The sequence below is a fragment of the Nicotiana tabacum genome, chromosome 12, assembly GCF_000715075.1.
Source record: "Nicotiana tabacum cultivar K326 chromosome 12, ASM71507v2, whole genome shotgun sequence".
Classification (NCBI taxonomy): Eukaryota; Viridiplantae; Streptophyta; class Magnoliopsida; order Solanales; family Solanaceae; genus Nicotiana; species Nicotiana tabacum.
This window is the reverse complement of record NC_134091.1, coordinates 4008850-4080938: the sequence shown is the minus strand read 5'-3', so window position 1 is coordinate 4080938 and position 72089 is coordinate 4008850. Positions and strand designations below refer to the sequence as shown.

The window sequence follows — 72089 nt, the reverse complement described above, 5'->3', positions numbered from 1 at the left end:
CACAAAATGCGCATTCAGGGTTTCAGCCGGAAAATTAGTTGGGTTTATTATGAGCCGCTAAGGAATAGAACTGGATCCATCAAAAGTCAAATCCATTCAAGAACTACCACCGCCAAAGAACAAGAAGGATGTGATGAGTTTCTTAGGGAGGCTTAACTACATCAGTCGATTCATAGCACAGTCTACAGTTATTTGTGAGCCAATCTTTAAGATGTTGAAGAAGGAAGCCGCTACCAAATGGACCGAGTACTTCCAAAAGGCCTTCGATAGAATCAAAGAGTACCTGTCAACACCACCAGTCTTAGTCCTGCCCGAGCTAGGTAAACCCTTACTACTCTACCTTGTAGTGTTAGATGGAGCTTTCGGTTGCGTTCTAGGGCAGCATGATGAAACGGGAAAGAAGGAACAAGCCATTTATATCTCAGTAAGAAGTTCACCCCGTACAAAGCCCGATATTCTCTATTGGAGAGTACTTGTTGTGCTTTAACTTGGGTAGCTCAGAAGCTGAGACATTACTTTTGTGCCTATACTACATATCTCATATCAAGAATAGATCCTTTGAAGTACATATTTCAGAAGCCCATGCCTACTGGGAAGTTGGCTAAATGACAGATACTACTATGTGAGTTCGACATTGTTTACGTAACTCAAAAACGGTCAAGGGACAGGCACTAGCAGACCACTTTGCTGAAAACCCCATGGATGGAGGATATGAACCCCTGAAACTGTATTTTCCTGATGAAGAGATATCATTCATAGGAGAAGACATTGTGGAATCCTATGACGGTTGGAGTATGTTCTTCGATGGAGTAGCAAACTTCAAGGGAGTTGGCATAGGAGAAGTCCTAGTATCAGAAACCGGTCAGCATTATCCGGTGTCTGCCAAACTCAGGTTCCCTTGCACCAACAATATGGCCGAGTATGAAGCCTGCATCTTAGGGCTTAAAATGGCCATTGACATGAACGTTCAAGAGCTGCTAGTAATTGGAGATTCAGACTTACTTATACATCAGGTACGAGGAGAATAGGCAACCAAGAACTCCAAGATACTCCCGTATCTGCATCTTGTACAGGAATTGAGAAAGAGGTTCATGAAGATGGAATTCCAACATATTCCTAGAGTCCAGAATGAGTTCGCTGATGCATTAGCTACCCTATAATCTATGATACAGCATCCAGACAAGAATTTTATTGATCCCATTCCAGTGAAGATCTATGATCAACCAGCTTATTATGTCCATGTTGAAGAGGAAGCAGACGGAAAGCCTTGGTTTCATGATATTAAGGAATATTTGGCAAAAGGAGAGTACCCGGAGTTTGCGAATCCTACTTAGAAATGCACACTTCGGAGATTGTCCAACAATTTCTTTCACAATAGAGGAATCTTGTATATGAGGACTCCTAATTTGGGACTATTAAGATGTGTTGATGCAAAGGAAGCATCCAGGTTACTAGAGAAAATTCATGCTGGGACCTGCGGTTCACATATGAACAGTTTTGTCTTAGCAAAGAAGATACTCCGGGTTGGTTACTATTGGGTGACTATGGAAACAGACTGCATCCAATATGTTCAGAAATGCCATCGCTATCAGATACATGCAAACATGATAAAGGTACCTCCAATGAGCTTAATGCAACAAGCTCACCGTGGCAGTTCGCCGCCTGAGGGATGGACGTTATTGGACCAATCGAGCCTGTTGCTTCCAACAGACACAGGTTTATCCTAGTAGCCATCGACTATTTGACCAAATGGGTCAAAGAAGCATCTTACAGAGCATTGACTAAGAAAGTCGTGGCAGACTTCGTCCGTGACCGCATTGTTTGTCGATTCGGGATTTCAGAGTTAATCACCACTGATAATGGCTCCAACCTCAACAGTGATTTGATGAAGGCTATGTGTGAAACTTTCAAGATCAGACACAAGAATTCCACAGCCTATAGGCCTCAGTTGAATGGAGTTGTAGAAGCCGCCAACAAGAATATCAAGAAGATATTGAGGAAAATGATGGAGAAGCATAAACAGTGGCACGAGAAGTTATCATTTGCTCTACTGGGGTATCGCACCACAATCCGCACATCAACCAGGGCAACCCCCTACATGTTGGTTTACGGTACAGAGGCTGTTATTCCCGCTAAGGTAGAAATTACTTCCCTAAGGATCACACAAGAAGTTGAGCTCGACGACATAGAGTGGGTAAAAAGTCATTATGAGCAACTAGCCCCTATAGACAGAAAGAGAATGAATGCAGTCTGCCATGGTCAACTCTATCAGAACAGAATGACCAGAGCCTTCAACAAAAGAGTCAAGCCAAGACAGTTCACACCGGGGCAACTAGTGTTAAAGAAAAAAATTTCGCATCAAGATGAAACCAAAGGGAAGTTCACTCCCAATTGGCAGGGTCCATACATGGTTCACCGGGTTCTGAACGGAGGAGCCCTCATACTTGCAGAAATGGACGGAGAAGTTTGGCCAAAGCTGATTAATTCAGATGCGGTCAAACGCTACTATGTGTAATATTTATGCGTTCCTTATATGATGTAAATTGAACTACGCCTGACCTAATTCCCGTTTAAGAGGGGATACATAGAGAGCCCTATGGGTTCGGTCACAATTCAATAAAAATTCCATTTCCCCCCATAATTAGAAACTGGGGAAGAATTTTGAGGAGGACCCTCAAAATTCCGAAGTAATTTCAGCCGATCGCCGCGCGAGCAACAGTCAGAAATGTCAACCCATCAAACTGGGGCAGAATTTTGAGGAGGACCCTCAAAATTCCGTAGCAAGAGAGGTTGCAATGTCCTGAACCATGTCACAGTCGTCAGTTCATCTAAAAGCTATTTTTAATTTATGTTATATTTTTACCTCAATAATATAGATGGTATCACCAGATCAAAGCCGAACGAGTCAAGCAAAAGCCAGCGAGGATATGAACTAACCTTCCCCTTACAAAACTCACGATTTTTCTTTGGATACAGACACTAGTATTGCAAAATCGGTAAACATACTATACGCTCATAGAACAAACATTGTTCAAGAATATGACTCTCCGAACCATTGCACTTGCCAACATTTGCTATCAACACACACCAGTGATGTCCCGTATATCACAATGCTCCCAGTAATCACAACGATGCAATCAGCTATCAGCTAAGAAAACTCTATTGTCATTTGTTATTTTATTTCTTGCATAAGGCTACTATTCTATCTTCTGAGACTAAACGTTGTCTCCATTTGCATTGCATAAGGCTACTATTCTGCCTTCCGAGACTAAACGCTGTCTCCATCTGCATTGCATAAGGCTACTATTCTGCCTTCCGAGACTAAATATTGTCTCCATCTGCATCTGCATTGCATAAGGCTACATTTCTGCCTTTCAATTTGCATAAGGCTACTATTCTGCCTTCCAATTTGCATAAGGCTACCATTCTTCCTTCCGAGACTAAACGATGTCTCCATCTGCATCTGCATTGTATAAGGCTACCATTCTGCCTTCCGAGACTAAACAATGTCTCCATCTGCATTCTTGCATAAGGCTACCATTCTACCTTTCAAGGTTAAGCTCTACCTCCATCTGCATTTGCATAAGCTATCATTCTGCCTTTCGAGGCTAAGCTCTGCCTCCAATTTTCTTTGAAACTAAGCACTATCTCAAGCACCATTTATCTCGCTTTTCTTACGGGATAAGCTCTGCCTTTCAATTCGCAAGACTAAACTTTGTCTTGTCCGCTTCATACTACTGCATCTTTCATTAGCCGAAATATCGCCAACTCATCCAAAGGCATCATCGTTCGGAGGCACCATCTTTATAGCCCGAGAACACCATGTCATGGCCTGATGATCTCTTTCAATCTCTTGCACATCATTATTCAAAGGCGTCATGGTTCGGAGGCACCATCTTCATAGCCCGAGAACATCATTTCATGGCCTGAGAATTCTTTATCATGCACTTCATGGCCCAAGACATCATGGTCTAAGGACGTCATCCTCATCGCCCTAAGACAACATTCATGGTCCAACGGGAATTTGCATCATGTTTAAAATTTACGCACAATATATGCTTGTATTGCTTATTTGCAGGTAAGATGGCGAGCAACGGCCATCCCGGCATGAGCGATCCTGCTACAGTTCCCGCAGTCATATCAAACCTAACCATTCTCGTAAACCGTCCACCCACCTAGCCCTAGATATTGCGTCCGTTCTTGAAAAATCTTCATCATTATACTCCGCTGTTGGATCCCGAACTACATACGGCCTGATTCCTGTAAAACCATGGATATGTAGGCAGCTCAGAAGCCAGGGTGCGGCCTAAATCTCTTCAAACCATTTCGCTCGGTCAAAATTGTCCATCATATCTTTACCCAACAACTCTTTCATCCCTTCCAGGTAAAGAGGGGCAAAGGTTGATACCCAATTTTTCCCTATATATTTTCAATATGCAAAATACCTTCAAAAGAGAGAGAGAGTGTGTGTGTGTGTGTGTGTGTGTGTGTGTGTGTGTGTGTGTGTATAAGCATGTCCAAAAGTTTTATTATTTTTCCATAATTTTAAAGGTTTAAATTGATTTATTTTCTCCCTTTTTATCCATAAAATCCCTAATAATTATTTCCAAATTATGGTTTTGATAATTAATCTACTGTATTTCTATATTTATGCCAAAATATGGCTAAGGTAATTTTTATATATTTTTACAATTTTATTTAGTATTTTTAAAGCTAAATTGCACATCATTGTAATATTAGCCCTTTTAAGGTTTAATTAGGCTTTATATTCACAAAATTGGATCTTGTATTTTTTTATTGTTAATTATGTATTATAAATCATTTTAGTACTTTAGATTAGTTCTTAGAAAGTTGTTTGCTATTTTATAAATTAAAAAGGGAAAATGGCTATTTAAAACGTAGCCAAATTGGCTTTCAAATCTAGTCCAAATTGTACCCCAATTCCCCAGCCCAATTTTAATTCAAACCTAACCCACACCCTTTTAAATCCTACCCAAACCCGGATCCCCACCTACCCCATTCAATCTGGACCGTTAATCATTCAGATCAACGATTTCCATTTACCCTTCCATAATTAAACCCCAACGACCTCCTAACCTAATTCATTTCCTACCAACCTGCCGCCCTTGAATCCCCTTTCCTCTCCAATTCTCTCTGTAACCTCACTCAAACCCTAGCCACCGCCACCCAAACTAACCCTAATCTCCTTCGATCCTCACTCAATCTATGGACTCCCATGGTTGTTTGAGACGTATACCGGTCTTTTATATCTCCTGGTTGCCTGTTTTTGTCATTTCTTGGAAAGATCTCGAAGATATCTAGTTCAGACCTTGCTTAACTTCTATCCATGGTCTTTTTCCTGCCATTCATGGTTGTTCGAGTCAGATCCATGACTTTTTCGGCTAGATCGATAACTTTTCGAAGTTTTCTCACTTTTCTGGGCTCTCTAAAACCCTAACTTTACAGATTTTCCGATTTTCTTTCAGATTTGTCTTAGATCTGTGTATGTTATGAACCTCCTGGTGCTTTTCTCAAAGGTTTTTACGATTCTTTTCAATTTGACTCTCCGTCTTCAAGATTAGGGTTTCCTCAACCTCTTTTAAAAGGTTTCTCCTCTGATTTTCAGTGATGTCTTATGATTTTAGTATGTTTAGACGGTTTGTATATGTTTTCTTCTGCCTGGTTCATCGTGTTAAAAACCCTAAGCATTTTTGGTTTTATCTGAGGTTCTGGAACTGTCTTTGTTTATTTTGTATGTATAGTTGTTTTGATTTGGGTTCTTTATGGTTAGATCCCTTTTCTTTGTTTGTCTTGAATGATTCTGAGTTCTTACGGATTTTTAACTCAACTTTGTTAAAACCCTAATTTCTTAAAGTTTTTCTTCACTTATTACTATGAGTTTAAAGGCTTTCTTTACTTGTTACTGACCTTCTTTACCTGGTAGTTTGGTTATCCACTCTGGTTCTATGACTTGTTGATTACCATGTTTCGAGTGGGTTCTTTTACCACTGAGCCCTTAGCCTACTCATATTGTTGTTGTATGTTTGTGTTCATCTAGTTGCTTTTGTTGTCAATGTGGGTGGCCATGCATGTCTGATACTCCTAGTCACTCTTCTTTATTTATATGTCTAAGTGCAGAATCATGACTCCTTCTTGATTGATCTTGATTTCCTTACGTTACAGTCCCATTGCAAGGTTTCTTATAAACCCCTATTTTTACTCGTTTGTTTAAGTTAATTGGTTCCCTTCCTTTATTTATTGTGATGTTTCACCCCTGTTGAATCCTTTACCCAAATTAAGTATATTCTGTACCTAGACTCAATTATATACTCCATACCTTTCTACCCCCCTTATATGGTAAGAATCAATCTTTCTCAAACTGATTTTCTTTCTTTAAGTTATCCATATTAGTATCCGTTAAGCTGTAATTCCTTGTTTAAAGGGGAAGTACTTGTATTAATGGGATTCTAATTGTGATTACTTCCATATTTGTGTTAAACCTTTACTTGTTACCTTATTTTCCACTTATTTTCAAAGCTATAAATAATCTAATGCTTTCATTAACAAGATGAACATAGAGTTCAGAACACACACATACACACTCAAACTCTCTCTTCTTTCTCTATTATTGCTTGTGCTACTGCTTGTCTAGCTGGCTGAAAGCCAAGGCTAGACTGTGGGATTCTACTTGCTTTACTTTTCTGCATTTTGCTTCTTTAACTGATATGTCCTAGTTTAATTTTAAAGCCTCAACAACAATATTCTTCTCTTATTGTTTCAGTTTCACTCATTCATGGTCAACTTCTACTTGTGGTTCTGTTGTGAAACCTGTAGTTGAGTTACATCACTAGCATGCTATTATGTCTCCCCTTTTCTTTTAGATTAATATGTTCCCTCATGTGTGTTTCCAAGCATGCCTAGTCAATCACTTACTGTGTGCTTACCATCTTATGAATCCCAAATCCCTATCCCTTCAATGTGTTTATGTTCTATTTGACTGGTTTGTGATTGTGCCAGTATCAGCTATTGATGTGTATATCCAAACCAAACCCTTGTTGGGGTTATGCATTTACAGTCAAACGTTTGTGTATCCCAAATCCCTTGACCCCCTGTGTGACTACTGATTCTATGTGTGATCCCCTCTTAAGGTGTTTGAGCTTTGTTTACTATTATAACTGCTTTCAATCATCTCTGTTACCGATTGCTTTCAAAATGGACTGTCAATTCAGTTTTTAAACAAACTCCTTTCAACATGTGTTCTGCACTTTCACTATACTCTTAGAATACTAGGTTCTGCCTCTTTTGAGTGAGCCTTGCCTTGGGACCCTTGAGCTCCCTCTGAACCTGGACACATAAGAGCTGGCCCTTCCACATTGCACTTATCTTGGTCATGAAATCTGTGTGTAAGCACTGCTCGGGATCCCTTGAGGTCCTTAGGTAACTCTAACACACCCAGATATGAGAAAGGTTATGGAACAACATTGGCATTTGAGGTGGTTTATTACATAACTCAGAGAGGAAGTCAAAATCAGGCTTCCTATAGTTGTAACTTATTATTTTACATTTCTCATGTAATTCAATCACATGGTCTGTAATAATTTGTAAACAAGTATTGGGTTGGCTAGTGAAGAGGGATGGGGAAATATGCATGTCATAGTTGTTAAAGGGTAGAAAATATGTTACTAGGGTTACATTCCTAATTATGCATTATAAATCATTCTCTTAGGACCTTTGTTTCCTACTTCAGCATCTCGTCCACCACTAATCCATGTTTTTATCACTTAGAAATCCTGCTCTTAGGACAATAACAACATGAGAATATAAGTTATTACTCTTGTACTTTTCAGAAATTATATTTCATCAATTCTGCAATCCTACCATGTACATTTAGAAATCATGCCTTAGGAATCCTATTTTCAACAACCCTGCCATTTGCATGTGCATATTAGATACCAAGTTCTAGGATCTTGTTTGCATTCTGTTTAAAACGCCTAGCTAATTACCGATTCATGAAACATAGTAAGTAATAATTTTCACATTGTGATGTTTTCTGAATAAAATTGGCAACAATCTCTACATTTGACTAGAACAGCAGGATCTTAGGGTAAAATAATCTCCAAACTGTCTTAATAACTTGGAATAACTACTGCATATTACTTTATGCCTAGGCAAGCCTTAGGTAACTACTTACATAAAAACCTGGAACTATCTTTGTTTAATTATCAACTATTAAAATCAGTATGCAAACCTGATTTGGACTTCTTTTCTAAGTCATGTAATAAATCTGTCTCTGTTGTTATCACTTAGATACCTGCTTTAGGATTATGAAGTCAGACCTTAATTGTATATGAGTCATGTTGTCTATGTGCATTACTTGTGGAGGCATATCTGAGCCTTCTGCTTGTTTTCTGTGTTTTCCCCCTTCTAAATGCAGTCCTACTTGTTTTTGTATGTCGCCTTAGTATTTTGCCTTTAAACCTGAGGGTCTTCCTAGAACCTCCTTATACGATAGGAGTCCTAAATTCCTCCGGGACTGATAGGAAGGGACGGGTAACAGCATGCAATAAGAGTCGAGACCAACCCTCGCTTCAATTACCTTCATGGGGTAGGAAAGGGTAGATATGGATATGATGACCGGTGCGGTAATACCACGTGTAGCCCCTCTTTTGAGGAATGTCATATCGGGTATTGCATTAATGTGATCCATATTACAAACAAACGTAGGATACCCCCTTTACATTCATAAGCATGCTTCAGATTGTAATTCTTTTCAAAATTTCACCTTTCGCTAACTGTTTTCAAACACTTGTGTATTTAAACTCAAATCCCCTACTACTTGAGCCCTACTTGTCTACTTGTTAATTGCACAAATTCACAAAAACTGTCTGGTCGGGAACCACACTAGTGGATCCTGAGGGGTGCCTAACACCTTCCCCTTAGGATAATTTCAAGTCCTTACCCTATCTTTGGTTACCAAATGAACACTATAGGTGTCATAACGCACCTTAAAATCATTAGGTGGCGACTCTTCAAAATTGCAAAACCCCTTTCCCAAAAGGAAAGAGTTGTCCCATACCTAATAAATGTCATAAATTTGATTTTTGCGGAAGGGGAAAAAGAGGGTGAGACACCGGGTAGAGGCCGAGGATGACCACGTGGTACAGCCAGAGCACCCACATGAGATGGTACAGAGGAGCCACCAGTAGCTCCAATCGCAGTGTAGACACCTGAGATGCCTGTTACTGCACCACCTCTTCAGGAGACCCTTGCACAGTTCCTGAGCATGTTCGGTACTCTAGCTCATGGATGGTTGATTCCACTTGCTCCTACAATATCTTAGGCTAGGGTAGGAGCACAGACTCCTACCTCCCACACCCGGAGCATCGAGTTCAGGTCGATAAGGTTCCAGAGGTCATACTAGTGTAGTCGGTAGCCCCAATTCGACCTGAGGGTAGGGCAGCAGTTTCTGAGGAGGAGCATATCAGGCTCTACTTTCAGTGGCTTGGCGTCAAAGGATGCCCAGGGTTTTCTTAAGGAGTGCCACCATATCCTCTGTACTATAGGTGTAGCAGAGTCGAGTGGGGTTTCTTTCACTACGTTCTAGCTTAGAGGAGTGGCCTATTAGTGGTGTCGTGCTTATGCATTAGGTAGTCCGGCTGAGGCAGCTTCACTTACTTGGACTCAGTTCTCGGATATATTCTCGAGGGAGAATGTTCCCTAGAGTCTTAGGTATGTTTGGTGCACAGAGTTTGAGCAGTTACGCCATGGTTCTATTATTGTATCAGAGTATGCGATTTGTTTCAGTGATCTAGCTAGACATGCACCAGCCTTGGTTGCTACAGTTCGAGAGAGGGTCCGTTGGTTTATCGAGGGGCTTCACGCCAGTATCAATCTTAGCATGGCCCGCGAGTTGGAGATGAATATTGCATACCAGCAGGTTGTGGAGATTTATAGGAGAGTGAAAGGTATGCTTGCTCGAGAGAGAGAGGAGAGGGAGGTCAAGAGGTCTCGAGAGTCTGGCACTTATAGTGGTACTCATGCCCCAGTTGCAGTTCGTCATGGTATAAGTTATGTGAGTCGCCCTATTCATTCAGCACTTACAGCCGCCAGTGGTATTACGGCTACTCCTAGACCCTAGGAGCCTTATTATGCATTGTTAGTATCTAGTGCACCTCTTGCACGGGGTACTTTCAATGGTCAGTCTAGCAGACCTGGTCCGAGCCAGCTACAGTAGCCACGCCCTCCGAAAGCTTGTTTTGAGTATGGAGACACTCGCCATATGGTGAGGGATTACCCCATACTTAGGATGGGTGCACCTCCACAGTCTTATCAAGCACCGTGTGCTCCACTGGGTCCTCGAGCTATGATTACAGCCCCAGCTACCACTCCACTTGCTCAGCCAGCTCAAGGTGGAGGTCAGGCGGGTAAAGGTCTCCTTAGAGAGGGAGACCAGGCCAGATATTATGCTCTTCCCGCTCGTATAGATGCAGCTGATTCCAACTCTGTCATTACAGGTATTGTTCCGGTCTGTCATAGAGATGCGTCGGTTTTATTTGATCCAGGCTCCACTTATTCCTATGCATTATCTTATTTTGCTCCGTATTTGGGCGTATCCTGTGATTCTATGAGTTCTCCTATTTATGTGTTTATACCTGTGGGAGTTCTATTGTTGTTAACCGTGTGTATCGATCATGTTTGATTGTTCTTAGTGGTTTTGAGATCAGAGCCAATTTATTATTGCTCAGTATGATAGATTTTGATATGATCTTGGGCATGGACTGGTTATTGCCCCATTATGCTATTCTTGATTGTCATGCCAAGACTGTGATGCTCACTATGCCAGGCATACTGTGGTTAGAGTGGAGAGGTACCTTAGATTACACTCCCAACAGAGTTATTTCATTTCTTAAAGCTCAACGAATGGTTGAGAAGGGGTGTGACGCGTATCTAGCTTATGTGAGAGATGTAAGTATTGACACCCCTACAGTTGAATCAGTTCCAGTAGTGAGGGATTATTTAGATGTATTTCTAGCTGATCTTCCAGGCATGCCGCTTGACAGAGATATTGACTTTGGTATTAATTTTTTGCGGGTACCCAGCCCATCTCTATTTCTCCATATCGTATGGTCCCTCCTAAGTTGAAGGAACAGTTATAGGAATTGCTCAGAAAGGGCTTCATTCGGCCCAGTGTGTCATCTTGGGGTGCCTTAGTCTTGTTTGTAAAGAAGAAGGATGGTTCTATGCGTATGTGCAATGATTACCGCCAGTTGAACAAAGTTACAGTGAATAACAGGTATTTATTGCCTCGTAGTGATGACCTATTTGATCAGCTACAGGGTGCCAGAGTGTTTTCCAAGATTGACTTGCATTCAGGCTATCATCAATTGAAGATTTGGGAGCCAGATATCTTGAAGACTACTTTCAGGACTCGGTATGGTCACTACGAGTTTCTTGTGATGTCATTTGGGCTGACCAACGCCCCAACAACATTTATTCATTTGATGCACAGTGTATTCCAGCCCTATATTGACTCATTCGTCATGTGTTTATTGACGACATTCTGGTGTACTCCCGGAGTCGAGAGGACCATGAGAAGCACCTGAGGACTGTGCTTTAGACCTTGAGAGAAAAGAAGTTATATTCAAAATTCTCAAAGTGTGAGTTCTAGCTAGATTCAGTGGTATTTTTGGGCCATGCAGTGTCGAGTGGGGTTATTAAGGTAGATCTGAAGAAGGTGGAAGTAGTGCAGAGTTGGCCCAGATTATCCTCAGCTATGGCGATCCGGATTTGTCTTGGTTTGGTGGGGTATTTTCGTCGATTTATAGAGGGTTTCTCATCTATTGCAGCACCTATGACCAGGTTGACCCAAAAGGGTGCTCCGCTCAGATGGACAGAGGAGTGTGAGGAGAGATTTCAAAAGCTCAAGACAGCTTTGATTATAGCGCTAGTATTGGTATTGCTTATAGGTTCGGGGTATTATACTGTATATTATGACGCGTCGCAGATTGGTCTTAGTGTGGTGATGATGCAGGACAATAGGGTGATTGCCTACGCGTCGAGACAACTGAAGGTGCATGAAAAGAACTATCTTGTCCACGACCTTGAGTTAGCAGCTATTGTTCATGCCTTGAAGATTTGGCGGCACTATTTGTACGATGTCCCTTATGAGATCTACATTGATCATCGGAGTTTGCAGCATATGTTCAGACAGACGGATCTTAACTTGTGTTAGCAGAGGTGGTTGAAGCTACATAAGGATTATGATATCACTATTCTATACCATCCCGGGAAGGCCAATGTAGTGGCCAATGCCTTGAGTCATAGGGTGGAGAGTTTTAGGAGCTTAGCATATCTACCTGCAGGAGAGAGGTCATTAGCATTGGATGTTCAGGTCTTGGCCAAATAGTTTGTTAGATTGGATATTTCTGAGCCGATGAGTTTTGGCTTGTGTGGTTTCTCAGTCTTCTCTTTCTGATCGTATCAGGGAGCGTCACTATGATGAACCCATATGTTTGTCCTTACGGACATGGTTCAGCATGGTGATGCTAAGGAGGTTACTATTGGTGATGATGGTGCATTGAGGATGTAGAGCAAGCTATGTATGCCCAATGTAGATGGTTTGCATGAGTTGATTCTCCAGGAGGCTCACAGTTCGCGGTACTCCATTCATCCAGGTGCCGCGAAGATGTATCAGGACTTGAGGCAGTATTATAGGTGGAGGAGAATGAAAAAGGACATAGTGAAATATGTAGCTCGGTGTCTAAATTGCCAGCAGGTGATGTATGAGCATCAGCGGACGGGTGGATTACTTCAGAAGCTAGAGATTCCAAAATGGAAATGGGAGCGGATCACTATGGATTTTGTTATTGAACTTCCATGGACGCAGCAAAAGTTTTATGCAGTTTGGGTGATTGTGGATAGGCTGACCAAGTCAACTCTTTTTATTCCTTTGATGACTACTTATTCTTCCGAGCAGCTGGCTCGAGTTTATATCTGCGAGATCATCAGGCTTCATGGCGTGCCAGTATCTATCATCTCTGACCAGGGTACGCAGTTTATATCATGATTCTGGAGCGCCGTACAGCATGAGCTAGGTACTCGGGTTGAGTTGAGCATAATATTTCACCCTTAGACGGATCAACAGTCCGAGCGCACTATTCATATATTAGAGGATATGCTTCGTTCGTGTGTGATGGAGTTTGGAGGTTCTTGGGATCAGTTCTTGCCTGTTACGGAGTTTGCCTACAACAATAGTTATCAGTCGAGCATTTAAATGGCACCATATGAGGCTTTTTATGTTAGGCCATATCGGTCTCTAGTGGTTTGAGTTGGGCAAGGCTAGGCTATTGGGTACTGACATAGTTCAGGATGCTTTGGAGAAGGTTAAGGTGATTCAGGATCAACTTCGCACTGCCTAGTCTAGACAGAAGAGTTATGCGAATCAAAAGGTTCATGATGTTGCATTCATGGTTGGGGAACGGTTCTTGCTCCGGGTTTTGCCCATGAAAGGCGTTATGAGGTTCGGAAAGAAGGGCAAGCTGAGCCTAAGGCGAAAGTTGAATTTTTTAGAAGTTTGATCGGGAGTGAATTTTTTGATATCAGGGTCGAATTCTAATTTTGGAAGTTGGAGTAGGTCTGTAATGTCAATTATGACTTGTGTGCAAAATTTGAGGTCAATCGGACGTAATTTAATAGGCTTCGGCATCGGTTGTAGAAGTTTGAAGTTTCAAAGTTCATTAAGTTTGAACTGGAGTGTGAGTCGTGTTTCTGTTGTTGTTTGATACGTTTTGAGGGCTTGACTAAGTTCGTATGATGTATTAGGACTTGTTGGTATATTTGGTTGAGGTCCGGGGGCCTCGGGTGGATTTCGGGTGGTTAAGAGACTTGATTTGGACTTGTTGAAATTGCAGAAATTGATGGTGTTTCAGTTGCTGGTTTCCTCTTATGCGATCGCGTAAGAGGGAACGCGATCGCATAAGCTTGTTTAGGGGTAGTGGAATTTTACCCTATGCGTTCACAAGTTAGGGTACGTGATCGAGTAAGTTGGTCAGGTTGTGCATCGCGAACGTGTGGGCTAGGCCACGTTCATGAAGAGGAAGTGAAGCGGCAGTGGAGTTCAAGTTTTGTTCTTTGCGATCGTGTGAGGATGGACGCGATTGTGTAGGTCTAAGAAGTCAGTGGTACGCGATCGTGGGTGAGGTGACGCGCTCACATAGCATGTTTTTAAGCTGTTGGAATTTTGTTCTACGTGATCGTGTAGTGTGAGAACTTGGGCAGACTATAACATTTCAAAAACGAGGGTCTAGCCATTTCTATCAAAACTTGAGATAGAGAGCTCGGATTTGGACAAAATTTTGAGGGATTTTCAAAGGCATCGATTGGGTAATGATTCTTCACTTGTTTTTTGTTATATCTCACTAATATATCATTAAATTGACCTTCTAATTTAAGATTTGATTTGAGAAATTTGGAAAAAATGGGAAAAGTTCTTCAACCAAAGTTTTGGGTTTTGATTGAGATTCTGGCATCGAACTTGAGTAATTTTGGTACGAGTGAACTCGTGGTTGAATGGGTGTTCGTATTTTGTGACTTTTACCCGATTCTGAGACATGGGCTTGGGTCGACTTTTTGTTGTGATTTTCTTATTTCTTTCTAAAGCCTTGATTTCATTAATTAGATTGGTTTCTTATAGTTATATTTATGGTATGTAATTGCTTTTTGCTAGATTTGGGCCATTATAAGTCGGAAAATCATGAAAAAGGCATTCTTAGTGATTGATTGAGCTTGATTCGAGGTAAGTGGCTTGCCTAACCTTGTGTGGGGAAAATCCCCTTAGGAATTGGTACTGTTGTGATACTTTTGTGATATGTGAGTGCCGTGTATATGAGGTAGCGAGTGCATAAATGAGCTAATTGTTATAAAATTTGATTTTTACTGAGTAATAACCTGTTTTATCTTAAATGAGTTATTCCAGCATGTGTAGTTATCCTATTTAGCCTAATATGCATGTCTACGTGTCTTAAATACTTACCTAAACTTTGTGCAGCATGCTTAGTTGAATTCCTACTTTTTCGTTGATTTGTACTTAATTTTAAACTGTAGGATTCCTTGCTATAACTGTTACTTCCATCGATTTCGAGTTGCATATTTACTTTTGGGACTACGAAATGGTATCTCGGGAAATCCCCCTTGCATATTTACTTTTGGGACTACGATATGGTACATCGGGAGATCCCCTATTGAGCATTTGCTTTCGGGACTACGAGATTGTATCTGGGGGCGCCCCTGTTGTTATCTCTATGTGTTGTGTTGTTGTTTTCCTGTAAAATTCTCCTTGTTAGATTCTTAGTCTTTTCATATTATATATCTTCTGTCTCACTTATTATATACCAGTAGAGCCCTGACCTGATCTCGTCACTACTCTAGCAAGATTAGGCTTGGCACTTATTGGGTACCGTTGTGGTATACTCATGCTACTCTTCTGCACATGTTTTGTGTGCAGATCCAGGTACCTCCTACCAGCCCCGTTATTAGTTGTGTGCTTGCTGCTACTCCGGAGACTTCAAGGTATATCTGTCAGTGCTCGTAAACCTCGGAGTCCCCATATATCCCTTTTATGGTATTCCTCCTTATTTCTTCTAGTTACTGATGTACAGAAACAGTTAAACAAATTCTTAGAGCTTGTGACTTGTGACTACTGAGTTTTGGGACCATTGTTTATACCCGAGTGCTGGTTTACTGTACATGTCGAGCGGCATTTTATCAGTTATATTATTATTTGTTCTAATTTAATTATTGATTCTATCTTTAATTTTAATTTTTCCACAAATTATTAGGCTTATCTAGTCGTAGAGACTAGGTGCCGTCACGACATCTTATGGAGGGAGAATTGGGTCATGACAGTAACCAAGCACCGGTCAGTACTACATGGGATCCTACAGAGGGACCTGGTCCCTCTACCCAAGATTAGTTCTCAGTTCTTGCCTCGGATGAAACTCCAAGCTCTACTATACAACCCCTGGGCTATACTGATATTACCTCTTCTCCTCACCTTGATACAGTCCCTTTGGAAGTTGTGTACCCTGAGATGAAGTCGGTGTCTGAGGGAGAATTTGATGATAGTTAGGATGACCTATTTGCAAAAGTTATTGGGGTTGGTGGTGACGAAGGAGTTGAAAAGGAAAAGTCTGTCGAAAAGGAGAAGTCTGTTGAGAATGAGAAAATTGTTGAGAATAAAAGGCCACTCAGAAAGAGGCCAAGTAGCTGTAAGGACCCCGGTTCCTCAAAGAGGGCCAGAGTTGATGTGTTTAAGATTGAATGTAAAGCACATTGAAAAAGCAGAAAGTTCTGTGGGGCAGAGTTTTTGACACTGACATTCTTGATAAGTTTGGAATGAGGCAGTTGGTTGAAATCTACGACTTCCAAAAGTGGACCCATCTCTTTACTGTTCAGAGTCCAAAGGTATATGAGGAGGAAGTTCATAGTTTCTATGTTGATTGTTCATAGTGGAAGGTGACACCATCTATTTGAAGATCAATGGGGTAGAATATGTGATTGATGATGATGTGCTCGAGGATATTCTTAGGGTGTCTGTTGAAAGGCTCTCAATTGTGGAGGAAACCTGTTCACCCGGTTTTAGGAAGCTTATTCTCAAGCCTCAAGTTGTTCAACAAAGGAAACGAGTACGCAAGAAGGAACTGCTTCCAGAATACCAACTCTTGTTCGAGTTGGTGAACAAGGTCTTGCTACCAAGAGCTGAAAGGTGATTCATTGCCTATATATCAGACTTGATTCTTTTATAGGCACAGGACGACTACACTCCCATCAATATGCTTGGGATTTTGATTGAACACATGAAGAAAGTGGCAGACTTCATGGAAATCATGGGTTGCCATATGGATTCCTGCTCATAAATGTCTTTGGACGATTTGACGTCCCCTTAGGGAGAACAGATGTGGGAAATCGTAAACAAATATTCTCAATGAACACCTTGGAGGAATATGAGTATGTTGACAAAAAAGGGGAATAGACAGTAGTTCCACAATCTCTCAGCTTATTGATGCCCAAAATGCTGCAAATGAGGAAATTAGGCAGTTGAAGGTGCAGAATGCTATTCTTGAGTCTAAGCTCAATCAAACCTGTAAGGAACCTGGTTCCAGCAATACTTAGGGAGAAGAGGTTTCCCCCCTAAAAACTGAAAAATGTGTAGTTGAGGAACCAAGTGGAGAACCTGAAAGAACAGTTGATCAACGATCAAAGGGCCGTTAATGCTCGCATGGGTAGCCTCCTCAAAGCCCTTGCTTCCTAGCGAGTCTTTCCCTTCTCCATCCAGTATCACATATCTTACTGCTCTGCCAACTCCTGTTTAATATTACCGTATCTTTTTGTTGTCCTTCCCTTTCGACTGTGGTACTCTAGTTTTGTTTGACTTGTGTATGTTTGTAATTACTGCTACAATATTTCTTCTTTCCCTAACTTAATGTGCATCGTCGTCTATTAATGTATGTTATCCTCTTGCATTCTATTTTTAGCTATGTCGTGTGCACACAAGTGGCATGAGTTAACTTTGCTGAACTTCTTTTGGCATCTGCTTGTCTAATTCTATTTATGATACCAAAAGGGGGAAGAATTGAAGGGGAGAAATAGATTCTCAAGGGGAATATGGCTATTCTGCAGGAGAACAATATGGAGATTTGGTTCTTAGAGGGAATATCAATTCTAAGTTTGTCATCATCAAAAAGGGAGAAATTGATAAGTTATGTGCCTTTTTATTTTGATGATTTAACAAACTTCATATGAGAACCAGATAGGGAACCTTATACAATGCCTCTCAGTACCAAAATAAAAAGTCAAATGTCTGGCACAAGTTCAAATGAAAATCAGTTAAGGAAACGGTGGGGAAACAGATAGAGGGAACATATAGAGATCAGTTCCTTTGGTGACAGTACAAGTCTAATATAACAATTAATAAAGATGATGCATTGTACACGCAACAGTACAGAGCATTATTGAAGCATGTAATATACTGGTCACTCCCTTGCATCATCTTGATGACTTCACTCTTATATTATCAAGATGGGCAAGGGATTTCAACACACACTTGCAGAACCTAAAATTGATTTTCTCTCTCAAGTGTGCAGTCACCTTCATTCTCTCCAAGGCATTGAAGAACAACGCGACAACATAACAAAGGACCAGATCCCAACATTGATTATGTCGTATGTCCTTTAGTATTGTTGTGTCTTTGTATTGTATTATAAATTGTAATTCCTACTCAACTTGTTTAGAAGCATTTCGTAGGACATCTCTTAAACCATATGCAGTGTGGTTGTTTGGACTAGAGTTAGTCAAGTGGTTGACTTTGTAATAGAGTTATTGCAAAGAGACTTACAATATAGTTATCGTGAGTAGGTGAAAGATTAAGAGTTTAATTTTAAGGCTTGCAATATAGTTATTGCAAGTAGGTGGAGGATTAAGAGTTTAATTCCTAGGTTACAATAGGTTGTAATTTAAAGTTGCTCGGTTAGTGAAATTGAAATCCTACGAGTGTAGGTCATGGTTTTTAATCCCGTGACCTGGAAGTTTTCCACGTATGATATTGTTGTGTTATTACTTACCGCTCTGTGTGTGTATGTGTTTTATGGGAATTGATAGAGAACCAGGTTTTCTATATTGTTTGGTGAACTCTTAGTTTACATCAGAATAGAAGATGAAGCAATTTTTGAGAAGCGGAAAAAAGGAGCTAGTTTCTCCCTGAGATTACTTTTTTGAAAAGTACTTTTGAGAAAAATATATTTAAAAGCACTTTTTAAAAGTTTGGTCAAACACTAATTACTGCTCAAAATTGATTTTGAAATTAATTAGTCAAACACAACTTCTCAACAAAAATATTTTTTTGACAAGCACTTTTGAGAAAAATATTTTTTAAAATACTTTGGCCAAACATGATATTAGCTACTATCTCCTAATTTCTGTATTGTAACGGCTTCGAATGCCATTTTAGTTGGATTACAATTTGACACGTAATATCACGAGTTTAATCCGATAAATTCGATGGAGAAATTTTAATATGCATAAATGAAGCTTCTTTAGATCGAAAATTTTATGGCTGACAGCAATTTGACGTGCACGATTTTGCATATTTTAGAGAAATTAACCGCACAAGTCAACCTACTTGATGTAATTCTTACTACACTCGCATTAATTCTCACAACTTCCTTCCATCAAGTTCTCTCTTTTCTTGTCTTTTTTATATTTTTATAATAATAGTGTTCGGATTAATTTGTACGCTAACGCCATAACTTACTGCTACTTCCCACTATTATAAATATCGATTAACTATCTCTATCAATAAAAAGTTAATAGAGCTTTTGAGGGTCCAATTAAAAGACATTGAGACTTTCATCTCATATCCAGGAGCGACCCTTCCATAAAGCAAGTAAAGCAATCACTTTAGGCCTTATATTTATGGGGCTCATTTTTTGTAATATCTAATAGACTATATATAAGTTTTAAAAAAAGTTTTGTAAAGTGAAAAAGTTTGATTTCTTTCTTTAACAAATATAGAGAAGAAGGATTTGCAACTGCTATGATTTCTACCAAGGAAATTACAATTGAAATGAATACTGAACCCGAATTGTGTAAGAAACGTGTGATATATAGGAAGTAACAATTTGTTGCGAATATTAATAATAAAATCTCAAAATCTTTCGAAGAGTTGATTACTTCTATACATAATAGACAAGACTATCTTTTCACTTCAAAATAGATTTGAACAATTCGAAGTATATGAAAATATTTTTGGTTTTCTATTTGGCAGTAAAACTAAGATGCTAGATGTTGAAAATTTAAAAAAATATTGCATTAATCTTAAATGTTCCTTAACGCATAATAATCAATTCGATATTGATGGTTTAGCTTTATTTTCTGAATTAAAAATATTAAGGAAAATAGTACAATTAGAAGATAGCAGTTTAAATGATACACTTAATCAAATAAAAAGATTTAATTCTTTTCCAAATGCCTAAATTGCTTATGAAATAATGTTAATAACTCATGTTACCGTTGCTTTAGTGGAAAGAAGTTTTCGAAATTAAAACTGATAAAATCTTACCTAAGAACAACAATGTCTCAAGAAAGGTTAAATCAATTAGTTATATTGTCAATCGGGAAATACTTATTAGGAGTTATTTATTATAAGAAAATTATTAATAACTTTGTATCTAAGAAAAGCTAAAAAAAATAGACTTCAAATAAAAAATTTAAAAAAATTAAGGCCTCTCATAAAATTTGGCTTTAGGCTACAAAATTCGTCGGCCCGCCCCTGCTCATATTCCTCTTATGAAAAGCTAAACTCTTAATTATCAATCATCATTATATTAGCTGATTCTAACTCTATTTTTTAAAAATTACACCACCACAATTAACAAACCTAATTAAGACATCCCAACACCGCCTAACAATTAATCCAAATTTGGAAACTTAAAGGTTACATGATTCTCGGTGACCAAATCATCGAAAAACATATAAATGGTTCTTTGTTAACATATATTTGATCAAAAAGTAAAGGCCAAAAATTACTACAAATTATGCATGTATAAATTGATGTATACGTACGGAACTACGCATGTATGCATATAATTCATGTATAAATGTTACTAATAAAAGGTTCAAATTTTATGTCATTTGGTTATGAGTGAGTAAATTATGGTAATATTTTTCTCTCATTTAGCATACATTACTTTCCTCCCGATTCTAGTTTTTCCTTCTCTGCAACAACAACAACAACCCAGTATAATCCCACTTAGTGGAGTTTGGGGAGGGTAGTGTGTACGCAGATCTTACCCCTACCCTAGGGTAGAGAGACTTTTTCCTTCTCTGCATACATTCTAATTGATTGATTGAAACTGGGTATTTCTTCGAAGTAATGAGGTCAATTTGAAACTTGAACATTTGTTTATATATGAATTGTAAGATAGTTTGTTATTGGCAAGTTGGAAGTGGGATTTTTCCCACAACGGAAGAAAGAAGTTCCGTGCCTGTCATGTGAAACACTCCCGGGACTGACCTTACTCGTACCGTGCCTGTTAGCCTCGGAACTGATCATTATGAAATAGCACATAACAAGCACGAGATTGTCTCAACAGGCACGAGATTGTCTCAAAAGGCACGAGATTGTCTCAACAGGCACGAGACTGACTCAACAGGCACGAGATTAACTCAACAAGCACGAGATCCTAGAGTTAATTATTTATTTGAATTTTAAATTCAAAATTCAAATAAATAGTCGTGTCTGTTTGTGAAACAAGACATCTTTTCTGAAAGGGTCTATTGGTTGCCTATAAATACACAAGAATTCCAACGAAGTGGATAATAGAAAATCACAAGTGTTACTGCAGGCTTTGTTGTATCCTGAAGAGAATCGTTTTGTATTTTCCCTAAATTAGTATACAAGCGATAACTCTTTAAGGACAGTCGATTTTCACGCCTCAAAGCCAATTTTGTTTATTATTTTCTAACAATCTTAAAGAGTTATACTGCTATGGAGAAATTGATGTCTGTTGTTGAGAATCCGAAGGAGTTCATCAAACTTGATCGCTTTGATGGAACGAACTTTACCCGTTGGAGAGACAAGATGATATTCTTGTTGTCCGCTCTCAATATCTACTATGTTCTTGATTCTGCCTTGCCTCTGGTGCCTAAGCCCACAGCAGAAGATTCTGATGTAGTCAAGGAAGAAAGGAAGAAACGAGAACATGATGAACTGTTGTGTCGCGGACATATTCTGAATACTTTGACAGATCGACTCTATGATCTTTACTGCAATCTAAAGTCGCCAAGAGAGATTTGGACTGCTCTACAAACTGCATACCAGAATGAAAAACGAGGTATTGACAAATTCCTGGCTCTGCAGTACTTTGAATTTAAAATATTTGATACTAGGCCTATAATGGATCAGATTCATGAACTGCAAATCTTAGTATCAAAACTAAGTGATCTTGAAGTTAAAATTCCTGATGCACTTCAAATAGGTGCTATTCTTTCGAAATTGCCTTCCTCTTGGAATGACTATAGAAAGAAAATCCTACATTCTATGGATAAAATGACTGTGGAACAATTTCGTACTCACATTCAAATTGAAAGTGAGACTCGTGCTCGTGATGCTATTAGTCAGCATTCGAGTTCCGCAGTCAATTTTGTCAGTCAGAATGATTCAGGAAGTGGGAACAAACATCTGAAAGTTTCCAAAAAGTCTTCTTTTAAAAAGAGAAAGAACTTTAGTTGTCATCATTGTAGAAAGAAAGGCCATATGATTCGGGACTGCAGATATAGAAAGGCAGGAATAAATTTCAATGCAGGCAAAACCGAAAAGTCTGGAAAGATTAAAAAATCTGGAAATTTTGAAAAGGCAAACTTAGTGGAAAATTCTGCCCAAGGACTGGTTGCCATGGTTTTCGCAATGCAAATTGGTATGGTCACAGAGTTGAATGTGGCTACCGCTGCTACAAATACTCAAGACTGGTGGCTAGATTCGGGTGCTACTATTCATGTCTGTTATGACAAGAAGATGTTCAAGACATATGCAGAAGTGCAGGATTCTGAACAAGTCTTGATGGGAAACCATGTTGCGGCAGATGTTGCTGGAAAAGGAAGTATTGAGATTAACTTCACATCTGGCCAGAAGTTGACATTACTGAATGTGTATCATGTTCCTGATATGAAGAAAAACTTAATGTCTGTTGCTTTGCTGTCAAAGAAAGGCTTCAAGATAGTTATTGAGTCTGATCATGTAATAGTGTCTAAGAATGGTGTTTTTGTTGGAAAAGGCTATAACTGTAACGGCATGTTCAAATTGAGTATTAATGAAATAAATTATGTTTCTGCTTACATCGTTGAGTCTGATTCTTGTTTATGGCATGTTAGACTAGGACATTTAAATTTTGGCTCCTTGAATTATATGTCCAAAAATGGTTATATCTCATGTAAAACTCAACATATAAAATGTGAAATTTTCATACAAGCAAAGATGACAAAGAAACCATTTCGTAAAGTTGAAAGATCCACAGAACTATTAGATTTAATACATTCAGACTTGTGTGAATTAAATGGAGAATTAACTAGAGGAGGCAAAAGATATTTTATTACTTTTATAGACGACTTCTCTAGATTTACATATGTTTACCTACTTATAACTAAGGACGAAGCTTTTCAAAAGTTTAAAGAATACAAGTCTGTTGTGAAAAATCAAAGGAGTAGGAAAATTAAAATTATTCGAAGTGATAGAGGTGGAGAATATTTTCCTAACGAATTTAATATATTCTGTGAAGAGCATGGCCTAATACATCAAATGAGTGCCCCTTATACTCCTCAACAAAATGGGTTAGCGGAAAGGAAAAATAAAACTTTAGTGGATATGGTTAATGCTATGTTACTTAATGCACATTTGCCACATAATTTATGGGGTGAAGCACTACTAACTGCATGTTATATTTTAAATAGAGTGCCTTCAAAAAGTATGCATATTTCGCCTTATGAGCTTTGGAATGGTAGAAAACCAAATTTAAATTATTTTAAAGTGTGGGGGTGTATATCTTATTATAGAGTACCTGACCATCAAAGGACAAAATTGGGTCCTAGAGGAATTAAAAGTGTTTTTGTAGGATATGCACAACACTCCAAAGCTTATAGACTGCTAGATCTAGAATCTAATGTCATTATAGAATCTATACATGTTGAATTTATTGAAAATAGATTTATAAATGACAATGTTGATGAAATGACTGAAATAAATGGAAAACGTATTGATGCTGATAAATTGTCGCTTTCTGAAATTATTAAAACTAAGGAAAGAAGTGATGATATGCAGATAGAACCAAGGAAAAGCCAAAGAATAAGAAAAGAAAAACATTTTGGTTCTGATTTTATTTCTTCACAATCTATAGTATCTTGTTGAAGGAGATAGGACAAACGTTTGTAATCAAATTCCAATTGTATTAAATGTTGAAGAAGACCCAAAGACGTTTCAAGAAGCAATGTCTTCTAGAGACGCTGCTTTTTGGAAAGAGGCCATTAATGATGAAATTGACTCAATTATATCCAACAACACTTGGGTTTTGGTTGATCTTCCTCTTGGATCAAAACCTATAGGTTGTAAGTGGGTCTTTAGGAGAAAGTACAATACAGATGGTTCTGTCCAGACCTTCAAAGCAAGATTAGTTGCAAAAGGTTTCACTCAAAACGAAGGTATAGACTATTTTGATACATATGCTCTTGTTGCAAGAATAACATCCATTAGAGTCCTTTTATCCTTGGCCTCTATCTATAATCTTTACGTACATCAAATGGATGTTAAAACAGCCTTTTTAAATGGGAACCTTAGTGAAGAAATATATATGCAACAACCTGAAGGATTTGTTCTTCCGGAAAACGAGAAGAAAGTTTGTAAATTGATAAAGTCTCTTTATGGTCTTAAACAAGCGCCTAAACAGTGGCATGAAAGATTTGATAGTGTAATACTATCAATCGGATTCGTACATAATAATGCAGACAAGTGCATTTACTCTAAATTTACAAAAGAATATGGAGTAATAATTTGTTTATATGTCGATGACATGCTGATTTTTGGTACGAATCTACAAGGAATTACCGAGACCAAGAAGTATCTAACCTCAGTTTTTAAAATGAAGGATTTAAATGAAGTTGATATTATTTTGGGAATCAAGGTCAAAAGAGATAACAAGCAAGTGACTTTGTCACAAGCACATTATATAGGTAAAATCCTTACTAAATTCAGTCATTTAGGAATAAAGGGGTATAATACTCCTTATGATTCTAGTGTTAAGCTAACTGCAAATACTGGAAGAGCAGTAGCACAGTTGGAGTATGCAAGTGCGATAGGTAGTATGATGTATGCAATGCATTGCACTAGACCCGACATTGCATTTGCTGTTTGTAAACTTTCAAGGTTTACCAGTAATCCAGGTAATGATCATTGGAAAGCAATAAGTAGAGTACTTGGATATTTAAAATATACAAAGCACTTAGGCATTTGCTATAATGGTTTTCCTAATGTATTAGAAGGATATTCTGATGCAAGTTGGATTACAAGTGTTAATGATAATAAATCCACATCAGGATAGATATTTACTATAGGCGGTGGAGCCATTAGTTGGGCATCCAAGAAACAAACATGTATTTCCCATTCTACTATGGAATCTGAATTTATTGCATTAGCAGCTGCTGGAAAAGAAGCAGAATGGCTGAGGAATATGTTACTTGATATAAAGTTGTGGCCACAACCTATGTCAGCCATTTCCATATTCTGTGATAGTGAGACTACAATGTGTGTTGCTCACAATAAAATATATAATGGGAAATCGAGACATATAAGCTTGAGACATGCTTATATAAGAGAATTAATTACAAATGGAGCTATAGCTATAATATATGTGAGATAAAATAAGAATTTGGCTGATCCACTTACGAAGCCATTAGGTAGAGATGTAGTACAACAAACTTGTGGAGGGATGGGGCTGAAACCCTTAAATTAAATACAAGGAATGGGAACCCCACTTTGAGTTAGTATACACTCTAACAATATAAGTTCAATGGGTAATAACAAGTTACTTGTATTGTTTAAGCACTGATCTCCTCTTTAGGAGCCCTAATTCTATTGTACTACTTACTGTTATATGAGGAGTTAAGGAGTTGTTAAATGCTTGTTATAACAGGGGCATAAAGACAAACTCCAAAGTGCATATTGTTACATGAAGAGGTTGATTAATCTTAATGGAATTATTAATGTCTGGAGTAACAGGGACATATTAACTAATTCCACCTATATGAATATTGAAGTGGTGCCGCTTCTAGCAAGATTTAAAGGGTTGATCTTGTAAATATTTATGAATTCAGGATGAGCACATGGTCGTAAACGTGCTAAAGCGAATACTGGATTTTCTAAGCTACTAGATAATGCTCTGTGTGTGGTATTTTCGGTTTTGGCACAAGGAGTTGTGGTTCAAATCTTAAGATACCATTAACTTCGTCAAAACTTTAATATACTTACACTAAAGGGAAGTTCAAATCTGTAAAAGATACTTTCAATTATTCACAAGTGTTATGAAGCGAAATAACAAACTAGTGGGGGATTGTAAGATAGTTTGTTATTGGCAAGTTGGAAGTGGGATTTTTCCCACAACGGAAGAAAGAAGTTTCGTGCCTGTCATGTGAAACACTCCCGGGACTGACCTTACTCGTACCGTGCCTGTTAGCCTCGGAACTGATCATTATGAAATAGCACATAACAGGCACGAGATTGTCTCAACAGGCACGAGATTGTCTCAAAAGGCACGAGATTGTCTCAACAGGCACGAGACTGACTCAACAGGCACGAGATTGTCTCAACAGGCACGAGACTGACTCAACAGGCACGAGATTAACTCAACAGGCACGAGATCCTAGAGTTAATTATTTATTTGAATTTTAAATTCAAAATTCAAATAAATAGTCGTGTCTGTTTGTGAAACAAGACATCTTTTCTGAAAGGGTATATTGGTTGCCTATAAATACACAAGAATTCCAACGAAGTGGATAATAGAAAATCACAAGTGTTACTGCAGGCTTTGTTGTATCCTGAAGAAAATCGTTTTGTATTTTTCCTAAATTAGTATACAGGCGATAATTCTTTAAGGACAGTCGATTTTCACGCCTCAAAGCCAATTTTGTTTATTATTTTCTAACATGAATTAGGTTCCTTGCTTCTAAATCATTGGTGATCAGTGTAAAACTGTGTGGCTTATTTACATTACCTTCTTTTCCATAAAAATGAAATGTACGGGAATTTGGTGGAGAATTAATTAATCCAAATTCTTCAATCACACTTTTCTCGTTGCTTAGCATTTTTGTTTTCTTCACGTCTCGTCTCTCGTTAATGCAATTATAATATTAACATCGTGCACGATTTTGCATATGGAGAAACCACACAATTTACGTACTTTAATTTACATGTCTATAACGTTTGACACCTTAAAAATACAGATAGTTGATAAAGTGCGGAGTTAGAAATTTCACTAATGAGTATCAAATATATAGAAACGTAAGAAAATTCAATATATAATAGAAAGAAAAAAAAATTGACTTAGCTATACAATATAATTTTGCGGCCTCCTTAGATTTAGGTGACTCCGCCATGGAAGACTTATATAAGTGATCTGATGATATAAAAGTATTTTTACACGATCAATATAAATATAAAAGTATGATATAAAAGTATTTTTACACTATCAATATACATAAATTAAACTCTTTCGACAAAAAAGGAAATTTTTTCGCCATAATGTGAAAGTTCTCAACGCCTTTCTCATATCATGCGTTCGATGACGTTGACGCCATTCATAATTAGCTTGTACAATCTAGGACGTACTCTTTTTGCAGCCCTCTATATGTATAAATAAACAAAATTCGACATTTGATAACTTGTATATATATATATATACAATGTTATTTTCAAGTTTAGTTTTTCCAGTGAATAGAATGGCTTTGTTGTACTGTGTTGTTATTCTGTTGTTTAGTGCATGTGAAGCAAAGCTGCAGCTACCACAGGGTGTGAATATAAAGGCAGTTTTCGCTTTCGGAGATTCAATAGTAGATCAAGGTAATAATAACAATTTAACAACACGAGCAAAGTGTAATTTTCTGCCTTATGGGAAAGATTTTATGGGTGGAAAACCAACTGGAAGGTTCAGCAATGCTAAGACTCCACCAGATATGATAGGTATACTAATAAAAAAAGAAATTTTTTTTAAGAATTTAACTTTTATATACCGAGTTTGAAGGGAGCCTCGGAGCAACGGTAAACTTGTCTTCGTGTGACCAGTAGGTAACGGGTTTAAGCAGTGGAATCAGCCACTAATGCTTGCATCAGGATAAGTTGCCCACATCACACCCCTTGGGGTGCGGCCTTTTCCGGGACCCTGCGTGAACGCGGAATATTTCGTGCATCAAGCTGCTCTTTTGTTACACTGATTAACGAATTATTGTTGCATTTTAACTTGGTATAAATAGTTGGCTATTTAATTTTTAAGTTACCAGATTAGACTTGTTATAAACAATTACATGTGATTGTAACTTGTTATAACAAGTTAGTTATTTAGTTTTCTAGGTTATCAAATGAGACTTATATATTGTAGACAATTACATGTGATTGTAAGTCAGCTTGACCTGATAATTATGAGAAAAAAAACACTCTACACTATAGTACTTCATTAGACTTATTGTTTTTCACTAGGCTTACATTATTTTTATTTTTTGAAGTTCTTCATTCCATGTAAATACTAATTACTTGACATGACTTTATGATTATCCATTTTCAGTGGAAGAACTAGGGATAAAAGAGCTAATGCCAGCTTATTTTGATCCAAATTTGAAAGTTGAAGATTTAAAAACTGGAGTAAGCTTTGCTTCAGGTGCTTCTGGATATGACCTATTAACAGCTATTACCGCGGTAACTTCTTATTCAATATAGTACATTTATTTAAATTCAAAGTAGTTTTACCGATAAAAGAAAACAAATACTAAACACTTTTATCATATTTTCTTGATTTCTATGTAAAATCAGACAGCGATACCATTATCAGCACAATTACTTCTTTTTCAACAATATAAGTTGAAGCTAGAGGGATTGATTGGGGAAGAAGAAGCAAACTATATAGTAAAAAACAGTATTTTTTTAGTAGTTACTGGCAGTGACGATCTTGTTAATACATATTTCACTCTCAAAATTCCACGGAAATGGCAGTACAATATTGACTCATATACTAATCTTATGGTCAATGGAGCTTCCAATTTTGTCCAAGTAAGTATATACTATATGTACCTATATGCGTATTTTTTATTTTTTTAGTCATGCATGATTATTAATTATTGTGAGAATTAATTTTTATAAGGAGTTCTCAATGATGATTGATGACTCTCGATCCAATCGCTTAATTTGCTAGTATCAATCTTATGATGGTTTAGGCTTTTAAAACTTTTACAAAGTGTGATTACTAATTTCATTTCATATCAAGAAAGTTGATTATGGATAACTCTTGACATATTTGCCTCTAAAAGAGGTGAATACATTTTTTTTATTGGTTAAATAATCTGGTGTTCAGAACTCACTAGCTCGATTAATTTGAATTCACAATGTAAAAAGTCAAGTTTGATAACTCGAACTCAACTGAGACGTCTGGTTAAGGATAAGAACATTTTATTATTCCACTACGGCTCTATACATTGAATTCTTATTATTATTTTGATTGAATTTTTTATTTTTATTTTTAATTAAAGGATTTGTACACGTTGGGAACAAGAAAAATTTGGGTATTTGGGATTCCACCAATAGGTTGTTTGCCATCACAAAGACAAAAAAGTGGAGGTCTAGCCAGAGTTTGCGTCGAGGAATACAATCAAGCCGCGCAATTGGCCAACACCAAATTGGCAGCTAAAATTGATTCATTGTCCGAAATTTTGCCACAATCCGAGCTTGTTTTCATCAATATATATGATCCTCTACTTGATCTCATTGACAACCCCGACAAATATGGTACATTAAACAATAATTTGAATATTAATTTTAATTTATTTTATATGAAAAATCGATTGATTCCGGACGGTTTCTTAAAAAATAAATTTCGCAGAATTCTAAAATAGTTTTCCGCATTTTTACGCCCAAAAAAATCGACCGAAGACGGTCGATTTCGTAAAAAAAAAATATTTTGAAAAACCGACCGACACGGTCGATCTTGACTGAGTTTCTAGTAGTGATATAACTGTTATAAAATGGGAACAGTAACTTCAAATTAAGGTTATTTAACAAATTAAAATATACTGATAGTGTAAGAATTCTTCACAAGTCAGCCTGTCTCAGTTAAATCCTTTTAAGATCAATGCTTGAACTTCATTTTTTTTTCCTTTTATTTATTCTTATCAATTTAGTTATTATTGGTTGATTTTTAGGTTTTGAGGAAGTAAAGAGATGTTGTTGCCGCCCAGGAAAGAACAAGTTCTTACTATGCAACAACCACACTAAAACATGTGAAGATGACACAAAATATTTGTTTTGGGACGGTTATCATCTCACAGAGAAAGGTTATAGGGTTCTAGTTGATCAGATTTTCAAAGAATAAATTAACACTTTATTGTAAACGTGTATTTCGATCAAGATCTAGATATGTCATTTCCAGTTAATAAACGTTGGACTAGGTCGAAAACAATTGCGTTAAATTTCGCTTTGCGAATGATATAGCCCCTTTATGAAGAATTAATCCAAATAGCCGACCATCTAATCTCTCAAATTAATAATAGGTGGAGAATGTATAATATAATTTCATATATAATATATGTATAACTGTGTGTAATCTATGTATATCCAAGATAAAAAATAAATATTGAATTTGACCAGCTATTTGTGTAATAATCTCCTTTCAGAAAATGTGTTAGTATCTACGGAACTTTGAAATCTCAGTATGTCATTGCTCTTCATTTGCATTTGGGCTAAGCATATCCCTTTTCTTAACGGGTCAATTTGTGCACAGCCCATATAAAAGTTGGGCTCATTTGGGTTACAAATTGGCCCCAAAAAAACTTGTCAAAAAATTTGTTTAAAAAAATAAACCTTTTTCCTATTTGATATGTTTGATATAGTCATAATAAAGAAAAAACAATTATCAGTTTTGTTTGAAAATTGAATAAATTATTAATCTTTTTTCAGAGTTGGACAGGTTTTTATCTATTGTTTAGCTCATGTCAAACCAAGTAATCTTTGATAGTTATATTAACTCAACTTATATATTTTGATTCGTCTAAATCCAGTTCAACTCGTCCATTAATACCCTAAATTGTCAAGCAACCTAAATATTAAGTTACTTTCACCAAATCGCATGGGTACACAATGAAATTACCTGATCGTATAGTTGGCTATATATCCATCAATTCAATTGGGTATAAAGCTGCCAAAATGTGAACAAGAAAAATCACATAAATATTTGAAGTTGTCTAATCAGGCAATCGCTAGTCCTGTAAGTTTAGGGAGAGAAAATAAATTTAATTACTATATTATCATATGATAAAATTAACTCTTTCTCAATAGAATACAACTTAATCCTTATAAGAAGAGGTAATATTTAACACTATGTCCAAATATTCAAAATTCGGTTACTCCAATGGATGTGGTGGAATGGCATCCCTCCATCCGTTAAGTCTCGTGTTTGAACTCTGGGAATAAATTTGTTGTAATATAAAATTATTTTTCCTATGTGCCACGAATTTGAACTAGTTCGATAAGTGGGTTTCGGATACTAAATGCTTAAAATAAAAACAAAGAAAATGTATCTTTAACATAGTCGTCGTTTGAAGCCTTCGATTATGATCACCTACCATAACTGACATGTTAGGTATTAAACCTCCTATAAATCAATACATTTTTCGCCCAATACTTCCTTAATTAATAAAGGATCTTCGACAAAAATCTCCTACAAAACCCAGTTTTTGCTGCGATTTTTCTTTCTCGTTATGACATCCTCTCCACTTCGGGCCAAGAGGTTAGTATGTGTTTAACATCTCTCTCTATTGTAACATATTGAACCTAATAATGCTAATTCCATATATGACATGTTCTAGACCATAATTTTCAAAAGTATTTTTTTATTTCTTTTTTAAATTCCATACTCAATCAAATATTATCACCTTAAATGGTTGAAGTGAGTAATATTTCCTCCTTAAATGAAAAAATAACTTAAAATAGAACACGGAACTATGATTAAAAAAATTAAGGCCCCGTTTGTCCTTAAATTTTTTTTTTCCCTTTTTTCCAAAAAGAAAAAATCAAAAACGTGTTTTGAAATTTTGCAAGTTTTTGGAAAAATTTCGAAAATGAGTTTTTCAAAAACTAAAAAGTGGTTTTGAAAAATTTTTAAAATTTTCCCCACTCACCAAACTGCAATATTGTTTCAAGTGAAATGTGTGTCCAAATATAATTTGAATTTCTAAATATATTTTTATTTTTATGTCCAAACACCTACTAAGCTGCTTTACTTACACATTTTATTGTGAAGGTTGGAGGGAAAAGGTAGCATTGATAACTGGAGGAGCCAGTGGAATCGGCGAAGGAATTGCTACGCTCTTCTATGAGCATGGCGCCAAAGTCGCCATTGCCGACGTCCAAGATGAAATCGGCCAGTGACTGAGCTCCACACTATGCAACTCCATTTATATTCACTGTGATGTTACAAACGAAGAGGATATCCAAAATGCTGTCAACAGAACTGTGTCTGATTTCGGAAAACTTGACGTTATGATCTGCAGTGCTGGCATAGGTGGCGATAATAAACGGCGAATCATCGACAATGACAAGGCGGATTTTGAACGAGTTGTTAGCATCAACTTTACCGGAGTTTTCCTGTACATGAAGCATGCCGCCAGAGTCATGGTCCTGTTAATTAGAATTTTTTTTAAATATTACTAATATTAAATAAAATACTTTCTAAATTAATACTTGTGTCTTAAAAAGAGGATGCATATTTTCATCTTAAGTTGGATTTTCTTGGCTATGATTTTTTGTTTACTGACCTTCTAGTCTTGTCTTTTCCTCCAGAAATTCTCTTTTTCTTCTTAAAATTCTGCGTCTGAAAATTAACAAATGTTCTTGCTTGCTTAAGGAGTTTCTCCACTAATTGTTTAGTGCAGACAATTAGCTTTGGCTACGTTTTTCCAAAAAAAAAAAAATGAAAATACTGTTTGTTTATGGAATATAATCAGTTTTTGAAAAAAAAAATTGAAAAGATTTTCAAGTTCCCAAAAACTGGTTTAGGACAGTTTTTTGGTGAAAATATTTCTTCCCCTCACAAAATTTCAATTTTTTCAAATAAAATACATGTCCAAATATAACTTTAACTTTTAAAAATTATTTTTTAACACAACTTCAAAAACTCTTTTTTCAAGTTTCAATCGACTCTTTGTCCAATCGCTAGCTTAAAGACTTGTCATATTCATAGCAATCTCGTGAGGGAGTATTTCCCGCATAATTTCCGACGGACCTGTTTACCACAGATTTCCGTCTGGAAATTCCTTATTACTGGCAACGTTCCAACTAGTAGTGGAGCGAAAAAATTGCATATTTTTTTATGTAATAAAAAAATCCCTCTATTAATAAAAAAAAAACTTTAAGTGTAGTGTTTTTTTTTTAATCCCCTTTATTAGAATTTTGGGCTCCAGTCCACCACTAAAACATTCATGGGAAATTCATAGATTTCTAGTAGTAAGAACGAGAAGCACTAAATTATTTGTGTCAATTCTCATTCATATTTTGCAACAGGAAGCAGTTTTTATAACAGCCCACTCAATTACTTAAATTAAAAATAGCAAGCGAATGCATAATATATTAGTGGTCATAATCTCTTAATTGATGGTGGATTTAGCGTCTTTAATCCTTCTCTTGGGATGTTTAAATATCCAGAATCAACTTGATTATCGAGAGCAAGTGTATTATTCTTATATTTACAAAAATAATTAATAAACGACGGAAGTTGGTTGAGATTTATTAAACTAAAGGAGTATTACATGTAGTACGTACTGGAATTTATGTTGACAATTCTTATTGAAAGAAAATAAATTTGTGTTTAATAAAGTAGTCGGTATTCAAAGCTCTTTGTATTTACTGTATGAGTTTTAATAGCTGCTTTTTTATATTCTATACACTACTAATAGCATAGCTAAACAGCAAAATTCATCGCTAATCCTATTTAGAGATGAATTAGCGATAGATTATAAAAATATTTTGTTACAAGTGATTTAGCCACGAAGTTCATAGCTAATTTTAATTTTTTTGTTTTGGTAGTGATAATTAATATTGAAATACATACACGTAACGTAACCTATAGAATAACTTCAGAGAGAAACAACGAAAATAAATAGCGGCAGAGGAGCGGACTGGATTAATTGGTACATAAACCTTTAAAAAAATCGAAGCTATCTTATGTAATAGGTCAAAATACGCTAATAGTGTAAGAAAATTTTTGCAACGTTAGTGCATATAATATAAACTATAGTATATCATTAAAAATTAAAATGCCTGCAATCCGAAAGGAATTGCGAAGCTCTGACTTCTGAGCAACTTAGCCCATATCATTCATTCAATACAAATCTTTATATATTTCTGGTATTGGTTGAAGAAGTCTGTTTGCACATGGTTTACTCTGTTTGTCACACTTTAATGCTACTGTAGCATTCATTCAATCAAGTAAATTTTATTTCAAAAAGATTAAGAATTAAAAAATAACAGCCCGGCATAAGGTACCCCGTGTTCACTCAAAGTCCGGGGAAGGTCACACCTTAAGGGGTGTGATCTAAACAGCCTACCCTAATGCAAGTATTAGTGGTTGCTTCCACACCCGTGACCTATAGGTCACGCAGAGATAACTTTACCATTGCTCCAAGGCTCCCTTCAAAAAGATTAAAAATTAAAATATAGCAGCCCGGCACAAGGTATCCTGTATTCACTCAGGGTTTAGGGAAGGGTCACACCTCAAGGGGTGTGATCTAGACAGCCTACCCTAATGCAAGCGTTAGTGGCTGCTTTCAGGCTTGAACCCCTGACCTATAGGTCACGGAGATAATTTTATCATTGCTTCAAGACTCCCTTCAAATAAATTAAAAATTAAAAAATAGCAGCCCGGCACAAGGTATCCTGTACGTGTTCGTTCAAGGTCCGGGGAATGGCTGCTTCCACGGTTCGAACTCATGACTTATAGGTCACATGGAGACAACTTTACCATTGCTCCGAGGCTCCCTTAAAAAAGATTAAAAATTTAATGTCCTAAGGTAGTGAAGTAGTATATATATTGATCTCCATACTGTGAAACTCACTGAAGTTGTATTTACTGAAAGCTGGATTTGTGCAGTCTGCACATGCAACCATTTATTTTTACTACTTAGTTTGTAGTTGTTTGTTGAGATATACTTTTGTAGAAAATCAAGAAAGTGGTAGATACACACTCATTTAATGCAATCTTTTTTATTACAAATCCTAATTTGCAGTCCAATTTGTCTAAAAGATACAGTATCCAATTCTCTATATTGAGTTTGTGGCTTAAAACTATATATGTAGATGCTGACCTTTCTATTTAAGGAAACATTAAATAAAAGGCTTTCATAAAAGTTAGCATGGCTCTATAGGTGAAACCTTTCTTGTACCAATCAAAGCATTTACTCAACAAGATTGAGTTCTTAAAGTTAAATACTAGTGCTGTGTGTGTTTCAGAGAAAAGTCTTTAGCTTTATCAATGAAGCTCCTCTCTTTTAAAATATACTCTTTTCTTGTTTGTTATTCACTTCTGCTGTGTTATGTCAAAGCAGTTACAAGGATACCATATAATGAGTCTATTCCAGCAGTGATAGTTTTCGGAGACTCCATTGTCGATACAGGTAACAATAATGGCCTTAAAACTGTATCTAAGGTTAATTATCCGCCGTATGGTCAGGATTTTATGGGAGGAAAACCAACAGGAAGGTTTTCTAATGGGAAAGTTCCTGCAGACTTGATTGGTAAGAAGAATTTGACATTCAAGCATTTTGAGTATTTTCTTATCTACAATTACATTAGATAATAGTCCTTAGTCTTTTCTCTTAATTTCAGTGGAAGAAGTGGGAATAAAAGAGCTTTTACCAGCATATCTTGATCCAACTTTACAACCAGTAGACCTCATCACTGGAGTTAACTTTGCTTCAGGTGGTGCAGGATATGATCCTCTAACATCTGAACTCGCGGTACATTCCATCGTTCATTTTTCAGTGTTTTTACCAAATATTTTTATATATAATCTGAAAACTTTTATATATAAATGCAGAAAGTTATTTCATTGTCGCGTCAGTTGGAAATGTTCAAAGAGTACATACTAAAGCTCAGAGAAATAGTTGGAGAGGATAGGAAGAATGAGATCTTGGCCAACAGTCTATTCATATTGGTCACAGGAACCAATGACATTATCAATACATACTTTAATACGCCTCTTCGGAAATCCTACTATGATGTTTCATCATATGCTGATCTTTTGGTCAGATCTGCTTCTAGTTTTGTACAGGTAATATAACATTTCAACTCAATCTGAATTGATCCGACTATTCAAGACTAAATATAAAATGTTGTTCATACCTCTGAAGGATTTATATGGGCTAGGGGCACGTCGGATTGGTGTTTTTGGCATACCACCAATCGGATGTTTGCCATCTCAAAGAACATTGAGAGGAGGAGAAGAAAGGGAATGTGTTGATTATTTGAACCAAGCGGCACAACTGTTCAACAGCAAGTTGGCAGCTGAGTTAAGCTCGCTTGGAAACAAATTTCCTGATTCAAGAATGGTGTATGTAGATGTATACAATCTTCCACTTGATGTCATCTACAACCCTCAAAAATATGGTAAAATATGTCTGCCTTTAATTTCTTTAATACGAGTTAGAATAGGCAAGATTTCAATTTCTTACCTTTATATGATTGTGCAGGATTCAAGATTTCAGACAAGGGATGCTGTGGGACGGGGAAAATAGAAGTCGCAGAGTTATGCACATTTACATGTTCCAGTGATTCTGATTATGTTTTTTGGGATAGCTTTCATCTTACAGAAAAAGCATACAGACAATTAGTTCATCAAATTCTTGCCCAACATTTAAGTAGCTTCTTCTGATAGATTCACATGCCAACATGCATTTGTGGATGGTCTCAGCACTTTTGGAGTCATTAATAATCATAGAAATATTTATTTGTTGTATACTACGAGGAGAGGAAGAATACCAGCCCACCCTATGTACTATCCTACTCATTTGGTTTTGGCCTTTGGGACAATTATACATGATTTATAGCACATGGATTGTAATACAGTTAAATATAATCAAAAAATTCTTAGTATTTGTTGCTTAATGATTGGTGAATATGTGTCTCATCCCTGATCATTGTTTATTTCTTTCTAGCTTAAGCATGTGCATGATGTGGTAGTAACATAGTTGTATTCATGGACTATAACAGTACATACAAACTTGCTAGACAACTTTGAGCGATCTGCAGAACTTGAGTTAGTGGGACATGAAATATCATCAAGAACTTGAGTTATCAACTAAGTATCGTAAGTAAAATGCTCCTGGTTGTTCAATCATTTGATAACCAGAGTTATTCGTTGATAAGTGATCACTATGAGTCAGTCGCAACAGATTTTGATCATTTTTTTTCTCTTTAATGTGTCATAGCCGATTGAGCATAGGAACTGCAAGTAGCCTGCAGGGTAAGTCTCGTAGATCAATCCTGGATTAATTGCCCCCGAAGGGATTGCTTCTCCAGCTCCAATCTCATATGGTGTTGCAATGGATCCAGAATTTGTTGTGGGTGGAGCCTTCAAATTGTTAATCTGTATAGATGTAGAAACAAAGCTTGACATGAGTTAGTATAAAGGGTGGTCTGATGCACTAAGCTCCCACTATGTGCAGGGTCAGGGGACCGTACCACATGAGCCAGTACATCCAAAAAATTGAAGAAAGGTGAATTAGATTTATTTCTTCATCATAATAGCTGATTTGATTGCTGATGGACTCCAGGAAGGATTTTGCAATATCAGGAACTTTTCTATCTAAATATCCTATTTGGTGCAGTTTTTCACTAATTCTACATAAAGATCTATCGGGACGTCACAGGTTCGAGCCGTGGAAACAGCAGAAATGCAGGGGAAGGTTGCATCCAATAGACCCTTGAGGTCCAATCCTTCCCTGGACCCCGAGGCTGCTCTTTTTTTTATATAAGGATCCATCAAATACAACTGTCACTAAGAGTTCAAAGAATGGAAAGAATAACATGCCAGTCCTTGCAATCCAATTGATTAACTTTGTCTACAAAGATACAGTGCTGACCTTTCTAATAAAGGAAACATTAACTCATGCCTTTAATATGCTCTATAAAGTGAAATCTTTCTTGTACCGAGCAAGCATTTACTCTGCATAATGGCCCTTGTATGTTTTTTCTTCCAACTCAGAGAATAATGAAGTTCCTCTCTTTCAAAATATACTCTTTTCTTGTGTTGTCAAGCACTTGTTATGTACCTCTAAGGTGCAATGTCCAGGCCGTTATAAGGGTACCGCTTAATAAGTATATTCCAGCAGTGATATTTTTCGGAGATTCTAACGTTGATACAGGTAATAATAATGGCCTCAAAACCATAGTTGAGGCTAATTTTCTTCCTTATGGTCAGGATTTCATGGGAGGAAAACCAACCGGAAGGTTTAATAATGGAAAAGCTCCACCAGACTTGCTTGGTGAGAAGAATTTGACATAAAATCATTTTGATTCTCTTATCAACAAATTACATTAGAGAATAGTACTTCCTTAGTATTTTCTCTATATTTCAGTGGAAGAATTGGGAATAAAAGAGCTTTTATCAGCATATCTTGATCCAAATTTACAAGTAGAAGACCTCATCACAGGAGTTAACTTTGCTTCAGGTCGTGCAGGATATGATCCTCTAACATCTGAAATCCTGGTATATTTCTTTTCTTTATTCATTTTTCTGTGTTGTTACCAACTATTTTTTTTCTTATATTTCTGAAAATTTTGTACATAAATGCAGAAAGTTGTATCATTGTCTGGTCAGTTGGAAATGTTCAAAGAGTACATAATAAAGCTTAAAGAGATAGTAGGAGAGGATAGAAAGAATGAGATCTTGGCCAACAGCCTATTCATATTGGTCATAGGAAGCAATGACATTACCAACACATACTTTAGTACGCCTCTTCGAAAATTCTACTATGATGTTTCAGCATATAGTCATATATGGATTTTTTAGTCAGCTCTGCTTCTACTTTTGTACAGGTAGTATAACATTGCAACTCAATCTGAATTCATGCGAGTTGGATGTGTGCCATCAAAAAGAACATTGAGAGGAGGAAAAGAAAGGGAATGTGTTGATTATTTGAACCAAGCAACACAATTATTCAACTGCTAGCTGACAGCTGACTTGAGCTCTCTAGGAAAAAAGTTCCCTAATTCAAGAATGGTGTCTGTAGATATAAACATTCCTACACTTGATGTCATCTACAATCCTAAAAAATATGTTTGCCTTTTTTTATTGAAATAGTTAAGAATGGACAAGATTTTCCATCTCTTATATTTGTATGATTGTGCAGGATTCAAGATTGCAATCAAGGGATGCTGTGGGACAGGGAAAATAGAAGTTATAGAGTTTTGCACATTCGCATATTCCAGTGATTCTGGGATAGCTTTCATCTTACAGAAAAATCATACAGACTGTTAGTTCATCAATTTCTTCTCCAACATTTAAGTAGCTTCTTATGATATATTTGCATGCCAACATGCATAGTTGGATAATCTCATCGCTTTCAGAATCATTACCAATAATTTGGTTCGCACACAATTATACATGAATTACAACACATGGATTATAATACAGTGGTATTTGTTGCCGAATGATTGGCCAACTATATATGATTTTCTCACTTAGTGCACATGTGTGTAATCCCTGATCTTTATTTCTTTTCTTTTCTTTTTCTAGCTTAAGCATGTACATGATGTGGTAGTAACATAGTTGTATTCATGGAGTATAACAGTACATACAGACTTGCTAGACTACTTTGATCGGCAATCTGCAGGCTTGGGAGTGTTATCAGACACCTTATAAGTAAGTCGTTACAACGAATGGACTTCGAACTTTGTATTTACCATTTGTCCATGTAATTGATCCAAACAAGTCTCCCACTGGTTTAGATGAAGATTTGAAAGACACTTCATAGTTCAACTTCTTGCTATTATTTGTAAATACCAATTTATTTGGAATCACTTGGACTTCCAATCCAGTTGGCGCCTTTATAATTGCAGTGTATGTTGCTTCTTCTTCTGCAACATTAGTAATCATTCTGGTTACTTTCTTGGTTTCATTTTCTTTGATATTTGAAACAGCTATGGATGGGTAATTCATTTTTGAGATTGATTCTGAACTTGAGTTGGTGGGACATGAAAAATCATCAGGAACTGTTTTTGAGATGAGTTTTATCTTTAATGTGTCATAGCCAATTGAGCATAGAAACTGCAAATAGTCTGCAGCATAAGTCTCGTAGACCAATCCTGGATTAATTGCCCCGGAAGGGCTTGCTTCTCCGGCTCCAATGTCATATGGTGTTGCAATGGATCCAGAATTTGTTGTTATTGGAGCCTTCAAATTGCTAGTCTGTATAGCTGTAGAAACAAAGCTTGACATGAGTCAGTATAAAGGGTAGCTCAGTGCACTAAGCTCCTATTGCGTGTGCAGTCCGGGAAAGGGCCATTACATACACAGCCTTACCTTGCATTTCAGCAAGAGACTGTTTTCACTACTTGAAATGAGTCAGTATACCCAAAAAAATGAAGAATGTGAATTAGATTTCTTACCTGTGGTCATAATAGCTGATTTGATTGCTGAAGGACTCCAAGAAGGATTTTGCGCCTTGACAATCGCGACAATACCAGAAACATGAGGACAGGACATGGAAGTCCCTGAGAGTATGTTGAAAAGTGGTGGTTCCTGTCCTAAGACAGCCTCTTTTGTGTCGTTTCCAGGCCACGCCGCGAGAATGGCAACCCCTGGTGCTGTAATATCTGGCTGCAAGTACAAATCAAAATATAGTCAGATTTTTTATTGTTCTGTTTTATCATTAGACCATAACATAAGAAGAAAAAAGGGTAGAGTCTTTACTTTGAGGAGGTTATGAGTGTTGTATGCAGGACCCCTTGATGAGAAGTAAGCCACAACAGGAGCTGGTTTGTACTTGGTTTTTGAAACAGTTGGTAGAATTGATGCAACTGGATTCCTTCATAAGTTTTAAAGAATCTATTATTCAAATGTGCATTATCCAATATTTTAGACTCAGAATAGCCAACTATTGGAAACCTAAAAGTGATTTCATTACCTTGTTGAGTTAATGTAGGAGAAGATCTCATTGCCATCTTTTTCAGTTACTACAGCCGCGGCAAAGGATTTGAATTTGGGTGCTACTGTTCTTGCATTATCATCTACTAGTATAAATCCAATGCCACCTTTGCTCTTCACTTCTTCTAGCTTATCACTAGGTGAATATCCTTCGTCGCGATTATGACAAAGAACAATTTTCCCCTTGACTTTCTTTTCATCTAAAGAATCCGGTACACAACTCCTGAAGCACATCTGTTAGTTAGTTACATGCATATACCATCTCAATTTCTTTGAGAAACACATCAAAATGATGTGATCCTAATGTTTTATGTTCTTCAAATTACCTTGCATTTTTCTCAGAAACATCATTTTCTTCTGATTTGGCTAAATCACCACTAATCAACGGGTATACTGCAGAATTTGTCAAATTACCAAAACTTATGCCCCCTCCCTGTAACTCAAACAAGATTACCAAGTAATATTTCAGTACATAACTTTGACAGTTTTCTCTGGCTTAAAATATGCAAAAACAGAACACAGGATTGATGTTTAGCATAGTTTTTACCTTAATTAACTTGTTCCCACCTAAGACAATATCAGTTTCGAAGTCACGGTCAATGGTAGTAGCTGCAACTGTGAGAATCCAAGGAGCAACATTGACAACACTTTTCGCGCTAGGTCCATCATTTCCAGCAGAACAGACAACAAGAATTCCCTTTTCAACAGCATGAAATGCTCCAATAGCAATAGGATCATTCGAAAATTCAGGTTCAAGTCCAGATGATGAACCAAGTGATAGCGATAAAACATCAACTCCATCCGCAATGGCATCATCAAATGCTTTCATTATAGCTGATCCGCGACATCCATCACTCGTGCAGACACGATACATGGCTATCCTCGAACCCGGGGAACCACCCTTCGCAGTCCCAGCCGCTAGGCCATAATAAGATGCTCCTGAAATTGGATTCCCAGCTGCTGTAGATGCAACATGAGTTCCATGTCCGTTTTGGTCCCTAACTGAGCCAAAAGGTTTTCTGTCGTCCTCACCAGAGTCATCATAAAATCTTGCACCAACTAGCTTCCTAGTAGAAAATTACAATGATCACATATATAGTAAAACATACATGTTTTTAATCAGTTATATATTTTTTTTAAAACATATTTTTGCGGTTTCGGTTACTCAGCAATTTAAGAAAAACATAAATATGTATAGTTTGCAGTTTAAAACTGCAAACAATATTTTACCCTTATCATGCAATATTAAAGACCACAACTTCTAAAGGTACTGTATATCTTTTTTACTTTGTTATGTGGCAGGAGGTTACGGGTTCGAGCCGTGGAAACAGTCTCTAGCAGAAATGTAGAGTAAGGTTGCGTACAATAGACCCTTGTAGTCCGGCCCTTTCTCGGACCCCGCACATAGCGGGAGCTTAATGCACCGTGATGTCCCTTTTTACTTCCTTAAACGTCGTGCTTAATCAAACACTGCCATATAAAATGAAATATATGACCAGGAATAGGAGGAGAAAGTTACTTGTTGCATTTGGAAGAGCTGAAATCATGACTTTCCATGCAAGTTCCTTTCCACCGAGAGGGGACTGCACTCATATCGTTGTCACTAAAACTCTCTGATTCAGGCCATATTCCTGAATAAGATTGTGGAAATTTTTATCATAATAAATATCAGAATACTTAACTAGCTTGTACTACAGTATAATTCTGTACCGTGGAAATTTTCTAATAAATGTTGTACCTGTATCCAAGATTCCAATTATGGTGTCAGCTCCATTTGGTGATGAACCAGAACCATAAATTGGACCAGAACTAATTTCTACATCAGTTTGATATTGCAAGAAATCCCATGAACGTGTTGTGTGGAGATTCAATATTGGATCAGGGAATACAGAGATGACTCCAGGTTTTTGAGCAATGGACTTCGCCTCAGCTTCTGATAAACGCGCAGCAAATCCTGAGAAACCATTCTTGTAGCTGTGTACAATAGCATCTTTTTTCCTAACAGAAATTAGAGATTGATGTTAGCTCATTCTTGAACTTGAGCTAAAACGAAAATATTCATGTTATGTTATCACCAATTAAGTTTTCAGTCATGTGTTGTACTCCCTCAGTTTTATTTTATATGGTGGTGTTTGATTGGACAGATGAAGGAGACGTGTAACTGGTAAAGTTGTTGTCATGTGACTAGGAGGTCACGCGCTCGAGCTGTGGAAACAGCCTCTTGTAGAAATGCAGGATAAGGCTACGTACAACAGAACTAGTGTCCTTCCCCGAACTCGTGCATAGTGGAACTGCGGGAGCTTAATGCACCGGACTACCCTTTTTGTTTGATTGGACAGATGGTTCAAGAAAGAAAGACTTTCGTATATACTAAAAGTATAAAATTAACAAGAGCTTGTGATCTGAAATATGTCATAATATTTTTATGACCTGTCAGACTAAAATGGAAATAGTGTTATATAAACGGAATAAATGAAATATTAATAAACTAACCTTCTGATTAAAGAGCTCATAAGGTCTGCTTGATTATTTTTAATGCCATCGTTTGATGCATCAGGAGCACCCATGTAAACAATATATACGCCATTGTTTTGTACTAGAGAAACTGCATTGGATTCTCTAAGAAAAGAGACAAGGAATAGATAGAGGCAGAAAAATAGAACAATGCCTTTCATTTTTTGCAATCCTTTTAAGAAATCTTGATGACAACAAGTCTATTATATATAAATAGTTAAGTAATGGAATAAAGTTTAGTCTGTTAAGCTTTGTTTGGTGCATTCAAACGTGTGCGCACTGAAAAACGCCCGTCAATCAGCTGCCACGGGCTATATATTATAACCACATAGTGCGTTTAAATGCTTAACCAAACACGCCACTAAGACAGTGGAGTTGTGGTGGTGGCGGTAGGCCGTAGGCGGTGGCAGTCGTTGTGGTGGCGACTTGTTACTGGACTAGTCACTAGTGTGTAATATATAACTGATAGCCTTTATTACGTTGGTCATAAAGGGTATATATTGAGGGTAAGTGCTAAACCGATCTTTATATAAAGAAGTATAAGCAACAGAATAACTGAACTACCCATGCCTTTTTAGATGGAAATGTTTTCCCTAACAATTTAAGTGTTGTTTTTATTATACATATTATTTTTGGGAAAATGACATTTTATAGCCGCTCTCAAAATAATAGTCGAAAAAATATATATTTTTTGTATATATATATATATATATATATATATACATTTATATCTAATATACAAATTTTATATATTTTTTCGGCTATCAAATATAAATAGTTTCTGACGCAGGTAAAAAGTAAAAAAAAAAAATCATATTCTTACTCGGAATCTAAGATGGGCTCGAATAAACCAAAGTAATTTAAAATTAAGTTGCAAGAACATACAACAGCAATAATTATGCCTCAATCATAAGTAAGTCGGAATTGGTTCTATGAATCTAAGCTAATTATATCACTCCATTTGGGCTCAATATATCATGTATTATAATGATTCCCCAAAATTAATGAGCTATTAGCTTATGTCATTTTTCTTTTTTATCTGAATTTGAGACCGATAAAATGAGCAAGCTCATACAAATGGAGTTATTATTAGAAAGAACGTACTGATAAAAACTAGCTAAAACCTATAGGGAGCAGTAACTTACAAGTGAATTTTTTTAAGTGATAATTAATAAGTCATGACTGTCGTTTAATTAGCAAGAACTTGTGATTATTAGCAGGAACATATGGATAAAAAAAATAATGACAAAAAGAAAAGGAAAAACTTAAATAAAAGTCGTATAAATCACAAGAAGTACTTTAGCTTCCTTTACTTTAATTTGGTGGATCAATAACAATTAGTAACAAACTCGAGTGCTCCATGTGAATCATTAGAGTTTCAAGGCGACACTCACTTTAAGTAGTTGGTCATCAATTTTCTTACATTACTCGTATTTCATAATTGTTACCCTTGTGGGAAACTATGATGTTTTTACACGTTTGTTATGTCCCAATACAACTTTGGATGGCTCTATATATGTATATATATACAAGTCAGAGTCAAGATTTGAAATTTACAAGTTCGTGATTATAGTACTTCTAAGTTACTGTATTTGAAATTTACTGAATATATTGTACATATTCAATGAATTTCTTAAGATAAATATACAATTTTAGATCAAAGTTATTGAATTTGGCGAAACCGGCAACCTAAACTTTAGTTCTGCCTCTAGTCACTTTTGTATATCTAGTGTTGTAGCGTGTTGAAAATCATGTCGTACATAAGTAGTGCACGCCATAATACACTTTATCCATCAAATTTCTTGAGGGAAATATGACAGAAACATAGACATGAGTATTTGACATCCCAAAAGTTAGGCAACAAACCCAAACAAAGAGCACATTAACTGGGGGGGCAAGGGGAACATTTTCTAAAGACAGAGTACATTCAAGATACTGATAAAGAAACATGGCAAAACAAATGAACCTAGCTCTTTAATCAGTAAAAATAATTGAGGATATTTCCCACAATGATAACCCCACAAATTGCTCATCGTTTGCAGTTTCCATCGGCAGAAATATAGGTATTCCAGTGGGCTTGCTTTTCGTCGAAATATGTATAGAAAAAAGGAGATAAAAAAAGGCTAGGATAAAAATTCCGTTACCGGGAATCGAACCCGGGTCTCCTGGGTGAAAGCCAGATATCCTAACCGCTGGACGATAACGGATGCTTGTTGAGAATTTCCTCATTATATTTTATTACGTTGATTATTTTTTTCTTTGTCCATATCTTTCTGTACTTAGCTAGTTCAGTTGGTAATTTTCATATATTGCTTTTCAATTCTTCAGTTTTGGTGAGGCACCAAAAATTTAATCACTAGTTTTAATCCTGTTGGATTTTGCAATTGGCTGTTCGGATTAGTGAATTGTATTGATGCATTTTACTCCAAGGCAACAACAACAACAACGACCAAATTAAATTTTATTAATGGAGTCTGGGAAGGGTAGTGTGTACACAGAACTATTTTACTATTCAAGGCCAAGTTTCCAATTTCTTAATAACTTTATTTTCCTGTTTTCATGAGGTCGTGATAAGTTCAAACAAGTAAAAAGAACTAAGAAATAATCAGCTCTTCTTTTCTTCCTTAAGGCCTCTACAAGAATTTTGATGAGCTTAACCTAACTTTGGTGAAATGGAAAGGTTCGTTTATCCTTAACTCAAGATTTCAGTTCGAGCCCCTATGAATAAGATCCTCTTTGGTAGGAATACCAAAACCCCCGTTGGGCATTTTTTACGACACGAATTCAAATTAGTCAAATCTATTTTCCAACACGGAATGCCTTAAACGATTATTTTTTTTAATTATTGGATATCTGGACCCTTTTGGGACAAAGGTAGTAGTATAAAGGGTCCTATCATAAAGCAACTTTTTAAACCATTATTAATTTTTCTTTGAAAAAGAGTATTGAGGCAGAGAGAGGCCAGCTCCTATATAAAGGTCCTGAGATGCTTATGAACTTTTTGGATGATATTCCTAAAAGCAAAAACAGGTCCACAAACCCAAAGGTTCCTGAAATGTCATTATTATTTCTTCAACTCATTGTTATCTTACTGTCTTGTTTCTTAAAGCAACAACCTTTATTCTTATTCTGAAAGTTGACTACCACAAAGTGTAACTCCCAATAATTAGATTGGTTCTGTAATTAGTCTCACTGCCTTCTTGGGGTAGGCAGTAAATCTCATGTACCTTAATCATGCTCTACATATATCAGGTCCAACGTTCAAAATTGTATGGATAATATGGTAAAAAATACTCCTTTACTATCTGAAATATCTTAAATTTACCCTTTTATAAACCATAATCAAACGTACAGTCACTCTACTCAAGATGGAGCTCCATTAAAGTAGAAGGCAAACTACAAGACAACTAGCTAACGGGACGGCAGGAATATCCCCGAAATATAACGGAGAGAGCATTATTCTTAATATATTATGTATAGTAAACATGTAAATTTATAGCTTCGGCAGAAAAATTATGGTTAGTTCGTCTCACCAGTAGGTTTAGGAAAAGTTAGCTGAAAGTCTGTAGCATAGAATGATTTACGCTAAACAAACTATTGTAAGGTGCAATAAAATGAAACCATGTAAAAAATTAGAATAAAACAAAATAATGTAACAATCAATATACCTAGATAAGTATAACAAAATCAGCAGAGCTCAATCGCCCTCTTTACCAGCCAAGCAATAAACTTTCTACATATTCAGAATCTTTCCTCTGAAATGGAGGTAAATTCCAACCAAAAAAAGTTCTCCTTAGGCTCAAAATCCAAAGTCACGAGCCAAACAACTCAAAAGTTTCAAGCCTATCAACTGTATATCCTTTTAATCTCCACTGTCATTCTGCTCTCTATACCAGATAACTTACACATTAGTTTTTAATTCTTGCACTCACCTCAAAAACTGCAAAAATATGACTCCACCAGGGGCAGCAATGATGTATGTATAACCTTCCAAATACACCTTTCGTAATTGAATCATTATGCAAGACAGTGTCCGCCACTCGTTGCAAAATACGCAAAATCAACACCATTGTTTCATGCGTGGCTGGAAGAGATTTCTTCAGCGTTGCCTTCTTGAGCCAGTGCTGATTGATTAGTCGATTCGTCTGATAAGCCACCGACAGGCACATCCATTTGAGCATTGGTCGCTTCTGTAGCACCACTACTATTTGTAGTTGATTCGTTCAAAGAGACATTCTGCAAGGAAGTTGTTAGAGCACCATCTGTTGATGCAACAGGTGCTGAAGAACCTGAATCAGCTGCAAATGGGGAAGACGTATGCGTCCATTTCCTCCAATCATCCCGTCTCCTTATCTTCTCATCCTGGAAATAAGAAATCATATCAAGATTACTTCCAGTAACAGGTTAGAACACAATCTGTCGATGCAGCAGGAGTGGAACAGTTGGTGCAGAACCAAAAATCAATGAGAATCTAATGGTTCAAAATTATGTTGTATGAACCGCAGCACCCTTACAAAACATAACACGAGAAATAAGGTTATATTGAAAGAAAAGGACTTTAGGATTCTCGAGTTTACCCTTTATCAACCGTGATAGATATGATTCTCTTAGTTCATGAAAAAGCTTTCAAAAGACAAGAAGAAATTATTCCAGTTCTCTATGAATAATTACTAAAAAGCTTTCACCATCATCTTTTGGAAAAGGAATATGACAACAGCCCTTGAACTCAGACAGGCAGTTCAATAACCAATAACTTTAGCAACCTTCATGCATACCTATATCACGGGGTCTACTGGTGGAAACAGGAGCAGGATAAACAGAGAGACTGCCGTATAAGATAAAATTCTCAACTGATGATACAACATGTTGAAAATACAGAGGCAGCAGTGCTATCTAATATTATCAAACTGCATTAAAAGCTTTTGAAGATAATATATCAAGGCAAGAGAAGTTTTAACTGATATATTACCTGCACTTCTACAAGCATTGAAGTCGCCAAACAATACGAAATAAACTGGATATTATCAAACTGGACTTTATCTGTCAAACTCTTAACCTGCAAAAGCAGACCATAGAGCAAAACCTTGATTCGTGTATGGGGCAATAACAATGCAAACATGAAGGTAGTACTATATTGTAAAAGCACATACCAGAGCACACAAAATACAACATCACAATACAAGTATGGTTTACACATGGGCATTTCCAGCAGCGGCGGAGCTAAGTTGGGGGAACTGAATCCCCTCAGTTGAAAAATTATACAGTGGAAATAGGGTAATAACGAATTTTTTGGGTTATATACAAGTTGAATACCCTTGCTATAAGGAAAGTTTAGTGAAGTGGCAAAGGGAGTTTAGACATTGCTTTAGATCACAGGTTTAAATCCCACATGTGACATTCTATTTTTTTTAAATCCCCATATCTGGCTCCGCCACTTATGTTTAGTACGTTTTTTTTCTTTCTGTATTTTGCAAAATCATAGGAAGTAACTATAGCATTGCAATCCCTTCTCGTTATGGATGTGTCAGGCAAATAAATAGTCCAAGTAACATAGTACATAATGGCATTTGCAGATGGCAGTAGATCAGATATGAAAAAGTCCCTCTATAAAAAAACAAAATTGCAAATCTCATATGAAAAAGGCATTTAGATCTTATCGTATTACCATCATCAATGGTTTAAGGATTTATAAAACATATACTTCTTCTCACAGAAAAGAGGGATTTCATAATATAGCACTAGTATAAGAGATTACCCAAAACCTTATTTGAATAATTCCAATATTTAAAGATCCAACAAAAGTTGCAAAAATTCACATGGACAAAGGCCCAAATTCTTGACTTACATATATAAGCCTTTTTTGTAACAAAGTTTGGATAGACAAAATGCTTGGGGAAACGTTTTCGACAAGAACAGTTGAGATGCTAGGTCAGTGAAAATTTAAGAATTCAGAAAAAAGCTGACAAAATATAAATTTGTATACGGATTTAAAATGGAGTAGAAAAGAAAAGCGAAACGAGTTCCAGTTTTCTATCCTTGAGTTCCCGTAAGGGCACAAAAATAAAATAAAATGAACAAAGAAAGTCTGAAATGGAACTCTGATCTCCAGTTTTTCGCTTCGACAAAGTTTACTTCTGTCAACTGCAATAGCATCCACCAGCAAACAGAAACTATGCTAATAAACCTCAAAAGTAAACCAACATGAAACAATTGACTAGAAGCTACAACATATACGTAGAAAACAAAATATAAGAATGCATAGATGCTTTGGCAAGATATCACTCCCTTTAAGTGGAGAAAGAAACTTGTGTATTCGCTCACCAATCAGAGGAACAAGAACTTTTTAAAATGGGTTAGAAAAATTATGCATCTAGTAATTTCAATAGGTTAGAGAAATTAAGCATCTAGTAATTTCAGATTTTCTTAATTTTTATGAAGTAGATTTCTTAGATGGCATCAAGCAGATGCAGAAATCACAAAAGAGATTATAAAGGAAAGATTAACTCAGCTCTAATACAAAAGAGATTAAGCTAGAAGCAGGGAGCTGCCAAAATCCAAAAAAATGATCAGAGTTATTTACAGGGGTATGCGTCTAGTAATTTCAGTCATTCCATGCCCCACAAGTTATGCTCAAAGAAGAGAAGGACAAATGCACAAGAACATGCTAAAGCTTCCATTTTCCTGAAGGATATGGTTCAAAGTCAAAGCATTCATTTAGCAGGCAGCTAGAACGTACATAAATCCACAATAGTACCGCTGGAGCAATGATCAAAACACATTTGTCAGAACACTTAGCAACAATCCTAGAGTTGATGAGTAGTGACATTAATCCAAATGAGACATCTCTTATGTCATTGAGTCGATGAATTTTGTAAAAAAGTATTAATCCACTTATTGGACTAAGAAGATAATAACTGAAAGGACAATCCAGGAAGAACTAACATAGAGCGCCATGCTTGATGGAAACTGTAAAGTTTTCAGGTTCAAATGAGACCGTCAATAATGGCATGCAAGCCAAAAGCTCACAGAATCTTTGCAGATTAGATCTTGCAGGGGCATTTGATGGAATGAGAAAGCAAACTTTCCCAGCATGAATCAGATGCATGCGTCGTTGTAAAATGATTTGGCATGATCTTCCAAGTTCTTGCTGCTAGTATTACGCTTCCAAAAAATAATTAAAGAAAAAGAAAACGACAAAGAAAGTTGAGCTGAATGTCAAAGAGAATACAAGAAATGAAAATCACAGCCAGTTCATGGTTCTACGGTAAATCCTCACACACATCACGTCTTTAAGCAAACGAAACGTGTGCCAATAACTTGAAAACAAGACATACATGGTCCTTCAGCTCATCAACATAGGATAAAAGACATTGTCACATTATCACAGAGACAGGCAGCAATCAACCAATATGTATGTATTTCAGAAATACGGATATCACTTACTCGAGGAAATTCAGCAATTAATTTAATAGGAACCCAGCCTTCCTCATCCATTTTTAACCTCAAAAAGTTATCTTTTACCAGGTTAGCATCACTGCAACCCCAAAAACAGAAAGGAACTTTGTCAGAAAATTGCCATGAAAGACCCCCATAAATTGAAAGAAATAAATTTATTTAAAAGAAAAACCAGAGAAGCAAAAAGAAAAGGGAAAGAATCACATTCTTAGCTTTGAAGATTACCTGAAGTAATACTCTATCTGATTAACCAAGGAGGGAGGTAAATTTGGATCCACTAAAGGGAAAAGTTGGGGTAGTGGTGGAGCTTGGTTGATAATTGGCACACTACTAAAGGACTCTGGACTCAATGGAACATAATAGAATTGACCCATATCTGAACCATCAAAAAAAAAAAAAGAGTTGAGTCATATCTGAAAGGAAACAAAAACATAATCGGACACATTTAGCAAAGTATATTACTAAAAAAGGAAGAAGCGGACTTACCATATCCCATTGGCACAGGAAAGGGTCTCAGAGAGGTGTGTGGAAGAAATGGACCAGAACCAGCAGGTGGGGGGCGCATGAACGCTGCATGAGGAGGACCAAACTGAGGAGCAGCCATATGAACGTCTCTCCGATCTTGATCACGCCTGCCCCCGTGATTATTATGATAAGATCCATCTCCACGGGATCGCCCCCCAAAGTTACCACCCTTCCTGCCATAATTTCTATGGGGAGAATGATCACCTGCTGAATGCGGCTGAGACGGAAATCCTCCAACAGACCTTGGACCTCTTACATGAGGCTCGAGAACAGGCGGTGGAGGCGGTGGTATCAGATTCCCATAGGGGGGCATTCCAGGAAATGGTGGAGGCAATGGAGGTGGAGTTGGAGGCGGAAGTGGAGTTCTAATAAATCCTCCACCACCTGGAGCACTACCAGCACCACCACTGCTGCTGCTACCTCCTCTGTGTTTCATTGATCTTTGTCTAACAGGGGTACTAGGGTTTGCATTTGAATTTGTGTTTGCATTACTATTAGCTTGTTTTTGAGGCAACTGAGATATTATTGGACCCTATTCACAAAAACATATATACACACACAATTAATCACCCCACTTTTAATTCATTCATATTCAACATAAATACAAATGCTGTAATATTTTAACATCCAAAAATATGAAGATAAAGCTAAAAATTGAAACTTTGAGTTAATTAAAAACCTGAGAAACAGAAGTGGATCCATCTGGAATTGGTTTTGATGAATCAGCAGATGATTTTGGGCCGGGCCGAGTGGACTCAGAGAGAGCGGGCCAAGAGAGGGCCCCACCCATAACAGTAACAGCCTCAACGACGCCATTTAAGGGTTTATTCCAAGCAGGCTTTTTCGGACGACCTACATTGCCGTCGTTACTACCAGAACTCTCCGGCAAAGCATCGGAAGTAGAGTTTTCCGGCGAAGACTTTTGGGCGGCCGAGCAATCATCCGATATAGAAATTTTCTCCGGCGAAGCAACGGAAGCCAGCACCAACGGTGAGGGCGAGCGAGGACTGGATACTGATGCTGCTTCAACCTCGCCGCCGCCGCCGCGGACTACTTGTGCCCACGGTGCTTGTAAACTCCGTCGAGACTGTGGACTGCTGACGGTGGCTCCGGCGGCCGCACCATCAGCTTTGGCGACCGGTGAACTTGGTGTGTTATTTGCAGAAGAATCCGGCGCCGTGGCCATTCAAACCCAAAAAATAAACTAAACAAAACAAAAACAATCAACAAAATCAAAAAGAGATTAATTAAAATGTAGAAAAAAACAAGGATTAACAAGTAACAATTAGTTGTAAAATCCAAGGAGAGTGACGAGAAGAAACGAGGTTTTTCGGAAGCTCAGGTGAGAGAGAGAAAAGGCTGTAAATTTTAGGGTTTCAGTGATCAATACCTCTCTCTCTTTGTTTGTGTTCTATTCTGTTTTATTTTATTTTATTTTTTTACTTTCCTTTTTCTTCTCAATTTGGTAAACTCAATTGTAATGCAATGATCCGGAAATTACCAGAAAAGGCTTTTATGCTTCTTACAATTTTGCCACTTACCCATAGAGTGACAAGTTTGTCCTTGCAATTAATTTGAGAAACCCTAATAATCACATAGGAATTTGCAACAAATTGAGATTTTTTTACTAAAAGATTAGATAAATGCGATGGCGACCCTAAAAATTTTCATAAGGTATAGAGTAGGAATACGAGATTTTATTGAATTCGTGTAATACAGAAGTAATTAAGCCACAACAAGTACATATGACTTTTGCAACAAATTGAAATTTTATTAATCGGCTAAATTAATGAATATATGAATCTTAAAGACTCTCGAAGTTCTATAGTAGAAATACGAAATTTTATTGGATTCGGATAAGTATATGTTTGATTAAGCCTTAACAAATGCGTATAATTGTGGCTACATTAAAATTTTACTCATTAATTAGATAAATGCATGTACGAACCCTAAAAGATCTCGAATGTCTAAAGCAAGAAATGAGGGATTTCATTGAATTCATATAAAATATAATTAATTAAAGCCCTAGCAAGTACATAAGATTTTTGCAACAAAATGAGATTTTACTAATCGGCTAGATTAATGTATGTATGAATCTTAAAAAAAACCAAAGATCTATAGCAGGAATACGAGATTCTATTGGATTCGGATAAACATATAATTGATTAAGCTTTAACACGCACATATAACTGTGATTACATTAAGATTTTATAAATCGATTAAATAAATGCACGTACAAACCCTAAAAGATCTCGAAGGTCTAGAGTGAAAACACCACTTTATTGAATTAGATTTTTTATAAGAAAAACAGTTAACAAACAGTTAACCTCTTGAAGTAGAAAATGACTAAATAAGGAACATAGTACTTTTAGGCATTTTATGGAAATAATATAGTATTTTTTTATTGGTACTAAATATGATCTACATTGTTTTATAATAGATAACAAGAAAGAAAGGAAAAGGAAAAAACAATCACCATCAAGGATGCGATGGATAGTTGGGAATCCTCTGCCTTTAATGAACGGTGTTGCATTCGTGTCATGGGAATGAAGTATTTCTTTAAAGGGCATCGCTTTACCTTCTTAGTAGAGCTACTCGATACGCATTCACGTTATGATAATTAAAATACCGATACGAATCCAAATTCACATTATGATAATTAAAAAATTTCACATAACAAGCATTTCATTAAGAATCTACACAACGTGAATATCGATTTATTCGCGCCAATACTATTTGGATACTGAATGGGTTAACAGAAATGGGTATCTTATACAAATAGTAAGTATATTCATTGTTTATTTTTCTTTGTATGTACATATAGATCATATGATGATTACATTATATACGATTACACATACATTATATTACATTATATATGAATTATACATCCATCGATTATATTTAATTTAAACGGTTGAATGAACGAGTATTTAAATTAATACTTCACATACCAAAAAGTGCAAGAGAAGATCTCAACTTATGTTGAACATTGGTAAGCTAGGTCCAGTGGACATGTTGTCTATGCTACATAGTACTATATGAAATTTTCTCGTAATAGAGCACCAAATAACTTATTGCAATTTCTATTATATATTAATTTTAATAATTAACCAAATTTGATAGAAACTAAGAGTCCACCAAATTGTATAAAGAACTGGGTTCTCTACCAGTTCCCACAGTAAGCAACAGACTGTAAAACCAAACAATATAGGGAACCGGGTTTTCTATCTATTCCTACAATAAATAGGCAGTAAATAAAGAACACACGATATTTGCATGGAAAACTCCTTGCTCAAGGGATTAAAAATCACGCCCTGCCCTAGTAGGATTTCAACTCCGCTAAACCGAGCAAACTTCATATTACAACCTATTGCAATCTAGGAATTAAACTCTTAATACCTCACCCCTTACAATAACTCTATTGTAAGACCTTTGCAATAATTCTATTACAAAGCAACAACCCTTGACAAACTCTAGTCAAGAAACTAAACCAAATAGTGGTTTGAATCTGTCCTACAAAGATACTTCTTGAAAGTAGTGTAGGATTACAAATGAAGAACAAAATAACAAAGACTCAAAAAAACTAAGGACTTAAGATATCTTCAATATTTGGATCTGGTCCTTGAGGTTGCAGCAGCTTTATTCTTGAGAGAGATGGTGGCTAGCACTAGAGAGAATATTATTTTTGGATTTGCAAGTGTTAAAGAAAATGAAATCTCTTGCCTCATGTTGATAATATGTGTGTGGGATGTCATCAAGGATGATGCAATAAAGTGTCCTTTAGTTTGGCCTTAGCAAGCTACAGTTGTGCTGTTTTACTACTACCAGATGGTACAGTTCAGCAGCCTGCCAGTCTGTACAGTACAACAGTTTTTACAACTGTAGAGTTGATTGCATGATGACCAGGGGAACTGATCCCTATATGTTTCCTCTGTTGTTCCCTTATCTTATTTCATTAAGAATTCAACCAGACATTTGACTAGTTACATTGAATGCAAGGAAACTAATTGTATCAGGTTTCTTATCTGTTTCTTTCCTGAAGTTTGTCAAATCATCAAAACAAAAGACGCATAACTTATCAATTTTCCCCTTTTTGATGATGACAAACTTAAAATTGATATTCCCCTGAGAACCAAATCTCCACATTGTTTCCCCTACGAATCAGCCATATTTCCCTTGTGAATCATACCAAAGAAACAGATCATAACTGGTTCCTCGAGACTATTTTGCAAATCATCAAAACATAAAATAGTATAACTTATCAATTTTACCCATTTTTATGATGATAAACCCAGAATTGATATCCCCCTTAGAATTAGATTCTTTACATGTGCTGATCATATTTGGTCCCTACCTGATTCCTCGAGAACGTTTGGCAGATCATCAAAACATGAAATAACGTAACTTAGAGCAATTTTCCCTTTTTGATGATGTCAAATCCAAACTTGATGTTCCCTCTAAAAACCAGATTCCTCACATATTCCCCTACGGATCAGACCTGTAATCAATATGTTATCAACAATGTTCCCCTTGCGAAGCAGAACTATCTTTCATGCATAACACAACATATCAATTCAATTCTGTTCCTCCCCCCTGTTGATACCTATGTAACTCCCCCTGCATAATTGAAAAGAATAATAGAAAAAGCACAACCAAAAAGAAGTTCAACGATATTAACTCATGTTACTTGGGAAGCACAACATATATAATAACAAGAACGACAAGTAAATGTTATTACGCAAAATAGAGTGATTGCATATAGTAGAGTAATCATAACAAAAGCATAGTAGTTTCAACAATACAGAATATGACAATTTAAACAACTAAAGTATAAAAATCTAAAGTACCAATATTAAACATATGGATCAAAAGAAGATAGGAATTCGAGGGAATTTGGAAGGACTGAAAGACATGGATCACTAGGAAGGAAGAAAAGTAAGGGCTAAGGCCTTGATGAGCCTGTCCATTCATTCATTTACAATCCTTTGATCAATGATCATCTTATCTCTCAGGTCCTCCACTTGTTTCCTTAATCTTTCATTTTCATACTTCAAATGAGCATTCTATTTTGCAAAGGGTGCACGGGGACCTGGTTCTCTACCTATCTGAGCAAGCTGAACCATCAATTAGATCATCGAGAATCTCCCCAAGCTTCTACTTATCAAGAACAAACTCAGCCCTAGTATTTACTTCTTCTTCATAAATGTTGGGACTTGGAGGAACAAAAAGATGATTCTATTTTTGAAACTCAATAATGTCAAGATGTTCCTCTATTTTTCAGCAATATCAGAGTCAACACTCTACCTAACAACACTTTTTGAGACTTCAGATTCTTCTACCTCTTTAAATCTAATAACTCAACCTTTTGCTTTTGTAAGGATTTTTTTTTAAACCCCTCCCAAATTAGGAGGATCTATAGTGTTTCCACACTTCCCCTTCATGGTGACTCGAACCCAGAACCTAACGGTCGTAGGTGGAGGTGCTTTTACCAACTGAGCAAGCCTCACTTGTCTGTAAGGAATTAGGTTCCTCACTCACACTATCCTTTCTTTTCTTGAGCAGCCATGTATCCCTCTTCTTCTTCTCAATATGTTCACCATTATCATCTGTTGCATCTTTCTCAGCCAACTTTCTTTTCTCCATTTTGATCTTTTTTGAATTCTTTCTCATACGTGAAGATTTTTTGGCTTCATTCTCTCTTTTACATTCACCACATCAGTAGGTCACGCCATTTTATCATCAATTAGCCTACTTTTCATCAATCATTTTTACTGGATCGGAGGTTCGTTTAAGCACAGAACTCAAGAGAAAAAGATTATCATCAAAATTAACATCCTAAGAAGGATTTGAGAGACCAGGTCCCTCATTCAGTTCCCCTTTTTCCAGCACATTCACCAATTCCTCCATCTTTCAAAGCTTCTACAAAACCCAGCAATAATTTCATCATCACTCTATAGAATATTAGATTTACCATGTTCCCTTTCAATTAAAGTCTCATCAAAATCTACCAAAGACTTCTTGGGGTTTCGATTCAGATGGAGTTAGGATTTTGGAAGGTGATATAGTTGGGTTCACTTCTAGCATATTTAAAAAGGAGGATTCTTTTTTAGACAAGGTTGAATTTGGTTTTGAAGAAAAGAATCGATTTTGGTTGGGTGTGAGAGAAAGATATAGTTTTTTGGGCAACAGGTTAGTTCAAAACGGTTTAACATTTTAGACTTCAAAAGTTAGGTGAGAGACGAGAATAAATTAATGACATGACATTTCAGCAGTTTAAAAAGGCATATAAGTATTGAAGAGACTACTAACCTGAGTCACAAGAACCAGGTTCCTTAACGGTTTTTGAAAATTTGAGCAAAAACACCTAGAAATGCAATGTCACTTGTAAGCACGGAATTTTAGATCTGTCACTTTTTTGAGATATTTTTAGTGTTTAAAATATTTATGTAAGTTAACTTTAAATTTTATGGAGTTTTAGTCAATTTTTACTTCAAATTACAATTTAAAAACACAAAAAATATTTTCATCTTTAGTTTAAGGTCAATTAGTATATTTATATTTATAGTATTTTAATTTTACCATGACTTTAACTTATTTTCTCTACTTTTTACTTTATTATAATATTTAAAAATACAAAAAAATAGTTTCATATTATGATATAGTTTTACTTTAATTAATTGAAATTAATTTTACATTTAATAGTATATTTTTTAAAGGAAATAGATTAAGTTTTCTTCATTGTTGGACTTTAAAAGTTGGATAGTCCCAGAATTAGCCTAATTAGGATTTTTTAGGCCCATATCCTATCTACCCACAATATAAAAATATAATAAAAAAAATAAAAAAAGGAGGACCTAACCTAATTCCTAAAGCTAAGGCAACAGCTTGAGAAAAAGAAAAGAGAGGATCTCTCTCTCTCTCATTTTGAATAGAAAAACGGCTGCCACTCCCCCTAAAGAGATATCTTCGAATCATTAGATTTTTCACACTCTGATTTGAGAATCGGCCACACAACCTAAAACTCTAATTTCCTCCACCCTAAAACGAATGAGCTCTCATTCTTTAAGGACCAAGAATAGTAGCGACCAAATCGTTGAAGACCTAACAGTACACTCCCCATTTTGGACCTCTCATTTTTCGGATTCGAGAGAAAAAGCAAGCGAGAAGAAATGGGGTTATGAGCATGCATAGGAGTGATATCGCCATTTCCATTTTACTACTTTCTCTGGACACATCCTCAAACATGGGTCAATATGTGCAGCAGAGGACATGACCCTTGCAAAGTTATGGACATGGTCTCTCACTTTATTACTTTGGAGTCGTTCTTGAGTTTGAGTTGTGTGGAGGTTGTTGTTGGAGGTTTAAGTCCGAAATTCTGGTTCGGTTTTTGCTGATCTCGTTTGAAGCTGTGTCGATTTCCGGCTATAATTGTTGCTTCGTTTCAGTCTGTGTAATTGTTGTAATTCAATTAATCTGAAAGCTCTAACTTCAGGTTTATCTCATCTTTCTCTTTAATATTGATTTTTCTCTATGTATGATAAAATATAATTATCACGACTCGGATTTTCCACCCACAGGAGTCGTGATGGCGCCTACAAATGAAAGCTAGGCAAGCCGACTGTTTGAACAATTTACCTTCTTCTCATTTTAATCCTTTAACAATTATGAGCGATAACTTAAAGACAACGGAATTTATATCAAGCGGAAGAAAAACAATAAAAGTACTGAGTATAACCAATACAACTGTTTAAACAAAACTACCAGAATTGGAGTCACAACTTCACAGATGGTCTAAGAGCACTACAAACAAGGTCTGAAAGATAAATAATCCATTTTTTCGGAAATAAGTAAATGAAACAGGATGCAGAGATAGAGGGAGACGCCAGGGCCTGCGGGTGCCTGCAGGACTACCTTGGATCTCCGTATGGACTGAAGTCAACCACCTAAGCTGAGGTCCAAAAGTTGCTGCTCCGGGATCTGCACACAGTGCAGAGTGTAGTATCGGCATAACTGACCTCATGCGCTTGTAAGTGTCTAGCCTAACCTTGGAGAAGTAGTGACGAGGCTAGGACCGGACTACCAAATAAACTTGTGCAGTTAAACCATATACAACGAAAAAGAAGAATAGTAATGTACAGTCAAGTATGGGAAGGGGAAACATGCTACGGGGAAAACATCAATTAAGGATAGAAAAACAACGGGTAAATAAGAGGAATACCATATCTCAGTTATCAACAAGAATAAAAAATCAATAAGTTCACGGCATCACCCTTCGTGCTTTTACTCTCGTCCTCACCATATAATCAATATAATCGGCACGGAATTGTACATCGTGCGGCACGACATCACCCTTCTACTTTACACTCTTCCTCACAAAATATACACGGCATCACCTTTCGTGCTTTAACACTCTCTCACCAAAACAATACACAGCATCACCCTTCGTGCTTTAACACTCTTCCTCACCCAAACAATAATCACAAGCAATAGGGCAAGAAAATAAATGAAATTACAATAAAGATCCCGGCAAGGAAACAATAGTTCAACAATCAAGTCCCGGCAAGGGAACAACATCATAAACATCAACATCCTGGCAAGGGAGATAGCATTAAAAGCAACAATATCCCGACAAGGGAGGCAATATAATGATTCTCTTCTCTTTTTCACTTTACTTCAGAACTCACTCCACAACTTGAGCGAATGCTCTAAAAGGGTTCAATTACCACTTATACTTTTACCTTTCATTATACAACTTGAGCCAACACTCCTCAATGTTCAAATATCACTATTACTTCCACAAAATTTGCCCAACAATAGAAATCATCATCAAGGTATGAATACTACAACGAAGTCATGATAATCATAATATAAGACTCACGGGCATGCTTGACACCAACGTATAGATACTCGTCACCATGCCCATACGTCATACTCAACAAATACTACATAGCAAATAGGACTCGACTCCTAATCCCTCAAGCTAAGGTTAGACCAAACACTTACCTCGATGCCACGAACACAATTCAAGTCTCAATTATCGCTTTACCTCTTGATTCCACCACTAATTCGCTCGTATCTAGCCACAAGTTACTTAATTACATCAATAAATGCTAATTAAATCAATTCTAATGCATGAAAATAAGATCTCTAAGGTTTTACCCAAAAAGTCAAAAATCGTCCCCGGGCCAACATGGTCAAAACCCGAGGTTCAAACCAAAAACCGATTACTCATTTCCCCATGAACCCAAATATATAATTTGTTTTGAAATCGGACCTCAAATCGAGGTCCAAATCCTTAAAATTTGAAAAACCTAGGTTCTACCCAAATCACCCAATTTTTCCCATGAAAATCATTGATTTTGAGTTGAAATCATGTGAAAAGATGTTAAAGATTGAAGAAAACTAGTTAGAAATGATTTACAATTGATTTGGAGAAGACATTTTCTTTGGAAAATCTCCCAAGAGAGTTTATGTTTTGAGAAGATATGAAAAATGGTTGAAAATGCGTCTAAGTGTGAATTTACAGGTTGCAGGTATTGCAATTGCGACCAGGGTTCGCAATTGCGAACCCAAACTCTGCTAAGCTCACATTTGTGACGTGGCTTTCGCAATTGCGAAGTTACTTTTGGGATTGATCCATCGTATTTGCGACGACTGGCCAAGATGGGGGACATCGCATTTGCGATGAATAACTCGCAATTGCGAGGAAAGGCTGGCCTAAGCTATTTCGCATTTGTGACTCACCCCTCGCAATTGCTAACTCGCATTTGCGAGCCAAGCTTCACAAATGCGAAGCCTGCAGGCCTGCAACATCCCAGTTCAAATCTGCAACACCCTAAGTCTGAATTCTACTTTGTGGCCTATTCAAAACTCACCCGAGCCCTCGGTGCTCCAAACCAAACATGCACACCAACCCAAAAATATCATACGAACTTGCTCCTACATTCAAATCACCAAAATAACATCAACAACTATGAATTTAGCATCAAAATCATGAAATCACTCAAGAACATCAAATTTCCTAATTTTCTCAAATAAGGTCCGATTCATGTCATTTCAAGTCCGTTTCTTACCAAATTTCACAGGTTCAACTCAAATCATATATAAGACCTGTACCAGGCTCCGGAACCAAAATACAGGCCCGATACCATCAAACTTTAAACACATTTCATTTTCAAAAACTCATAAATATTTCAAAAAATAATTTTCTTTAAAAATTCATTTCTCGGGCTTGGGACCTCGGAATTCGATGCCTCAATAGGCTGACCTCTCCACTGAACACGAACAGAAGGAAAACTCTTCGATCTCAACTGACGAACCTGCCGGTCTAGAATAGCTACCGGCTCCTCTCATAAGATAAGTCCTTGTCCAACTGGACATTGCTAAAATCTAACACGTGCGATGGATCGTCGTGATACTTCCGAAGCATGGACACATGGAACACGGGATGCACGACTGATAAGCTCGGCGGAAACGCAATCCTGTAAGCCACCTCTCCCACTCGATCAAGAATCTCAAACGGGCCAATCAACCTAGGGCTAAGCTTGCCCTTCTTCCCAAATCTCATCACGCCCTTCATAGGCGACACTCGAAGCAATACCCGCTCACCGACCATGAATGCCAAGTCACGAACCTTACGGTCGGCATAACTCTTTTGCCTGGACTGAGCTGTACGAAGCCTATCCTGAATGATCCTGACCTTGTCCAAGACATCCTGCACTTGATCCGTACCCTACAACCGAGCCTTTCCTAGCTCAAACCATCCAACCGGCGACCGACACTGCCTACCATACAAAGCCTCATAAGGAGACATCTGGATACTCGATTGGTAGTTGTTATTGTAGGCAAACTCCGTTAAAGGCAAAAATTGATCCCACGAGCCTCCAAAGTCAATGACACAAGCTCGGAGCATATCCTCCAAAATATGAATGGTCTGCTCGGACTGCCCGTCCGTCTAAGGATAAAACACTGTGCTCAACTCAACCCGTATGCCCAACTCTTGCTGAACTGCGATCCAGAAATGTAAGGTAAACTGTGTACCTCGATCCGAAATAATAGACACAGGCACACTATGAAGGCGAACAATCTCCCAGATATAGATCTCAGCTAATCTCTCGGAAGAATATGAGACTGCCACAAGAATGAAATGTGCTGACTTGGTTAGCCTATCAACAACAACCCACACTGCATCGAACTTCCTTTGAGTCCATGGGAGTCCAACAACGAAGTCCATAGTGATACGCTCCCACTTCCACTTAGGAATCTCAATCTTCTGGAACAAACCACAGGCCTCTGATGCTCGTACTTAACCTGCTAACAATTCAAACACCGAGCCACATATGCAACGATATCCTTCTTCATTCTTCTCCACCAATAATGCTGCCGCAAATCCTGATACATTTTCGCGGCGGTCGGATGATTAAAGTACCGAGAACTATGGGCCTCCTCTAAAATCAACTCTCAAAGCCCATCCACATTGGGCACACAAACTCGACCGTGCAATCTCAAAACTCCATCATCTCCCAAGGTAACCTGCTTGGCGCCTCCGTGTTGCACCGTATCTCTGAGGATACACAAATGAGTATCATCATACTGCCGATCTCGGATACGCTCCGATAAAGAAGAACGAGCGACTGTGCAAGCTAACACGCCGTTGGGCTCAGAAACATCCAACCTCACGAACTGATTGGCCAAAGCCTGAACATCCAAAGCAAGCGGTCTCTCACCGACTGGAATATAAGCAAGACTGCCCATACTAGTTGACTTCCTACTCAAAGCATCGGCCACCACATTGGCTTTTCCCGGATGATATAAGATGGTGATATCATAGTCCTTTAATAGCTCCAACCACCTTCTCTGCCTCAAATTTAGCTCCTTCTTCTTGAACAAATACTGCAGACTCTTGTGATCCGTGAACACCTCACACGCCACGCCATACAGATAATGCCTCCAAATCTTTAACGCGTGAACAATGGCTGCTAACTCCAAATTATGAACCAGATAGTTCTTCTCATGAATCTTCAACTGCCGCGAAGCATAGGCAATGACCTTGCCATCCTGCATCAACACCGCACCAAGTCCAATACGAGATGCATCACAATAAACTGTATATGACCCTGAACTTGTGGGCAAAACCAACACCGGTGCCGTGGTTAAAGTTGTCTTGAGCTTCTAAAAGCTCGCCTCACACTTGTCTGACCATCTGAACTAGGCACCCTTCAGGGTCAACCTGGTCAATAGACGAAAACCCCTCCACAAACCGACGATAATAGCCTGCCAATTCCAAGAAGCTCCATATCTCTATAGCTGATGCTGGTCTAGGCTAGTTCTTGACTGCCTCAATCTTCTTCGGATCAACCTGAATACCCTCTACTGATACAATATGACCCAGGAATGCAACTGAACTCAACTAGAACTCACACTTCGAAAACTTAGCATATAACTGACTATCCCTCAAAGTCTGAAGAACCACTCTAAGATGTTGCTCATGCTCCTCCCGGCTACGAGAATAGATCAAAATATCATCAATGAAGACTATCACGAACTAATCCAAGTAAGGCCTGAACACTCGGTTCATCAAATCCATAAAAGCTGTTGGGGAATTTGTCAACCCGAATGACATCACCAAGAACTCATAATGTCCGTACCGAGTGCGAAAAGTTGTTTTAGGGACATCGGATGTCGTAATCCTCAACTGATGGAAGCCAGATCTCAAGTCAATCTTCGAAAATACCTTGGCACCCTGAAGCTGATCAAACGAATCATCAATCCTCGGTAATGGATATTTATTCTTGATTGTAACCTTATTCAACTGCCAGTAATCAATACACATTCTCATCGACCTGTCCTTCTTCTTAACAAACAACACCGACGCACCCCAAGGCGAGACACTAGGTCTAATGAAGCCTTTTTCAAGCAAGTCTTGCAACTGCTCCTTCAATTCTTTCAACTCAGGCGGGACCATACGATATGGCAGAATGGAAATGGGCTGAGTGCCTGGTGCCAAATCAATGTAGAAGTCAATATCCCTGTCGGGTGGCATACCCGGTAGGTCTGAAGTAAATACCTCAGGAAACTCACGAACAACGGGCACAGAATCAATAGAAGGAATCTCAATACTAGAATCACGAACATAGGCCAAATAGGCCAAATACCCCTTCTCGGCCATATGCCGAGCCTTCATATATGAGACAATACTACGGGTAGAATGACTAGGAGTCCCTCTCTACTCTAAACAAGGTAAACCCGGTAAGGCTAACGTCACAGTATTAGCATGACAATCCAAGATAGTGTGGTAAGGTGATAACCAGTCCATTCCCAATATGACATCAAAATCAACCATGTCCAGAAGAAGCAAATCTACACGAGTCTCAAGACCCCCAATCAAAACTATATATGAATGATGGACTCAATCTACCACAATAGAATCACCCACTAGTATAGACACATAAATAGGAGCACTCAAAGATTCATTAGGCATGACCAGATACAGTGCAAAATAAGATGACATATAGGAGTATATAGATCCTGGATCAAATAAAACCGAAACATCTTTACTATAAACCAGAACATTACCTATGATAACTGCATTGGAAGCCTCAGCCTCGGGCCTGGCTGGAAGAGCATAACATCGGGGCTGGGCCCCACCACCATAAACTACATCTCTAGGACAGCCTGCTGCTGGCTGGCCTCTACCTCTAGCGGCCTGAGCTCCACCTCTAATAACTCTACCTCCACCTCTAGCACCTCTACCCCACCTCTAGCTGGCTGGGTGGGCTGTGGAACATTCGGTGCCTAAACCATGGCACGTGAACCCTGATGCTGAGAGCCGCTCGATGCTCGAGGGCAAAACCTAGCAATATGACCCATATCACTACAAGTGTAACAAGCCCTCGGCGACTGAGACTGCTACCCTGATGACCTGAATGACCACCCTGAAAACTCTAGAGCGGCTGTGCACTGATAGGAGCTGGTGGTGCACTGTAGGGCTGCTGATCAGAATACTGCATATGAGAACCACGGCCACCTGAAGCATTGTGAGAAACCTGAAGTGCTGACTAAAAAGGCCTAGGAAGATGGCCTCTACCATACGAATCCCTGCCTCCAGATGAGGTACCATTGAATCGGCCTGAATGACGAGGCCTCTTGTCAAACCCCTGACCACCTCCCTACGATAGAACCATCTCAACTCTCCTGGCCACATTGGCCGCCTCCTAAAAAGAAATCTCACTCCTTGTCTCCTTGGCCATCTGAAGTCGAATAGGCTGGATAAGTCTCTCAATGAACCTCATCACCCTCTCTCTCTCTCGGTGGGAAGTATGATAAGAGCATGACGGGCCAAGTCGATGAATCTGGTCTCGTACTGAGTAACGGTCAAGAACCCTGCTGGAGATGCTCAAACTACCTCCGATAGGCCTCTCTCTGAGTGATAGGAAACTTCTCCAGAAATAACTGAGTAAACTGCTCCTGAGTCAAAGATGGTGATCCGGTTGGTCTAGCCAAACAATAATCTCTCCACCAAGTCTTGGCGGATCCAAACAAGCAAAAAGTAGCAAAATCGACCCCATTGGTCTCCATTATCCCCAGTTCCTGAGAACCTCATGACAACTGTCTAAATAATCTTGGGGATCCTCAGAAGATGCACCGCTGAAAGTAGTAGTGAAGAGCTTGGTGAACTTGTCCAATCTCCACAAAGCATCGACAGACATAGCTACTCCATCACCGATCTGAGCTACCACACCCTGCTAAACTACTCCAACTGGCTAAACTGCTGGAGTCTGAAACTGGGGAGCCACCTGCTCCAAAGTGCGAGTAGTAGGAGTCTGGGTTCCTCCTCCAGCCTGATAGACGGCTGGTGCTACAAGAAGCAAGCCTACTCAGGTGACACTATCCATAAGGCCTATTAGACGGACCAGAGTATCCTAGAGTACTAGGGTAGCAATGTACCCCTCTAAGACCTGAGCTAGGCCTACCGGAACTGCCTGAGCCGGAATTTCATCATCAAAGCCAACCTGAGGCTCTGTCGCTGGTGCTGCTACTTTGGGTTGAGCTCTGCCCCTACCTCGGCCTCTAGTACGGCCTCGGCCTCTGCCCCTCATGGGAGCTACTACTAGGGGCTCGGGCTGCTGCTCGGTAGATGAGGAAGCGCGTGTTGTTGCCATCTGCGAAAGAACAGAGTAGAAATTCAATTAGCATTGAGAAACCAAACCGCACGACAGAAAGGAATAAATGTGAAGTTTTTCCTAACTCTGTAGCCTCTGGGGATAAATACAGACGTTTTCGTACTGATCCCTCAGACTCTACTAAGCTTGTCCGTGAACTGTGAGACCTATGTAATCTAGAGCTCTGATACTAACTTGTCACTATCCGGATTTCCCACCCTCGAGAGTCGTCGCCTACTAATGAAAGCTAGGCAAGCCGACTCTTTGAACAATTTACCTTCTTCTCATTTTAATCCTTTAACAATTATGAGCGATAACTTAAAGATAGCGGAATTTATATCAAGCGGAAGAAAAATAATAAAACTGTTGAGTATAACCAATACAACTGTTTAAACAAGACAAGCCAAAACTGGAGTCACAGCTTCATAAATGGTCTAAGAGTACAACAAACAAAGTTTGAAAGATAAATAATACACTGTTTCGGAAATACGCAAATGAAACAGGATGCAGGGATAAAGGGAGACACCAGGGCCTGCGGACGCCTGCAAAACTACCTCGGATCTCTGTATAGACTGAACGCAACCACCCAAGCTAAGGTTTAAAAGCTACTGCTCCGGGATCTGCACAAAGTGCAGAGTGTAGTATCAGCACAACCGATCCCATGTGCTGGTAAGTACCTAGCCTAACCTTGGTGAAGTAGTGACGAGGCTAGGAACGGACTACCAAATAAACCTATGTAGTTAAACCATATACAACGAAAAAGAAGAAGAGTAATGTACAATCAAGTATGGGAAGGGGAAACATGCTACGGGGAAAAACATCAACTAAGGATAAAAGGACAATGGGTAAATAAGAGGAATACCATATCTCAGCTATCAACAAGAATCAAGAATCAATAAGTGCACGACATCACCCTTTATGCTTTTACTCTCGTCCTCACCAAAGAATCAATATAAATTGTCATCACCCTTCGTGCTTTTACTCTCATTCTCACCATATAATAAATATAATCGACACGAAATTGTACATCGTGCGGCACAGCATCACCCTTCGTGCTTTACACTCTTCCTCACAAAATATACATGGCATCACCCTTCGTGCTTTACACTCTTCCTTACAAAACATACATGGCATCACCCTTCGTGCTTTAACACTTTCTCACCCAAACAATACATGGTATCACCCTTCGTGCTTTAACACTCTTCCTCACCCAAACAACAATCACAAGCAATAGGGCAAGGAAATAAATGAAATTACAATAAAGATCCCGGCAAGGGAACAATAGTTTAATAATCAAGTCCCGGCAAGGGAACAACATCAAAAACATCAATATCCCGGCAAGGGAGATAGCATTAAAAGCAAAAATATCCCGACAAGGGAGGCAATATAATGATTCTCTTCTCTTTTTTACTTTTACTTCACAACTCACTCCACAACTTGAGCCAATGCTCTAATAGGGGTCAATTACCACTTATACTTTTACCTTTCATTATACAACTTGAGCCAATGCTCCTCAATGTTCATATATCACTATTACTTCCACAAAATTTGCTCAACAATAGAAATCATCATCAAGGCATGAATAATACAACGAAGTCATGATAATCATAATATAAGACTCACGGGCATGCTTGACACCAACGTATAGATACTCGTCAACATGTCTATACGTCGTACTCAACATATACCACATAGCAAATAGGACTCGACTCCTAATGCCTCAAGCTAAGGTTAGACCAAACACTTACCTCGATATCACGGACACAATTTAAGTCTCAACTATTGTTTTACCTCTTGATTCCACCACCAATTCGCTCGTATCTAGCCATAAGTTACTTAATTACATCAATAAATGCTAATTAAATCAATTCTAATGCATGAAAATAAGTTTTCTAAGGTTTTACCCAAAAATTCAAAAAATGCCCACAGACCCACATGGTCAAAATCCGAAGTTCGAACCAAAACCCGATTACTCATTCCCCCACGAACCCATATATATAATTTGTTTTGAAATCGGACCTCAAATCGAGGTTCAAATCCCCAAAATTTGAAAAACCTAGGTTCTACCCAAATCACCCAATTTCCCCCATGAAAATCATTGATTTTGAGTTGAAATCATGTGAAAAGATGTTAAAGATTGAAGAAAACTAATTAGAAATGACTTACAATTGATTTGGAGAAGAAATTTTCTTTGGAAAATCGTCCAAGAGTGTTTATGTTTTGAGAAGATATGAAAAATGGTTGAAAATACGTCTAAGTGTGAATTTACAGGTTGCAGGTATAGCAATTGCGACCAGGGTTCGTATTTGCGAACCCAGACTCTACTAAGCTCGCATTTGCAAAGTGGCTTTCCCAATTGCGAAGTCGCTTTTGGGACGACTGGCCAAGATGGGGGACATCGCATTTGCGATGAATAACTTGCATATGCGAGGAAAGGCTGGCCTGGGCTATTTTGCATTTGCGACTCACCCCTCGCATTTGCGAGCCAGGCTTCACAAATGCGAAGCCTGCAGGCCTGCAACACCCCAGTTCAAATCTGCAACACCCTAAGTCCGAATTCCATTCCGTGGCCTATCCAAAACTCACTCGTGCCCTCAGGGCTCCAAACCAAACATGCACACCAACCCAAAAATATCATATAAACTTGCTCGTGCATTCAAATTACCAAAATAACATCAACAGCTATGAATTTAGCATCAAAATCATGAAATCACTCAAGAACATCAAATTTCCTAATTTTCTCAAATTAGGTCTGATTCATGTCATTTCAAGTCCGTTTCTTACCAAATTTCACAGGTTCGACTCAAATCATATATAAGACCTGTACAGGGCTACGGAACCAAAATATGGGCTCGATAACATCAAACTTTAAACACATTTCATTTTCAAAAACTCATAAATATTCCAGAAAATAATTTTCTTTAAAAATTTATTTCTCGGGCTTGGGACCTCGGAATTCGATTCTAGGCATACGCCCAAGTCCTATATTTTCTTAAGGACCCTCCGGGACCGTCAGATCATGGGTCCGGGTCCGTTTACCCAAAATGTTGATCGAAGTCAACTTAAATTCATTTTAAAGTCAAAATTCATCATGTTTTCACAGATTTTCACATATTGGCTTTCCGACTACGCGCCCCGACTACGCAAGCAAATTGAGGTAATGTAGAAAGAGGTTTTAAGGCCTCGAAGCACAGAATTTATTTTTAAAACAAGTGATGACAAGGTCATCACAATAATGGGAGCCATTTAAGATAGGTTTGGGATTATTGATTTTATACTCTTAAAGAGGAATGTGAATTCTGATTTTGAGTAGTACATTTGTTGTGTCTATAAACTATCCTGATGCATAATTATGATATAGATTGATGTGTTTGGATGTGTTAAAATATGAATGTTATTTGTCTACTTAAAATAGGATTTGAAGTTTGAAATATGAATGTTCCTATTGTGTGATCTGGTTTCAATCCTCCTCTTTTAACTAGGGCAGCACCAATTTTTGAATTATATACTTCGATCGACTTTATGTGTCAGCTTAATTTATGTTGAAATATGCATAATGGATCATGTTTCTCTAGCAATGCAACTTTTTCGGTCGTACGCTAAATTCTTAGTAGTAACAGTTGGTCCATTTCCATTATATGCCAAAATTTGTTCATTTCCTCTATAAAACTATTAAGTAAATTACATTCCTTCACAATGATATTATTCCATAACTTCTGGCCTCACAATAATCTCAAATTAGTTTAGGAAAAATAGTCGTGACTATGGTACGGTTCTCATGGCATAGTCATGATACGTAATCTCCAATTCAAGTGTGAGTTTTACGTACTTGACCCTAACTTTAAATAAAAATAAAATTAATATATTGTAAATCATGGGTGCATTTTACGTGGCGCAATTCACAATGTGCGACATCGCGACTTATTTAAATAAATCTAATATATCCTAAAAGCAATTAAAATTAATTAAAAGCGGTTGGAAAATTATAGTTTTTAAATATGTAATAAATTAGATAATTAGGTCAATTATTAATAGTTGAGCGACCGTGCTAAAAATACGGAATCCAGGAGTGCCTCATACCTTCTTCTGGGTTAACAGAATTCCTTACCCCGTCTTCTAGTTTTCGCAGACTTTAAACAGAGTCAAATTTCCTCGATTTGGGATTTAAACTAAACAGGTGATTTGGGACACAAAAAATTATTCCATGTGGCGACTCCGAATAACTAAATAATTCCATTTCGAATTATGTCACTTTAATTGGAAGAACTCCCTATCCCTCCGGGAAAAAGGAGGTGTGACAACTTTGGCAACTACGCTGGGGAAAAGAACCCAGAATCTCTGGTTCAGGGTTCAGAATTCGAGCTTAGAATAACTGTGATACTTGACTTTGTTTATTATCTAAATTTTTGCGTGGTTTAGCCTAATGTGCTAAATGCCATTTTTACCTCTTTGGTATTGCGAACTGTATATAAACTGTTACGAAACCCTTCTTCTCTCTGAGTCTTTTAAATCTTCTAGAAAGCGCACGCTGGCGTGGCTTCTTTTCAATTAGAGTGTCATATCCCTAATTTAGAACGTGGATCGGATCAGTTACAAAACCAGATGACCTTTTTGTTCCTGGTAAGTTCCCCCCCTCTCCACTGGCTCGAGTTATCCGCTTGGGTAAGCCAGGTCTAAAACAACACACCTCAGGATTCAAACCTAGAATAACGTAGCCTCATGCCAGATCTCTAGTAGGTATGTTTGTTTGCATCACGTGCATTTGACTTTGGGGACTCAGCATAGGGGTTGGGTCCGTCTAGGACAGCTGTACCCGAATCTAAAAAGACCATCCTGATGCATCTTATGTGCTACTTGTATATTTATTTAATCTGGTTTGTATGTTGACCGACTTTTAGAATAGGGAAAGAAAATTGAAAAAAAAGAAAGAAAAAAAACCAAGAGAGGGAGAATAAAAATGTGAAATTCACATGGTTCTCATAAAATACCCGTGTTCAAAAATCGAACTGTGGCTGATTTTACTCAAAAGGTGTTAAAAAATAGACTAAAATTTTGAAATATTCCCCACTTCTGGCCGAACTACTCGGGTCTGATTATCACCGGATGTGATATAGGTAGGTAAACCTCATCGGTTCCGGCCCACAATTTTCAAAAAATCCAAAAATATCTTCCATTACTTCCTTCTTTAGAAAGTCTTTCTTTTAGACCCCAATTTTTAAAAATATAAAAATATTTTCTTTTGATTTCTTCTCAAAATCAAAAAATATTTTCATTCTTCTTTCGAAAATTGAAAAGAAAATTCAAGATTCAAAAATATTTTCTTTTTTCTTTAGATGTATTTCTTTCATAAATTCAAAATAAAAGTTCAAAATCCAAAAATATTTTCTTTCTTATTTAGAAGTTTTTCTTTCGAAATTTTTATAAAAAAAAAAACAAATCG

At 37.4% G+C, this 72089-nt stretch overlaps 5 protein-coding genes and 1 non-coding gene across 6 annotated transcripts; 3 read left to right on the top strand and 3 right to left on the bottom strand.

Annotated features, from left to right (window-relative positions):
• The first annotated feature begins 27470 nt into the window (after positions 1 to 27470).
• On the top strand, positions 27471 to 30264 carry LOC107803031 (GDSL esterase/lipase EXL3-like). The gene is made up of 5 exons (XM_016626626.2): positions 27471 to 27772; positions 28371 to 28501; positions 28616 to 28852; positions 29329 to 29584; positions 29998 to 30264. The coding sequence occupies exons 1-5, from the start codon at positions 27496 to 27498 to the stop codon at positions 30165 to 30167; spliced, it is 1071 nt and encodes a 356-aa protein (XP_016482112.2). The 5' UTR covers positions 27471 to 27495; the 3' UTR covers positions 30168 to 30264.
• A 4895-nt stretch (positions 30265 to 35159) lies between these two features.
• Positions 35160 to 36882, top strand: LOC107765851 (GDSL esterase/lipase EXL3-like). The gene is made up of 5 exons (XM_016584552.2): positions 35160 to 35580; positions 35672 to 35802; positions 35883 to 36116; positions 36196 to 36451; positions 36535 to 36882. Exons 1-5 carry the CDS (start codon positions 35319 to 35321, stop codon positions 36714 to 36716), a joined length of 1065 nt encoding a protein of 354 aa, XP_016440038.2. The 5' UTR covers positions 35160 to 35318; the 3' UTR covers positions 36717 to 36882.
• A 175-nt stretch (positions 36883 to 37057) lies between these two features.
• Positions 37058 to 39317, top strand: LOC107803030 (GDSL esterase/lipase EXL3-like). Its single transcript, XM_075226051.1, has 4 exons — positions 37058 to 38328; positions 38422 to 38552; positions 38640 to 38793; positions 38882 to 39317. Exons 1-4 carry the CDS (start codon positions 38028 to 38030, stop codon positions 38947 to 38949), a joined length of 654 nt encoding a protein of 217 aa, XP_075082152.1. The 5' UTR covers positions 37058 to 38027; the 3' UTR covers positions 38950 to 39317.
• A 156-nt stretch (positions 39318 to 39473) lies between these two features.
• Positions 39474 to 44008, bottom strand: LOC107803034 (CO(2)-response secreted protease). The gene is made up of 9 exons (XM_016626631.2): positions 43485 to 44008; positions 42730 to 42989; positions 42511 to 42622; positions 41539 to 42058; positions 41318 to 41424; positions 40972 to 41214; positions 40758 to 40872; positions 40454 to 40664; positions 39474 to 40261 (listed from the first exon to the last, which is right to left on the bottom strand). Exons 1-9 carry the CDS (start codon positions 43664 to 43666, stop codon positions 39702 to 39704), a joined length of 2310 nt encoding a protein of 769 aa, XP_016482117.1. The 5' UTR covers positions 43667 to 44008; the 3' UTR covers positions 39474 to 39701.
• A 1632-nt stretch (positions 44009 to 45640) lies between these two features.
• Positions 45641 to 45712, bottom strand: TRNAE-UUC (transfer RNA glutamic acid (anticodon UUC)). The gene has a single exon. It is a non-coding gene; the product is annotated as a tRNA-Glu (tRNA).
• A 1408-nt stretch (positions 45713 to 47120) lies between these two features.
• LOC107803035 (la-related protein 1C) lies at positions 47121 to 52903 on the bottom strand. The gene is made up of 6 exons (XM_016626633.2): positions 52165 to 52903; positions 51447 to 52017; positions 51186 to 51336; positions 50949 to 51039; positions 48475 to 48561; positions 47121 to 47867 (listed from the first exon to the last, which is right to left on the bottom strand). Exons 1-6 carry the CDS (start codon positions 52669 to 52671, stop codon positions 47580 to 47582), a joined length of 1695 nt encoding a protein of 564 aa, XP_016482119.1. The 5' UTR covers positions 52672 to 52903; the 3' UTR covers positions 47121 to 47579.
• Positions 52904 to 72089: the final 19186 nt, after the last annotated feature.

Coding starts and splice junctions, on each gene's coding strand:
- LOC107765851 (XM_016584552.2), top strand. CDS start 35,319: ATGAAGCTCCTCTCTTTTAAAATATACTCTTTTCTTGTTTGTTATTCA. Junction 35,581..35,671: donor AGTTCCTGCAGACTTGATTG/GTAAGAAGAATT, acceptor TCTTAATTTCAG/TGGAAGAAGTGGGAATAAAA. Junction 35,803..35,882: donor CTCTAACATCTGAACTCGCG/GTACATTCCATC, acceptor ATATAAATGCAG/AAAGTTATTTCATTGTCGCG.
- LOC107803035 (XM_016626633.2), bottom strand. CDS start 52,671: ATGGCCACGGCGCCGGATTCTTCTGCAAATAACACACCAAGTTCACCG. Junction 51,040..51,185: donor CAGATAGAGTATTACTTCAG/GTAATCTTCAAA, acceptor TTGGGGTTGCAG/TGATGCTAACCTGGTAAAAG. Junction 48,562..50,948: donor TAATTGCTGAATTTCCTCGA/GTAAGTGATATC, acceptor CTGCTTTTGCAG/GTTAAGAGTTTGACAGATAA.
- LOC107803031 (XM_016626626.2), top strand. CDS start 27,496: ATGTTATTTTCAAGTTTAGTTTTTCCAGTGAATAGAATGGCTTTGTTG. Junction 28,853..29,328: donor GAGCTTCCAATTTTGTCCAA/GTAAGTATATAC, acceptor TTTTAATTAAAG/GATTTGTACACGTTGGGAAC. Junction 29,585..29,997: donor TGACAACCCCGACAAATATG/GTACATTAAACA, acceptor GTTGATTTTTAG/GTTTTGAGGAAGTAAAGAGA.
- LOC107803030 (XM_075226051.1), top strand. CDS start 38,028: ATGTTTTTTCTTCCAACTCAGAGAATAATGAAGTTCCTCTCTTTCAAA. Junction 38,329..38,421: donor AGCTCCACCAGACTTGCTTG/GTGAGAAGAATT, acceptor TCTATATTTCAG/TGGAAGAATTGGGAATAAAA. Junction 38,553..38,639: donor CTCTAACATCTGAAATCCTG/GTATATTTCTTT, acceptor ACATAAATGCAG/AAAGTTGTATCATTGTCTGG.
- LOC107803034 (XM_016626631.2), bottom strand. CDS start 43,666: ATGAAAGGCATTGTTCTATTTTTCTGCCTCTATCTATTCCTTGTCTCT. Junction 42,059..42,510: donor AGCTCTTCCAAATGCAACAA/GTAACTTTCTCC, acceptor ATTTTCTACTAG/GAAGCTAGTTGGTGCAAGAT. Junction 40,262..40,453: donor ATCAGCTATTATGACCACAG/GTAAGAAATCTA, acceptor TTGTTTCTACAG/CTATACAGACTAGCAATTTG.